This window comes from Cryptomeria japonica, chromosome 11 (assembly GCF_030272615.1).
Source record: "Cryptomeria japonica chromosome 11, Sugi_1.0, whole genome shotgun sequence".
NCBI classification, from domain to species: Eukaryota; Viridiplantae; Streptophyta; class Pinopsida; order Cupressales; family Cupressaceae; genus Cryptomeria; species Cryptomeria japonica.
In genome coordinates this window covers 142,649,928-142,722,016 of record NC_081415.1, presented here as the reverse complement: position 1 = coordinate 142,722,016, position 72,089 = coordinate 142,649,928, and positions in this window count along the sequence as shown.

The following is a 72,089-nucleotide window of genomic DNA, read 5'->3' as shown; positions in this document are numbered from 1 at the left end:
ACCTTTCTCATATATATATGAGAGCAAATGCTATCTATGAAAAGACGTGTCTTTTTGAAACACTAATTGTCAATTTGAACATTCCTAACAAACTTAAGTAAAAAGAGATTAAGCATCCCTAAATGATGAATGTAATCATCTTCTTTAAAAGTATTGATCTTGATGCTCTGTTTCTTTAATTCTTCTCCCTCTGAAAGGTATTCGAATATCATCTGGTTGACGGTAGGGGCCATGTCTTTACTTCGATCCAATCTTGACAGAGCCCGATCCTTGATGCTTATAAGTTCATTCTACCATTCCTCCATAGATATTAATTCTCCCTCTTTATAAATCATGGGCATTCCAATAGGGCTCCCATCATCCAATTCTTGAAGATCTCTTTTTAGCACATCTTTGAATTTAACATGATTCTCCATAAACAAAGTCCCTTCTATTTTCTCCTCTAGTGTCATCACATCAAGATTGATTATTACTTCATGCAATCTTGCTTTTAACCTTTCATGCTCTCCTAATGCCTTTATGGTTTCATTGTACACCCTCCAATAATGTTCAACATGTATGAGCATGGTGTTGAACCTGTGTTCAATGATATCATTAACCATTTTATCCATCTTCTGTTGAATATTACTCACCTGTTTGGTAGCCTTTTCTTCTTGATATTTCCAATACAGAACATCAGAGACATCATCCAAGCTTCGTCCTATGGGATATGCAGCATATTCATTTAAAGGAGTTCTTGTCTCAAATTGCAATATCCTTGCTTGTAGCCTCTGATTCTCCTCTTTAGTTCTTTCATATAAACCCTTATAGGTAATGTTTTCCCTGACCAAAAACTCTATCTGATCCAAATTTAATTTGGCTACATCCAAGCTTAATTTTGCAGTGACCCTAGGGTCAGTCTTTCCTACCTGATGGACCATAAGGTGTCCAAAGGTTTCTTCAACATCCACAATAATTGGTCTTTTTCCTCTCGGATATAGTGCCCATTGTAGGAAATCTTTTTGATCAGGATCATACCCTAAGCCCATGAACAATTTATCTATCTCTTGAGGCAATACCTATTGATTTGTGTCTTGCTTCTTCAAGAATCCATCAAACAAAAGTGCTGAATTTATATCCCAACCTGAAAATATGATAACTCCAGCCTCCTTTAATATTTTCCTCCCCTTCTCAGGGGTCATATCTTTCATGAGAGCATCTATCTCATCTAGTAGCCTTCCCATCTTCTCTTCTTCTGATCTCCCAGCCATACTTCGTCTCACATGAACCCCCTTGTACTGGTATAAGAATGAAAGGAATTCTCTTGAGGAAGATTATCCATCATCCACAACAAAGTCTTCATGTTCTGTCATCCTTATATCAACTATATCCCTAATATTAAAATCACCAGTTTTCACATCTACCTCTTCTTCAAAACCAAGTGGATAATCTTCTCTAGGGGTGTCAGCAGGGATGCTACTAGTAGTTGATTTTGGTGACATGTTAGCCAATGGCTTACTATCTCTTCCAATGTTGACAAAATGGAGGAACTGTGGGGGTACTCTATGCATAATCTCTACCTCATGTTGAAGTAGTTTTTTGGCTATCTCCAAAGGATCTTGGAGGTTTCCAAGTAGGTCTCCATCCACCATCCCCCTTGCTCTTTTCCACTTGAAAGCTTCCCAAGTCATCTTGCTTCTTTCTCTCAAAACCTTGGCCTCTTCCCTTTCAAGGTTCCTGATTAAATTATCTGGTATTTGAGCCACATGTATTCCAGCCTTTAGCTTCTATGATGCCCTTGCAGCTCTTAGATATCCCTCAGGATCAAAGTTCTCTCTAGGATCACCCAGAGTCATGCCATAATAATATAACTTATTTTGAAGTAAATGATAACTTTTAGAACTTTTAACAATGAAATCAGAAAACACCAGTAAGCCTAGCATAATAGATTGTTTACCAAAATCTGTGAGATGTTTGGCACTGATAGTAGACAGTTGTCTTACAATCTCCAGACTAGCCACCCTATTTGGCACTATAATTGGAAGCATGTATGGCTTTCCTTCATACCCGAATACCCTAATTTTTGTATGATTAAGGTAGCAATACCAGTCACCCCAGTTGTCATCAATCTGAGACTCTGGAGAGAAGTCTTTTGGCCTGAGGAATCTTTTGATTTCAGGAGACAAAGTATAATTTCTATGTTGCCCGAAGGTTGCACTAAGTGGTTTTACAAAATATTCCTAAAAGTGCCAATATTGGTTGTTTATAAATCTTTGATCCCATGCAGAAACCCACAACTGGACTGGTTTCTTCAAACCATTTTTATCATAAGCTCTGATGCTAAAATCGTCTGACCAGAAATTGACTTCTTGTCCACAATAAAGAATAATGTGCATTAATAAGGAATACAATGAGAAATGAACATTTACAAGGTCTCCTTTTAACTTCTCCAACCCATGATTTAGGGCTTCTGCAACATAAGTGGCATGGTCAAATGGCCTAGGGTCTTTTGATTGTAGATCAGCACAGAGAACCATAACTCCAATATCCATGAGAGGATGAGCTTCTAAGCCTAATACTTGGGCTGCAGCATAGTATGTATACTTGAAATATGGATGGAATTGGTTGACATCAAAAGGCACCTTGTCATCTTTACTGAAAGGAACTAAGGACTTTACCACTTTTGGCCGGTGAATGGGTAGTCTCCATGTCCTATAGATGTCCTCTAAATTGAAGAACTCTTGCGATAGTTTTTGTATGTCAATTTTCTCTTCTACATCCCAGTCTAGATGAAACACCATATCAATGGTCTGTTTGTTAATTACCACCATATGATTCCCTCGGTAGTCACATATGGTTTTGGTTTTTGGATCATAACAATCTACTAGGGCTTTCATTAATTCGACATCCACAAATACATTTGGAACTACCAATTTCCCTAAATTTTTCTTCCATAGGTTACTCATGGGCTCAGGAGCATCCCTTCTCTTGTAACCAAATAAGAACAACTCATGTCCTCTGATTTCAGTCCATATGTCTCCTAGATGTTCAAATCTATCTTCCAACCCTTCCTCTTCACTTTTGGATTTTTTGGACCTCACACTGGATGTCGGGCACTGGTCTAGCAGATCCTGAGCTAAAGCTCTACTCTCCTTTTTCTGTCATTTGGGTTTCTCTTCAAGGTTCAATTCCTTTCCTTTCCTACTCTTTTTAGAAGAAGAAGGTGGTTCCATAATTTCAATCAATGTGAGATATCACACTTACTTGGAGAATTGTCGGGCTCTTCTGACTGTTGTTTACGAACTTCAGCTGACTCCTTGTAACTTTCCATCTTTTGGCAACAATCTGGTTTTTATGAAAATTCGATCAATTCAACTGTAACTATATGGGCAACTTGTGCAATAGTTAATGTGCCTGTGTTTATAAGGGCTACTCAAATGTTTAAACTTAATTGTAGATGTGACATCCTCAACTTGAGCTTTTAATTCCTTCGTGGTAAGTACTGTTCAACTGAAATGATTGTGAATCGAGTTTTCGATGAAACCCTTGTCTTCGGTTGAAAGCTTTAATCTTTCATCGAAAGTTCATTTTCCTCGATATCACCTCATTGGTGAATGGCCCTTGTCGAAAAACCATCTTCTAGTCTCCTCGAAATCATCCTCTTCTCGATGAAATCTTTTTTGATGAGTTACTCGTGAATCTCATCGAAATCATATTTCGATGAGTTTTATACTTTGGTGAAAGTTCACACGAGCCCTCTGAAATCCTTTTTTCTTTGATGTCCTTCTTTTATCAATGAAATCCCTCTGTTTTTATCGACATATTGTTATCGATAAGATTTGTTTTTTGGTGAATGCTTTTTAAGTTTCCTCGGCAATTTTATTTCCTCGACTTCACCTTTTGTTAGCCTTTCACTTTTCAATGAAACTGGAATATTGATGAGTGGCTTCCTTCATTTACCGAAAGAGATATTTTGCTAAAGACATCTTAACTTAGTGTTTTACACTTTATGTTTTATTTCGATGAAACTATTCTTTTGGTGAAACTCATTTTGAGATGCTCGACATGATATTTTTGGCCAATGATCTTTTAGCTTTCACACCTTTGGGAAGATTTTTAAGTTCAAATATATTGTTCAACAGGTTACTTATCTAATAGAGGAACTTTCTCCTGCACCGACAGGTAGCTCATCTAATAAATGAGGTAGATGCCTTAGGGGTAGGCAAAACTAATGAAGATGCTACATATGCTTTGGGAAGAGGTTCTAGAAGATGTTGAAGACATTAGAGATGCTTATTTGGCATGGATATGTTTTGTTCAAGATCCAGTATCTTTCACCGGAAGTCATTGATGTCAGTGAAAGATTGGGGTTTTTCTTGGAGGATATAAGGTTGAATTCACTTTATTTTTATCACCTTGTATTTAGAGTGATTCAGAGCTATTCAGAGCGATCAAAGGATATTTAGTGCGATCAAATGTTTTCTTGAGTGATTTCATCGGTGACTGGAAGAATTTGTTAAGCATTTCACTTGAAGCAATCATCAAGTATTTTTATTTAATCATGGAAGCGGGATCATCATCTATTCCTATCTTTGTTTCCAATCCAATTGTTGTTGAGGTCGAGGACCATCCTATGCTAGTTTTCAAGTGGTATCCACGTGGCTAACCTAGAAAATTCGGTTGGAGCATTTTCCTGTGTTCCGGAGGGAGTTGTTTATGTAGAAGATGTTAGGGCATACATACACTATCACATTGAGGATTAGGGGGCATGTGATATAAAGAGGATGTACATGAGCAAGCTTATGGGATATTTTGGAAAGATCAAACCTGCATACAAGCACATTGAAGAGTTAGGGTTTACCGATATTCTGGACATTCCAGAATTTGAAGATGAAATCATTAGGTATTTTTTAGGAGTACATAGAGAGTTTATCTAGTTGGATAGACCTTATAAGATCACCAAGGAAGACATCAAGGCAATCATTAGTTTACCACAAGTTAGGCTGTTGGATAATGATGAACACTTAGTACCAGATCAATGCTGAGAGGGGGGGTGAATCAGTACAATCAAAAAAACTTTCCTAAAACTAGTTAGATAGCAGACACTGCAAATCATTGGCACACAGTAACACCAATTTGAAACAGAGTACAACCGGTAAAGCTAAGAATGATTGTTACAAGCATTAACCAGTTAATCACTTAGCTTTCCACTCAACATAATACTATACTTCCATGTCACCCTTATCCATGAAAGGGTAATCTTTCATCATAAATATAATAACAGCTAATTCAACATGATTTACCTTCAAACACAAATCACTTAGACCATCATGTTGTCTTTAAAATTTGATTCACTTCAACATCCTTATAATAATATGATAACTCTGTGCAGAAGAGATATTAAAGAGAAGGAAACTTCTAGGACAACATATGACAAGGTTTGATTAACCTTCTACACTTTGGACCTATTCTAAGTCTAGGCTGGTATACCTTTGTGAACTAAATTCACACCTTTTAAAAGATAAACCCACAACAAACCAATCTAGAAAACCAGTGGATCTAATCACCTTAAAACTTACTGAAACAAAGGAATGAAAATTGTACTCATATTTAATATTTTACCTAAAAAATATGTAATAAACAGCCATGATCTATATAAGTGCCTTATCCAAGGTTACAGAGTCATCTAAATTCAAACAATACTCCCCCAATCAAAATTTCTCTACACATCCCATTAGCTTGGCTTTTGCAAATCCCTATATATGCCTGACATGCATAAGAATTTATTCATACTACATCGAATTACGCTCATCAAGATTCAAAGTATCCTACAGAGAATTTACTGGTAGAAATAATTTCTGCATATTTAATTCCCCTCCTGAAGAGAAAAGATAAGAAAAATATCTACTGAAAGTTGCCTTACAACCTTATTCAAACAAAATAACCCTTGATTATTCAGAATGGAACAATAAACACTTGCAAAAACATTTGAAGATGACACAAAGTTTAAAATCAAAACCGATGGTCTGTATATTGATATTATCTTCAAGAAAGTATTACAAAAACGTTCAAATATTCTCCATTAAAACTTGGAAAAGCTCAGATAAATTTCTATAGCATTTTCTTACAATTCTTTGCGATCCTTTTTCTACTAGTCCTGGTGTCCATTTATAACAATATGGATGCACATAGCTTCGGAATTTCCTAGGAGAATTTGTTACAATTATTTCTTCTCAAGAAGAAGTTACAAAGATCTTTTACAAAAATGGTTACAAGTCTTTTTCAACCTCAGCGGCTTCTTCTACTTGTTGTCCCATTACAACCTCTTTTAATTGTTCTGCATCCTGAATGGCATATTTTCTTGTCCACTTATTGTACACATCATCAATTGGCCACCCAAAGTTAGTCACTTTTGCCTTTTCCTTGGTTAACCTTTTCTGGGAATTTCTCATCTTGTTGACCTCTGAATTGAGAAAAGCATAATGAGATTTGATTCTCTCTATCTCCTGAATTGTTACAACAAAAAAGGAAGCATCATCTAAGTCAACAATTCCTTTTATTCTAGCTGACAGTTTGGCCTCTAATTCCTTAAGCCACACTTGTTTGTCCTTTAATTGATTTGGGCTAACAAAAACTCCTGGAATCAATTCAAAAACCTAATCAGTGTACTCCTTTTTGTACAAGTTGATCTTCCCATCAGCATTGTCTATCCCTTTTGCTAATTTTATTAGATCCTTTGTGGTGTCACAAGTGGATTTGATGATAGGATCAACCCCTACTTCATCATAAGATACACAAATAAGCTCCAAATCCTACTCTCTAGGCTTCCACTTGTCAAAAATAGGCATCAAAATGGCCTTATCTCCATTAAGCTCATTCCACATATCTAAAATCTTGCTTATGTTGTTATACAATAGTGAGGCCCCCATGGTGTCTGCAAAACTTGAAATGGTAGCCCTTACTCTTTCCTCATACTTTTTGGCATACAAGGCCTGAGCCTATTTTAAATTCTCCAATTCTTGGGGAGTGATCTCAACCATTTGAGAACTAGATGGTGCTAGAGATGGTGGGAACTCAATAATGGGGCTGGTAGGTGGAGGTCTTGTACGAGAAGAGGAGATCATTAGTGTTGAAGACTTACATTGATGGTACTGTCATATCAACTGGCTTTGCAACTTAGCAATGATGCTATCTTTACCCCTTACCTCTTCCTTAGCACTGTTATAGGCTTTCAAAATTGTGTCAAACTTAACTTGGAGGTCTACCTTTTCCTTAGCCTCCCTTTCTGCTATTGCAACACTAAAATTTGTAGTCTCTAGCACAGTGCTAACAGCTTCCACCACCCCTGTGTTCTGCACTCTTTTCACTATCATTCCACCAAGGTAGCTTGACCCTAGGGTGTCCTTATTTCTCTTATTCTCATCTCTCTTAAGAGACCACATGACTAGTGCAGCATTGTCTTCGCTAAAAGTAACTCCCTCCATGGGTTTGGTTTCTTTTCTCACTACCTCCAATACCAAGGCATCTGCTATGTCCCACTTAGGGAGAATGAGTACTCCAGCTTGTGCCACCATATCTCTTTCTTGCTCAGGAGTGATAGTCTTAAACTCATCTATCATTTCTTGCTTTATTTCCTTCTCAGTCACAGTTGGATCTTTATGAGGCTACTAACCTTTTCTCTTTTCACACCTTGCATTGTATTTTTCAATGTTCTGCTTCCACACAAATTGCATGAATGCTCCTAATGTAACAAAGTTGTTGTCAGCGAAGAAGTCCTCACTGGCCTACTTGATCTCAAGATCCCACTCCTGACCCTTAAACTCATTGGTAGTGATGGTCATCTCAGTAGCAAGGGGCTCTTCTGGCATTCCCTCTTCTACTTCATCATATGTGTAAGCTATTTCTCCCAGATTGTCTAACTATATCAATTACTCAGCTGCTGCCTGTTCATCTCCTATATGAATAGGGGATTGAGATGGAGAGTACAAGGGTGTATCATATTGTATATATTTTCCTACTCTCTACTTCTTTGGGTTATTTTGGATGTCAATGACATCTTGTATCTTCCTCTTTCCTTTAGAGGTAGAGGGCTCGCATGTTGTAGGTTTTAGCACACTATAATTAGACTTCTTGTGCAACATATAGTCACCAGGAGGGATTTTTGTAGTGGAGGCATACCTACTTAGAACCATTTTTTCCTTTTCAGGGTTGTCTTTAATCACAACCTCCCTCTTTTCTTTCAGAGTCTGCATTACATCCTCAAAACAAAGAATTAGGAACTTTATTTTCTCCTCAAAAGGGTGAAAGCTAGATAATGGGTCATAGCTAGTATCAAACTGATGTACAAAGTCTAAGGCCTTTTTATAAGCCACCCACTTTACCTTCCTCAGCTCCTGCTCATCTAGATCAAACTCATTTCTAATGAGGTCTTTAGGAAACTGGAATTGATGGGGTCTACCTCTACATATTGCTCTCTTTCTAAACATGCCATTGAAGAAATCTCCAGGATCGACACACTTGGATACTGCAATTCACAAATGATAAGGTTTAATAAAATCCTAAAAATAGTTCCTACCTCCCTTGGTTATTAAAAATTGGTGGGCTATAGTAACCGTAGGGAAAAAAGTCCCTTTACCCCTGCTTGTTAGCTCTGCCTCTTGCATACTACCAATTTGTCTGAGGACTTCTGCAATTCCCACTTTGAGAGGGACTTGATAGGGAAATAAAAATGGAGTGCCTCTGAAACCAAATACTTTGAAAACTATGGAGACAGGGTATAAGTAAATATCACCCCAATTATGGACAATTTTTATATTTTCTGCAAATTCTTTTGGTCTTATAAATTCCAAAAGAACCTTCGGGACTCTCAGATATTTTGAACAGAGGAGAGTCCTAATCTTTAATGCAAAACATTTACCAAACTTTAAGAAACTAGCATCATCTCTGTCCCATGACAGCAATGTACTCCATAATTGCACTGGCATCTTTTCTCCATCTTTCTCTTTTATAAGATGCATCCCACTTGCAAAATAATCACCACCTTTGAATAAAAATAGATGCATGAGGAGGGAATACCATCCACAAGGCCTATCAACCTACCCATTCTTTATTCCTATCAACCCTCCATGGATAGCATCAGTATTAAAGGAAGCATAATCAAAGGTTACTACAAGAGAAGGATTTAAAATCTGAGCAATCATTAGCATGTAATGATTGGGCATATTTGACTCAGCATCCTCTCCTAAAATCTGGCAAAGTGACCAATACAATCCCTTAGCCCTAAGGGTGAATAGATTCAATGAGAAGGGCTCTTCAATGTTGGGTCCTACAACTGTCAACCCACCTATCTTCACAAAGAATTCTTTAAGAGGCCCATTTCTAAGGTGGTTCCTCAGTGCACTGTATACCTTAGCTAATGATTTGAAATTAATAGGTTCTAGAAAATTAGTAAACTCATTAAGCCCAAAAGCACTTCTGAATTCCTCATTATTTATTTCAATGGGGGCTTTCCCATTTATGTCCCTAATGCTCCTTGTGACTGGATCATAATTACCTGCAATCTAAGTTAGGAGATCCATATCCATGAACACTCCTGGAACTACCAATTTTCCCACATCTAACTCCCAGATGCTATTCTGCGGGGCTGGGGAATTTCTCATGCCAAATCCAACTTTGAACAACCCCAACCCAGACAACCTAAACTATGGGTCTCTCAACCAGTTACCCTTATCATATAACCCCTCTCTTATTTTCAAGCAAGGAGCTCTTGGCACTAGTTCTTTCACCTTTGATGCCTGATTAGTTGACAATGTCAACTATTTGAGAAAATCATCACAAATGGCTCGTTTCTGGTAATTAACTTTTCCTAAGAACTCTCTCTCAGGTGCCATCTTAAAATATGAAAAAAATTTAACTATTACCCCCAACTGGTTCTATGACAAATCAAGACCTCAATTAAAACACACTACTAAGAAATTGCCACACAAGAGTACAAGAAAACTTGATTTTAGCTTGAAGGAATCTACTCTACAACTCAATGAATTTTCTCTGTATTTGAAGAAAATAGCTCTGCAACCACTTCTTTGCAACAATTCTTTAGAATGATACCTTCATCTGATTGATATGAGAACATGTATGGTACTCAAGCTCTTAACTGCGACATTGATACCGCATGCTTCGACCGTCCCTTCAGAATTGAATTCATCAAAGAATTCAAAATTTTCGCTCCAATGGGTCACAACACGCTTGCACGTTTTTCCTCTTCTCTCTTTCACTATTTCACAGAGCATAACCTTCAAGCAATTTTGTTAAATGAAATCACACCAACCGTCTAATCAAATGAAACTTGATCGGTCTTTACACTGACTTAACAGCTTTGCCTTAGCACTGGGCCCTACCTCCTTTTCGCCATTTCGTGGGCTTTATCCTCCGAGCACTTTTCTTTCACAAAGCTGCACCATGCATTAGATGGAACTTTAACTACTCGGCATTTAACTCTTACCAGGACCGTCAACTTCTTCATTAACCACGCCTCTATCTTGACAATTAATAGTCTTTCGCTATTTCACATAGCTTAAACCACTTTCAACTTCGGGCCATGAAACAACGCGAAGCATTGGATCAAATTGGAGATGACCATCCTTTAAGGGAGACCTTTTTGCTTGCTTCACTTATGCAACTCTTTCACTGGTTACCAAATACCATGTGGCACTCAACCATTAGCTTTGGAAAACTCTTCGAGTTTAGTTCAAAGTCAGCCACGTGTCTTTCCCTTATAACTGCCGGTTACACCTTGGTGGGCCCTCAATTTATTCTGAAACCATGTGTCAATCAACATGCCACCATCTAGCATTACACCTGGAAGAACCTTCTCTTCCTTTCTCTATTTCATGAAGCATATCCCTCGGTTGGTTCATAGCCATGAAACAACACGAGTCATCAGATTGAATTAGAGTTGATCCTCTTTTAACTTCATGCTTTTATCTATCCTTGGGGCCCCAAATCCTTTTCGCTATTTCACTGGATTTAAAACTTGAGCACTTTACCATTGTGAACTCATGTGGGCCATTAGATTATATTTGACTTACTCGATGCTTACCAACTTAATTGAATTCAGTACACGTGGGCCCTCTGACTAAACTTCATCCACCTGGCATCTAGTCACTTTTGAACTGACATGTCAACCTTTCATTTGCTGAGAGAAAACATTGGATTCCACCTCATCCTTGCCACATATATTTGCCAAGTCACTTCTTATCCCATGGCATGACTCACCTCTGAGACCCACCTTTTAATCCTTAAATCTAACTTACTGACTATTTTGACCTTCTGCCACGTGCCATCATCTTACTCGCCATCTCAACCAACTGGACTTCCTACTTGGAGCACCATGTCATTTTGATAATTTGCGAAAGCTAACTATCGAGCATCTTCCTCCTGCAAAGTTGCACTAACTATCAGATCAAATGAGACTTGCGCATCTGTTATGCTCTTATAAAAACTTCCTTTTTGCTATTTTGTAGGGCATAACCTTCAAGCATCTATCAGCCATGAAACAGTGTGAACCATCGATCTCTCTTGAACCTAATCACCTTTTAGCCATTTGAAAAAGTCTTCACTGCAGGGTCCCACCAAACCTTTTCACCATTTTATGAAAGGTATTTCACTTCCATGTTTCGGCTGTGAACTAACGCCAGTCATTAGATCTTGAATGAGATGGAGCCCTTTTAAACCAGACCAAATGTGCACCATTGAACATGCTTTTCTCTTTCACCATTTTGTGAGTCTTAAACCATGCACAACTTCACCTAATGAAATAGTGAAAACCATAGATCCATCTGAGAGTTGCATGCAACTTACTGGGCCTGACAACATTAGGAAGAAAAGACATAAGGCATAGATTTTTACGATTAATTCAACAACCGCCTAGGCAAATGACAAGGAGGAACACCTCTTACGACCCCAAGACCCATTACTTAAGTGGATAAAGTAATGCAGGAATAGAATCAAAGGGTTTATGATCAAACATTGAGCAATTTAAAATTGAAACACTATACCCTTAAGACCTCACACAGACTTGAAGCAATTGATAGTGTGTCTGACTCAAAATTTCAAAAACTTAGCCAATTATGGGAAAAGAAAACCCATTTCTTAAACAGTGATAACAACAGCTTTGACTGGGGATGGTTGATCACAAGGTCAATACAAGAAAACTCAGAAACTTAGGAGAAACAGACCAAAACATAGACCCAAACAAAACAACAAGAAGGAAACAAAATATATACAAACAAAGGACCTACTATGCATGGACATCAAGAGAAATAATGTTTCACGAATTGTCCATGCACTGGAAATTCCTATACTTCATCATAAATATTTTTCACAAAATAAGAATCCTTTCCATTTAAATCATAGACCACAAAAGGGCCAATCCATAATGATTCAAATTTTTTATGCTTCCCTTTGTCCTATCCTCTTGCATTCCACTGGAGAACAATATCATCAATTTGAAACTTCCTTAATGATGTCCTTTTATCAAAAAGGTATTTGGACTACAATTGGATCTTCTGATTTCTCTTATGAGCTAAAGTTCTGAGCTCTTCCACCTCCACAATTTGGATCATTCTATTTTCCATTGGTTCAGATAGCTCCATGTCCTCATCTTGGAAGAATTTATAAACTAGAAGAAGATTATTCACTGGCAATCTGACTTGTGTACCATAAACTAGTTCAAAAGGTGACATTCCAATGGCCTTCTTGACTCTTATTCTATCTGCCCACAAAGCTAATTTAAATTTTTGGTCCTAAGATATCTTGTTTTCTTCCAGGATTTTCTTGATGATGTTCAAAAGGCTTTTATTGCTGGATTCTGCTTGCCCATTCCCCTGAGGGTGATAGTGTGAAGAGTAAGACATGATTATTCCATGACTGGTACAAAATCATACAAACTTTTCTGACCTGAAACTCATGGCATTATCCATCACCAATTTTGTAGGTATTCCAAATCTAGTTATTACATTATTCATCAGGAAATCAATGACAACCTTACTTGTAGCTCTTCTTGTAGGAATAGCTTCAATCCATTTAGTAAAATAGTCAGTGGCTACTATGATCCATCTATGACCTCTTCCTGATCTCTCAATAATTTCTCCAATAAAATCAATGCCCCACTGGACAAAAGGGGCTTCCACTATGACTAGATTTAGGGGCAAAGCTCCTTCATACTTCAACTTGGATGAAAACTTTTGACATGGGTCACATTTTCAGACATGTGCATGAGCATCTTTGAATAAGGTAGGCCAATAGTATCCAACCCAGATTATCTTACCAGTAGTTGTCTTAGCAGAGCAATGACCCCCACATACTCCATCATACATTTCAATCAATACTCATTTAGCTTGGAATTCATCCAAACACATTAGCAATTCTCCATCTCTTTTTCTCCAAAATAGATCACCTTGAATGAGAACATATTTTTGTGACTTGAGTTTTAGAGTTATTTTCTGATTATGTGTCATTCCTTCTGGGAATGCAGCATCTCTTAAAAATTGGACTACCTCTGAATACCAAGGTTGCCTTTCAATACTAGTGACTGAAGTACTTTTGACTTCAACATTGTGTACTTCAACATTCAGAAGATTAGACTCAGTCATGAGCTTAGCCATACCCAAACCTCTTACCAATTTGGTGATCTTTATTTCCAAGTCAAATTCTTGGATTCTATTAATCCATCTACATTTTTTCCCTTTAACCTCAGACTAGGACATGATATCCTTAACTGCAGCATGTGGGACATAAGCAATGATATTTGGATTTACTAGATATGGCCTAAAAGCCTTAACAACTTTAACCAAAGCATAAGCTTGTTTCTCCATGGTTTCATATTTTAATTCTGCTGCTTGCAAAGACTTGCTATAGAAAGCTATGGGATGTTCATATCCCTCATTATCCTTTTGTAACAACACTGTAGCTACTGTATGATATGAAGAAAAAGAGAACAGAGAGAAGGGCTTATTGTAATTAGGAGACTTTAACACTGGTGCTTCCTGGATGGCCTTCTTAATTTCATCAAAAGCCTCTCAGGCTTCTTGATCCCAACAAAATTTGGTATCCTTCTTGAGCAACTTGACAATGGGCTTCACTATCTCTGCAAAGTTTGCAATGAATCTCCTAACAAAATTCACTTTGCCTAGAAAGGATTGAATACCTTTAACATTCTTTGGTCTAGACACTTTGTTTATTGCTTCAATTCTTTCAGGGTCTATCCTTACCCCTTCCTTGGAAACAATGTGTCCCAATAGTTTTCCTTCAGTGACCCCAAAATGACATTTCTTGGGATTTAGTGACACAACAAATTCCAAGGCTTTATTGAACACCTTTTCCAAATGTCCACAATGATCATCAGCCCTTTTGGAGAAACAAGTTATATCATCTTGATAAACCACCATGATGATATTAATGAATTCTTTGAAGGCTACATCCATGGCTCTCTGGAATGTAGCTCCATCATTTTTTAATCTGAATGGCATTCTTACATAAACATATGTCCCCCATGGAGTAGTGAAAGCAATTTTAAACTGTTCAGATTCCTTCACTAACACTTGATTGTATCCTAAAAAACCATCCATCATGGATAAAAGATCACAACCTGTTACTCTCTGTAGCATAGCTTCTATATTGGGAGAAGAGTAATTGTCCTTTAAAGAAGCAACATTTAAATTTATAAAATCCACACACAATCTAATATCCCCATTTTTCTTTCTTACTGGGACCAGATTGGAGACCCATGAAGAATGCCTTATAGGTTTGATAATCCCCCCTTCTCTTAACTTAGTCAACTCTTGTTGCATCTTAGTTTCTAATAGGGGATTAATAGGTCTCTGTTTCTATTTGAAAGGCTTAGCATCTAGAAGTAAAGGAACTTCATGCTGAAAAAGATCTTGTCTATACACCTTTAGGTCTTCATAAGACCAAGCAAAAACATGTTTATATTTCTTCAATAAATTAATAAGATTAGTCCTGGCATGAGGGGGTAATTTCTTCCCAATGTATACTAACTTAGGGGATGATTCAGTCCCCAGGTTTACCTGCTCTAATTCTTCCAACTTGGTGGTAGACTGCTGATGTAAATGACTATCATTGTAACTGAACATGCTTTCTAGCTCTACCGGCCCTTTAGGTATTTCATTAGTTTCCAACTGGACCAAGTCATTTCCAAACACTGTTTCCCTATTGTCAACCACCTCCACCAGTGCATTGCAATCAATCTTCTATCCATCATAATCATCAGCACATTGGATGAACCTAAGAATATCTTCATCATGAGCAAAAACTTGCCAATTATACACATTATCAGGGATGGCAGGCCTAGATTTTATTTCCACTGTGGAAATACTGGTTAGTGTTGTATCATCATTTTTCAAGGCAACATTAGCTAGGAAGTCTGCCATAATATTCTTTGATCGCTCTATCTAATTAATAGAAAATGCACTAAAATACTCAATAGCATCCCAAAATGCATGTTTGTATCTCTTTAATCTATCATTCTTGGGTGCATATTTGGATCTTACCTGGGAGACAATCAATTTTGAATCCCCTAACACTGTCAGTAGCTGGATTCCATGCTTTTTTGCAACTTCAAGCCCCAACAATAGAGCTTCATATTCTGTAGTATTATTTGTGCATTGCAAAGCCAATAAGAAAGAATACTTAAAAGTTATACCTGATGGGGATACAAAAGGAACCCCTGCTCTGGATCCTTCTTTGGAGCAAGCTCCATCGAAATACATCTACCATAAACCATACTATTGTGCTTCCAATTCGACCACAATGGGGTCAGCATTCTTCAACTAAGGAAAAATTGGTTGAAGTCTAAAGTTATCAAGATCTACATCATTCATACAATTGAGCATATTAGGTTCTACATTTTCAATTACCCTAGGAGCACGTGGCTCTCTATACAGCTTGGCCTAATTTCCATTGATTGGAATGGTGGCATAAGATAAATCCAGTTGAACATTTCCTCCTACTGCTGCTGTCCATTCCCTGGACAGTAACATACCATAATGGGGCTTGGTATCAGTAATAATAACATTTATTTTATAAGTTGCCTTAGGGAATGCTGCTATTTTTACTTCAACATCTTTCATTGTACCTATCACAGGTACTTCCCTATTATCCATAGCATAGTATTTTCCATATACAGTGGTTACTGATAGTCCTAATTCTTTCATAACACCATCGGGCATAACATTAGCAGCAGCTCCTGAATCTATCATGCAATTTTTTATCAACCAGTTGTTTACTAACAAAGTGACATAGAAAGGATCTACCTATGAAGGCTCTTGAGTGATAGTGGTTCCAACATAAACCTCTGGGGTTTGGAGTTCCTGATCCTTTCCATTTTTAGTTGAACCAGTGGGTAGGACTATGTTACTGTCAGATATACTAGAAAACAAAGACAAAGCTGCATCCCTATGTTCTTTAATTTTCAGTAATTCTACTGATGGGACAGTAACCCTCATTTGAGTAAGAGCTTGAGCCATGTCAAATGTAGAACTATTGCTTAATTCAGTATTAGTTCTAACTCTTTCTGCCTTGAGCTGACTTTCTCTTTTTGTTGTGGTAGCTCCTTGTATATAACTGGTATTTTTGTCATCTATACTCTTGGGTACATCCTTAACCTGTTCCATCTTTTCTTGACCAGTCTTAGGGAAAGTAGTAGTACTACTTGCTGCCCCCTTTTGAGTAACCTCTTTTATGAACATGGAACCAAGTTCACCTTGATCAATGTCCTTCTTGGTGCCTCTTAAGTTATAATTGTGTTTTGCTTTGGCAATGGCAACTTTAGTGAGGCTTTTAACTTCTTCCTCACTAGGCCTTCTAAGATGAACTTCTTCATCCTCAATTGTTACCACATTCAATGTAGGATGTCAATCCAAGGTTAGTTGTCCTTGAACAAACCTTTCATTATCCAGCACATCACTGTATTCACTTTGTATAAACTCCTCGTCACTTTCTATAATAGTTTCAAAAATATTAATGTCAGGCTTAGCTTATTGTCTCATAGATTCTTCAAGGGCTTGAGCTACTGCACATTGATGAGGAGAATGTGGCCCATCACAAGCAATGCACCAAGGAGTATTTTCTATATTATGGATAGTTTTCCCTTTCAAGGGATCTAGAGTGTCCTGGTTTTGGGGAATTTTAGGCTTCTCATTCTGGGGTTTGCCATCTTTCTAGTTGGTATTATAAGGCATATCATGCAATCTAGGGGGCCTATCCTGCCAATTATAATGAGGTTTATCATTTTTGTTTACCTTGGTAGTCAAATCCTTCATAGCAATGACCAACTTCTCTACCTTGTCTTCCTCCTTAGCTACTTTGCTAGGTTATTATTTTGTTTCTTGCCACAATCTACCATCTGTTCTTCTTCCTAACTTCCCGGATGCTTTTCTATTACTTTCTACATTAATGGCAATCCTAAAAGCATCTCTCAAGTTATGTGGATTTTTATCCCTCAGGATATAGGCCATCTTAGAATCAAATGCATTGTAATAGGTATTCAGACACATGTTATCATCTAACCTCATCACCTAATACAATCTATGCATAGCCTTTTGGAATCTAGCATTAAAATCAGTGACCATTTCATTGTCAAACTTTCTGATTTTATTAAATTCATTGAGCATAAATCTCACATTTGTTTTATCACCATATTTCTCTTGAAAATAATTTTTAAAATCTTCCCATGACCCAATGCTATTAACTGGAAGACCTATGTACCAATCTCTTGCACCATCAACCAGGGACTGAACAAACAATTTCATGATGACATCTTCATCCACTATCTCATAATCATTTATTAGGTCCCCAAAAGATTTTAGATGTTCCTCAGCACTAATTTCATTGTTTGCTGCAAATTTATGGAGTCTATCCCTTAGCTCAGTAGGAACATGGTTGGGATATCCTAGGATCCCATCAAAGAACAATTGTCTATATTGCTCTAAATTGATAGGTCTCCTTTGAAAAGGGGTAATAACATTATTGTTTCCCAAATTCATTCTAACTTTTGGAATTGGAGACTAAGATATTTGGGTATGCTGACTGTTAATAGGGATTTGACTCACTGATGCTATATTACCAGGCACCGTAGGTTGAATTTTAACTGGGGGAAGGGAAATTTGCTAAGGATCAAGCTTACTAAGGTCTTCTGATGGAAACATGATAGGGGGAGCTTTTAGATAACTAATTTTCTTTTGACTTCCTGATTGGCTACTTCCAACTCAGCTTTCTCTAACTCCATTTGCAAATCCTCCTTTTCTTTCCTCATTCTTTCCATTTCCCTCTCATGTGCTGACAACCTATGAGAAATCTCCTCTGCATTTTTAGATCTGATTCCATCATGTACCCATTTCTATTTTCCTTTATCCCTATTAGTCCTAGGAAGTTGAGAATCACTAAGAACTTCCCTGTTTGGTTGGACTACTGACCTATATGCTTGCTTGGCTTTAGGGATCAGAATTTCTCTGATCATAGGGCCTTCCTCATCACTCTTTTCTTTTTCCTTAGCTATCACTTCAAGATCAACTATTTGTCTAAGAAGCCTATCTCTCTACATTAATTTATCTTTGACTTCCTTCTTATTTGCTTCCTTTTGGGCTCTTAGGTAGATTAAATAGTGAACTCTCCTATTCAAATCTTCAATCTCTTGGGACACTTTATCTTCATCAGGGAAATTTTCTTCAGAATCAGATATATTGACTTGATCTATGTCAATCAAACTAATGTTTCCATCGATTGTTCTAGGCACAGAGTGTCTAATTGTGTTTGAACTAGTCCTATCTCTCGCAGAGACACTAACATGGGATAAATCTTGATTTAAAGCATGTGCATTATCAATATTTCCAAACAATCCAGAATGGAAACATAATATATCATGTTTAGAATCTCTGGAAGAAGAATTAGACTTTTCATAAACAAGTTGATCAGGCATCTTACCGGTATTATTATTCTTTTGTAGCCAAGTAGCATTTGATGGCTTGTGTAACACTGATCTCTTCTGAACTCTTCGTGACCACTCCGACAAGCCTTCTTGCAAAGTTTCATGAGGGTGCTTCTTTTTGCTCCTTGCATTATGCTTGTTTTCCTTTTAGAATGATTGGTATTTTACAAGGACTGGCTCCAAGATAATAGAGTTGCCACCCACAAGACTATGGGATTTATGAAAACAAGATTAGAATGAAGGGCTGCAATTCCACAAACACACTGATTTTCTTTATAAATTTCAGCACAAAATCTGCTTTTGAATTCTTAATGTGACTTATCCCATCTAGATCACCACAATATGAATTAAATCCTTCTTAACCAGAAACTTTCAACTATTCATTTATTCCCCAACAGAGTCACCACTTTTGTTGTCTTCAAAATCTGATTCACTTCAACATCCTTATAATAATATGATAACTCTATGCAGAAGAGATATTAAAGGGAAGGAAACTTCTAGGACAACATATGACAAGGTTTGATTTAACCTTCTACACTTTAAACCTATTCTAATTCCAGGTGGGTATACCTTTGTGAACTAAATTCACACCTTTTAAAAGATAAATCCACAACAAACCAGTCCAAAAAACTAGTGGATCTAGTCACATTAAAACTTACTGAAACAAAGGAATGAAAATTGTACTCATATTCAGTATTTGACCTACAAAATATGTAATAAACAACCTTGATCTATACCAGTGCCTTATCCAAGGTTACAGAGTCATCTAAATTCAAACAATACTCCCCAAATCAAAATATCTCTACACATCCCATTAGCTTGGCTTCTGCAAATCCCTATATATGCCTGACACACATAAGAATTTATTCATACTACATCAAACTATGCTCATCAAGATTCAAAGTATCCTATAGAGAATTTACTGGTAGAAATAATTCCTGCATATTTAATTCCCCTCCTGAAGAGAAAAGATAAGAAAAATATCTACTGAAAGTTGCCTTACAACCTTATTCAAACAAAATAACCCTTGATTATTCAGAATGAAATAGTAAACACTTGCAAAAACATTTGAAGATGACACAAAGTTTAAACTCAAAACCGATGGTCTGTATATTGATATTATCTTCAAGAAAGTATTACAAAAATGTTCAAATATTCTCCACTAAAACTTGGAAAAGCTCAAATAAATTTCTGCAGCGTTTTCTTACAATTCTTTGCGATCCTTTTTCTACTAGTCCTGGTATCCATTTATAACAATTTGGATGCACATAGCTTCGGAATTTCCTAGGAGAATTTGTTACAATTATTTCTTCTCAAGAAGAAGTTACAAAGATCTTTTCAAAAATGGTTACAAGTCTTTTTCAACCTTAGCAACCTCTTCTACTTCTTGTCCCATTGCAACCTCTTCTAACTATTATGCATCCTGAATGGCATATTTTCTTGTCCACTCATTGTACACATCATCAATTGGCCACGCAAAGTTAATCACTTTTGCCTTTGCCTTGGTTAACCTTTTCCAGGAATTTCTCATCTTGTTGACCTCTGAATTGAGAAAACCATAATGAGATTTGATTCTCTCTACCTCTTGAATTGTTACAACAAAAAAGGAAGCATCATCTAAGTCAACAATTCCTTTTATTCTAGCTATTAGTTTGGCCTCTAATTCCTTAAGCCACACTTGTTTGTCCTTTAATTGATTGGGGATGACAAAAACTCCTAGAATCAATTCAAAAACCTGATTAGTGTACTCCTTTTTGTACAAGTTGATCTTCTTGTTAGCATTGTCTATCCCTTCTGCTAATTTTATTAGATACTTTGTGGTGTCACAAGTGGATTTGATGATAGGATTGGCCCCTACTTCATCATAAGATACACAAATAAGCTCCAAATCCTTCTCTTTAGGCTTCCACTTGTCAAAAATTGGCACCAAAATGGTCTTATCTCCATTAAGCTCATTCCACATATCTAAAATCTTGCTTATGTTGTTATACAATAGTGAGGCCCCCATGGTGTCTACAAAACTTGAAATGGTAGCCCTTACTCTTTCCTCATACTTTTTGGCATACAAGGCCTGAGCCTATTTTAAATTCTCCAATTCTTTGGGAGTGATCTCAACCATTTGAGAACTAGAAGGTGCTAGAAATGGTGGGAGCTCAATAATGGGGCTGGTAGGTGGAGGTCTTGTAGGAGAAGAGGAGATCATCAGTGTCAAAGACTCACATTGATGGTACTATCCTATCAACTAGCTTTGCAGCTTAGCAATGATGCTATCTTTACCCCTTACCTCTTCCTTAGCACTGTTATAGGCTTTCAAAATTGTGTCCAACTTAATTTGGAGGTCTACCGTTTCCTTAGCCTCCCTTTCTATTACTGCAACACTAAACTTTGTAGTCTCTAGCATAGTGCTAGCAGCTTCCACCACCCCTATGTTCTGCACTCTTTTCACTATCATTCCACCAAGGTAGCTTGACCCTAGGGTGTCCTTATTTCTCTTATTATCATCTCTTAAGAGACCACATGACTAGTGCAGCATTGTCTTTGCTAAAAGTAACTCCCTCCATGGGTTTGGTTTCTTTTCTCACTGCCTCCAATACCAAGGCATCTGCTATGTCCCACTCAAGGAGAATGAGTACTCCAACTTGTGCCACCATATCTCTTCCTTGCTTAGGAGTGATAGTCTTAAACTCATCTATCATTTCTTGCTTTATTTCCTCCTTAATCATAGCTGGATCTTTATGAGGCTGCTAACCTTTTCTCTTTTCACACCTTACATTATATTTGTCAATGTTCTGTTTCCACATAAACTGCATGAATGCTTCTGATGTAACAAAGTTGTTGTCAACCAAGAAGGCCTCACTAGCCTGCTTGATCTCAGGATCCCACTCTTGACCCTTAAACTCGTTGGTAGTGATGTTCATCTTAGCAGCAAGGAGCTCTTCTGGCATTCCCTCTTCTACTTCATCATATGTGTAAGCTATTTCTCCCAGACTACCTAACTATATTAGTTACTCAGCTGCTGCTTTTTCATCTCCTATATGAATAGGGGATTGAGATGGAGAGTACAAGGGTGTATCAGATTGTATTTCTTTTCCTACTCTCTGCTTCTTTGGGCTATCTTAGATGTCAATGACATCTTCTATCTTCCTTTTTCCTTTAGAGGTATAGGGCTCCCCTATTGTAGGCATCAACACACTATAGTTAGACTTCTTGTGCAACATATAGTCACCAGGAGGAATTGCTCTAGTGGAGGCAGACCTACTTAGAACCATTCTTGCCTTTTCAGGGTTGTTTTTAATCACAACCTCCCTCTTTTCTTTCAAAGTCTGCATTACATCCTCAAAACAAAGAATTAGGAACTTTATTTTCTCCTCAAAAGGGTGAAAGCTAGACAATAGGTCATAGCTAGTATCAAACTGATGTACAAAGTATAAGGCCTTTTTATAAGCCATCCACTTTACCTTCCTCAGCTCCTGCTCATCTAGATCAAACTCATTTCTAATGAGGTCTTTAGGAAACTGGAATTGATGGGGTCTACCTCTGCATATTGCTCTCTTTCTAAACATGCCATTGAAGAAATCTTCAGGATTGGCACACCTGGACACTATAGTTGACAAATGATAAGGTTTAAGAAAATCCTCAAAATAGTTCCTACCTCCCTTGGTTATTAAAAATTGGTGGGCTATAGTAACTGTAGGGAAAATAGTCCCTTTACCCCTACCTATTAGCTCTGCCTCTTGCACACTACCAATTTGTCTAAGGACTTCTACAATTCCCACTTTGAGTGGGACCTAATAGGGCAATAAAAATGTAGTGCCTCTGAAACCAAATACTCTGAAAAACTATGGAGACAAGGTATAGGTAAATATCACCCCAATTATGGACAATTTTTATATTTTCTCCAAATTCTTTTGGTCTAATAAATTCCAAAAGAACCTTGGGGACTCTCGGATTTTCTAAACAAAGGAGAGTCCTAATATTTGATGCAAAACATTTATCAAACTTTAAGAAACTAGCATCATCTCTGTCCCATGACAACACTGTACTCCATAATTGCACTGGCATCTTTTCTCCGTCTTTCTCCTTTATAAGATCCATCCCACTTGCAAAATAATCACCACCTTTGAATAAAAATAGATGCATGAGGAAGGAATACCATCCAAAAGGCCTATCAACCTTCCCATTCTTTATTCCTATCAACCCTCCATGGATAGAATCAGTAATAAAGAAAGCATAATCAAACATTACTGCAAGAGAAGGATTTAAAATCTAAGCAATCATTAGCATGTAATGATTGGGCATATTTGCCTCAGCATCCTCTCCTAAAATCTAGCAAAGTGACCAATACAATCCCTTAGCCCTAAGGGTGAACAGATTCAATGAGAAGGGCTCTTTAGTGTTGGGTCTTGCAACTATCAACCCACCTATCCTCACAAATAATTCTTTAAGAGGCCCATTTCTAAGGTGGTTCCTCTATACACTGTATACCTTAGCTAATGATTTGAAATTAATAGGTTCTAGAAAATTAGTAAACTCATTAAGCCCAAAAGAACTTTTGAATTCCTCATTATTTATTTTAATGAGGGCTTTCCCATTTATATCCCTAAAGCTCCTTGTGACTGGATCATAATTATGTCCAATCTGAGTTAGGAGATCCATATCCATGAACACTCCTGGAACTACCAATTTTCCTACATCTAATTCCTAGATGCTATTCTATAGGGCTGGGGAATTTCTCATGCCAAAACCAACTTTGAGCAACCCCAACCCAGACAACATGACCTGTGGGTCTCTCAACCAGTTACCCTTATCATATAACCCCTCTCCTATTTTCAAGCGAGGAGCTCTTGGCACTAGTTCTTTCACCTTTGTTGCCTGATTAGTTGACAATGTCAACTATTCGAGAAAATCATCACAAATGGTCCTTGCCTAGTAATTAACTTTTCCTAAGAACTCTCTCTTAGGTGCCATCTTAAAATATGCAAGCAATTTAACTATTACCCCCAACTGGTTCTATGACAAATCAAGACCTCAATTAAAACACACTACGAAGAAATTGCCACACAAGAGTACAAGAAAACTTGTTTTTATCTTGAAGGAATCCACTCTACAACTGAATGAATTTGCTCTGTATTTGAAGAAAATAGCTCTGCAACCGCTTCTCTACAACAATTCTTTAGAATGATACCTTCATCCAATTGATATGAGATCATATATGGTCCTCAGGCTCTTAACTACGACATTGATACTGCATGTTTCGGTCGTCCCTTTAGAATTGATTTCATGAGAGAATTCAAAATTTTTGCTCCAACAGGTCACAACACGCCTGCACATTTTTCCTCTTCACTCTTTTGTTGTTTTGCAGAGCATAACCTTCAAGCAATTTCGTTAAATTAAATCATACCAACCGTTCGATCAAATGAAACTTGATCAGTCTTTACACTGACTTGACAGCTTTACCTTAGCACCGGGCCCTACCTCCTTTTCACCATTTTGCTGGCTTTATCCTCCGAGCACTTTTCTTTCATGAAGTTGTGCCAGGCATTAGATGGAACTTTATCTACTCAGTGTTTAACTCTTACCGGGACCATCAACTTCTTCATTAACCACGCCTCTATTTTGACAGCTAACGATCTTTCGCTATTTCGCATAGCTTAAACTGCTTTCAACTTTGGGCCACAAAACAATGTGAAGCATTGGATCAAATCGGAGATGACCATCCTTTAAGGGAGACCTTTATGCTTGCTTCACTTATGCAACTCTTTCACTGGTTACCGAATACCACGTGGTACCCAACCATTAGCTTTGGAAAACTCTTCGAGTTTAGTTCAAAGTCAACCACGTGTCTTTCCCTTATAACAGCTGGTTACATCTTGGCAGGCCCTCAATTTCTTCTAAAACCATGTGTCAATCAACATGTCACAATCTAGCATTACACCTGGATGAACCTTCCCTTCCTTTTGCTATTTTGTGAAGCATATCCCTTGGTTGGTTCATAGCCACGAAACAACGCGAGCTGTCAGATTGAATCGGAGTTGATCCTCTTTTAACTTCATGCTTTTATCTATCCTTGGGGCCCCAAAACCTTTTCGTTATTTTGCTAGATTTAAAACATGAGCACTTTACCATTGCGAAATCACGTGGGCCATTAGATTATATTTGACTTGCTTGATGCTTACCAACTTAACTAAATTCGGCAGATGTGGGCCCTCTGACTAAACTCCATCCACCTGTCATCTAGTCACTTTCGAACTGACATGTCAACCTTTCATTTGCTGAGAGAAAACATCAGATTCCACCTCATCCTTGCCACTTGTATCTGCCAAGTCACTTCTTATCCTACGGCATGACTCACCTCTGAGACCCACCTTTTAATCCTTAAATCCAACTTGCTGACTATTTTGACCTTCTGCCACGTGCCATCATCTTACTTGCCATCTCAACCAATTGGACTACCTGCTTGGAGCGCCATGTCATTTCGCTACTTCGCGAAAGCTAACTGTCGAGCATCTTTCTCCTACAAAGCTGTGCTAAATGTCAGATCAAATGAGACTTGCGCATTTGTTATGCTCTTATAAAAACTCCCTTTTTACGGACCAAAAAACCTTTTCGCTATTTCACAAGGCATAACCTTTGAGCATCTATTAGCCACAAAACAACATGAACTATCGATCTCTCTTGAACCTGATCACCTTTTAGTTGTTTGAAAAAGTCTTCGCTGCAGGGTCCCACCAAACCTTTTCTCCATTTCATGAAAGGTATTTCACTTGCAAGTTTCGGCTGCAAACTAATGCCAGCCGTTAGATCTTGTATGAGATGGAACCCTTTTAAACTAGACCAAATGTACACCATTGAACACACTTTTTCCTTTCACCATTTCATGAGTCTTAAACCATGCATGACTTTGCCTAATGAAATAGTGAAAACCATAGATCCATCTAAGAGCTGTGTGCAACTTACTGGGCCTGACAACATTAGGAAGAAAAGACATAAGGCATAGACTTTTATGATTAATTCAACAACTGCCTAGGCAAATGACAAGGGGGAACACCTCTTACGACCCCAAGACCCATTACTTAGGTGAATAAAGTAACACAGGAATAGAATCAGAGGGTTTATGATCAAACATTGAGTGATTTAAATTTGAAACTCTAAACCCTTAAGACCTAACACAGACTTGAAGCAATTGATAGTGTGTTTGACTCAAAATTTCAAAAACTTAGCCAATTATGGGAAAACAAAACCTATTTCTTAAACAGTGATAACACATCACATGAAAAACACCACACATGACATAGATTTTTCACGTGGAAACCCAACTAGGAAAAGTAACGGTGGGGATGAATACCCACAAGCTATTTTGAACTCTTTAGAAGTCCGCTTTGTTAGGAGCCTAGTCCGATTAAAGACTTATTACAACAGGTTTTGTTAGGAACCGATCCTGCTAGGGATCAGCTGGTTAACAGATGGCTAAATACCCAGTTAAGGGTTAAACCCTGTTAGAGGTTACCTTGTTAGAGGATTTCAAGAACTCAATGAATTTGAGTCTCCCTGTTAAAGGATTTACAACAAGCTGGTTAAAGCTACCCTGTTAAGGGATTTTCAAACTATTGAGGTGGTTAGAGATCAACAAGTATTACAATGATCTGGTAACAACACTCAATGCCAATGTAGATCCGCTTTAGTTCTTCTTCTCCTTCTGCACTCACACTCTACAGGTATCAATCCTCTTATCCAATTTAGAAAGAATCGCATATCTCTGCACTTAGATACACACACAAAATTTTCCAACAACCTCAGAAACAAACACACCATCAACCTTATAGGAAATAAATAGGTTAGTAGCATAAACCCTAAACTCTAAACCCCTTTTTAGGTTAAGCAATTCAAACAATTCAATCCTGATCGCTGAGCATATTACATTAAATGCAATAGTCTTGAACCGATCTCAAGACATTCTCCATCGTTCATTCTCCATTGCATTCATAGCGGTTGATAACCCATCATGCGTTATCACCATTTATAGACTTTGCACATTCCCGAGGTAGATAGGAGAAATCTCCTTCATGCAAGATGCTTCATGCACACAAGGCTGATTTGGCAACATGATCAGTTCTTCATTACAATGATAACTCATCACATAATATCATCAGTTGAGTCACATAGGCTTGGAACACACCAACCGAAAACCCTAAAGTTGAGACTACCAACTGGTAGTGATACAAAGCTTTCATGTACCAGTTCCCATACCAACATACTTGTTCACCTTGATCAAACATACCGCTTCACTTTAGCAAATATGTTGATTTATAATCATACCGGTTCTCTTGCCAATTGAAACCTTCAATATACCGGTTCACTCTTTAGCATATTGACATCAATGACAACATACAATGTGATCATGTCTTCATACTACCAGTTCACATAATGCCAACAATCTCCCCCTTTGGCATTGAGGGCAATATACAAAGATGCCTCTCTACTTCACATCTTCTCTCCTAGTTTTTGTAGATATCTTCTCCCCCTTTGACAACAATGCCAAAGGGGAGGTACAATCTTCCCCGATCCATTATGTTGCTCCCCCTGAGGAGTGGCATCCTTCAACACATCAATCCTAAAGATATTTTGACAATGCAATACTTGACTGATGTGGAGCACATACCTTAGTTCACCTCCTCAAGGGGTAATACCCCTAATTCACCTCTTAAGTAGGTAAATGTAGCCTTTGGGAGAGGCTTGGTGAATATGTCTGCTAATTGCTCCTTGCTAGAAACATGTTCTAGTGCAATCTCTTTGTTCTAAACCTTTTCCCTCAAGAAATGATACTTAAGCTCAAAGTGCTTGGTTCTACAATGCAAAACCGGATTCTTGGAAATATTGATAGCACTTGTGTTATCACAAAATATGCTTATTGGTTTAGATACAGGAACTTTGAAGCCATTTAGTACATGCTTCATCCAGATTGTTTGAGTGTAGTTCATGAAAGCTGTCATGCCCAAAATTTAGGGCAAGAAGGGGATAAATTTTTTTTTTTAAAATCACACTTTAAACATTCAATTGACAAAAATAAAATGCGATAACATGTTTTGTCTTAACTATGTTTAGAGTTAACTTTAATCTACTAGCTCAAGTAATTTAAATAATTTAAAAATTAAAAATTAAAAAAAAAAAAAAGAAAGTGGACTACTAAAAGAATAGTTTTATTGTCTACTCGAATTTACTCAATCAACTAAATTAGACAATTAATTGGCGTAGGCAAAATTAATCTCTGATAGCCATTAATTGATTTTAGAAACTAATTAAAATTAGTCCTGGCATATAGTTATAATTATTCTTCTAGCATTCATTTTAATTCATAATTAAATTATACTTAAAATTAAATTAGCTAAGGTTCAATTAAGTCCATGACGAAAATCGTCCTATAAGGTTTAATTCCAAAAACCTATATACAAGTATGATAATTAAATCTCAACTTCATTCTCCCTTTTTTTAAAAAAGAAATACCCCTAGGTTGATTAAAAATCAATGTTTGTCCACTTGATTATACATACTCATAAGATTTTTACAAACACTAAATAAAATGTTAAAATCTAAAAATTTGCCTTATTCTTTTATATTCACAACTTTCTATATATATTTTCATATATATATATATATATATATATATATATATATATATATATATATATATATATATATACATATATATATATATATATATAGCTATATATTTAACTAATATAACCATTTCCTCAAATTTATAAAAAAACAAAACCATGCAGCCCTAACTAGGAATTTGCATTATTAAATACCCCCAATTTTATAATTTACCATTTCTTTATACTATGAATCATGCTCGGGGTGGAGCGGCATCCATGTTTGCAGGTTCAAACATTTTGGGGAGACGGCGGTGACTTCGTGAGCGGCACCGGCCAAGGCCACCCACTATGCATTGCATAGTGTTCGGCCCCTCCGTCCACTGTGCATTGCATAGTGTTTGGCCCACCATCCACTGTGCAGTGCACAGTGTTTAGCTCTGCCATTCGGCCCGCCATACACTGTGCATTGCACATGGCCCCGCCTTTATTATTATTATTATTATTATTATTTTGTGTGTTGTTATTTAAGAAATATATATATATATATATTATATATCTAAATCTGAATGTTTTTCTTTTGAAAAGGCTTATTTTATCATTATTTAATGTAACTAAATTTATTTCTATAGGTATAAATCTATTTTAATTGAGTTTTAGACCTAGGGCATTTCCTTTGCAATTAAAAGATGAAATAGCTTTATTTTAGCTACGTATTAAATTCAGAGCATGCTTGAACACCTATGCTATTATTCTGTATATTTTAAAACCATTTTAACAAATAAATCAAAGGCATCAGATTTAAATAACGGTATAAACATCTCTTAAATTTGAAAGCCAAGCAGCTAAAATTTAAATAAGATAGTTTGTTGATTTCTCAGATTTGCTTTCCACAAGTAATTAAAATTGACAGTAATATATAAACTTAAAATGCTACTATTTAGATCTAGAAATTATTTATTTCCAATTAATCTGGTTAACCTTAGATTTTATTTTCTACATGCAAACAAATGACAGAATTTAAAATAAAATTTCAACAGCACTTTATTTAACTAGAATTCCTTAAATTTTAACCATGCAATAAGGATATAAACTGAATCATTTATTTTCAAAGCAACATGCATGCAATCTTTAAAAAATTTCCTTTTTTTTTTTCCTTGTTTTATTTCATATGCATTAAAGGACAAACTAAATTTATTGTTTTTCCCAAAATATTATCTACTCAACAAATATTAAAATTAAGAAAGGCTTTAGGAACTAAATCCAGATTTATTCATTTCATTTTCTTGCAATATAGCAATAACATATTTCATTTCTTTAAATTACATTTCAAGACAGTATCGTCATTTTACAAATGGGTCTCTCATTATTAAAAATGAGGACTTTTAAAACAAAATAATAAAAATATTTCCAATCAGATTTCTGCAACAAATAACTCCATTGAATTTCCACTGTCCCAATCCTTTCTTTTCAACAACTTGCAATTATAATCAAAGAGATGACCATGGAGTGCTCACCTCCCAGCCTAGGCTAGCTAGTGGCCATCCCCGAGCTTGGAGAACCAAGCCCTAGACAAGTAACACACATGCAAACACAAAAGACAAGGGAATACATAATCTCAAACATAATCCCAACCTAGACTACACTGCACCACACATTTGTGATGTCTTTTCAAGGGTGGTAGTGGACCAAGTACCCTGAGGAGACTGTAAGTATGGGAAAAAACATATAGCCACCCCATGGCAAAATAAATACATGTATAACAACCCCACAAGCCTTATGCCCCCCAAGGAATTCATGCCTTATTTCCCTCCTTATGACCCCCAATGCATAAACAAGCCATGCAGAAAGGGTTACATAAAATCCCTTGTGATCACTCTCATAATGAGAGCCTCTCACTAGAGGGCTATCACTTCTACCACCCACAAGACCATCCTCTCTCCCAAGAGTAGGAGGCCTTGTTTACCCCCCAAACACATAAATTGCATAAGCACAAAACACCAAATAAATTTCCAAGGAATACATGCAAGAAAACAAAACTAGCCTTTTACACAAGCATTTCTTTCAATACAATATGCAATGAGAAAACATTACAAGAAAGGTGAAACCAACCTTTAACTGCCCAAGGGTATACTAGTTTTGTTGAGGATGAGCAGCCTAATTCCACAAGTCTTTCCTTTCCACACTTAGCCAAATTCTTAATTCCAAATCTAACTTTTCCTTTCAAATTTTCTTGTCTCCAAAAATGCAGAGTGGGTGATTACCCCCAAAATCTCTCATTCTTGCTTAAGAAGACCCTAGTGAGATTTCCCACAAGTTTTTAAAACTGAAAAGGAAGGTAAGGCAAAATGGGAAAGGGAACTCTCATTTCAAAAAGGAAGGTTCACAACTTAGTTCAAGTCTTCTAATTTCAATTTTCGCACAACTTAGAAAGGTCACTTTGTAAGGTGTCTAAATGGTCACATGAGAGTAGAAACATGCCTAAAATTACTCCTAACCCCTAGGTATACCTTATGGGCTTTAGGAAACACTTTTAAACTGCCCCTAGGTGTCCATTTAACCCCTTTTAAATCCCTCTGAAGTTAATTTTCGGGTCAAACCTAAGTTGACCATCCCAAAGATTCTCTAGCTTAGGCATTTTTGGAATCACATTAAATTAATTGAAAAAGTTATAGTTAAACAATTCCCTCCAAGAGACAAATTTAAAACTCAAACATAAATCAACACATGTGTCAAGTGACACAAAGAAAATACTTTTACAAAATTGTACATGAAATCTTGTCTCTTGTTGGATTTACACAAATAAACAGAATTCAATTTAACATTCATGCAACAATCACTTTCACGAATAAAATATGATACAAATGGGGTGTTGTCTCTCCAAATAGACAAACCTTTGTTTAATGAATGTAAATAGGTCTAGGTTTGGTTCTCCATAATATTTCCATGGTCACATGGATAATTTTCCTACGCATCTCAATTACACATTAGTAATTTCAAATAACCTCATATAATACAAAACACATGAATATGAATACACATCAAACACTTGCGTACAATTTACATTTGAACAATTTAATATATCTTATATCCAGGTAATTCCACATAAGCAATTATCCTAATTCTCATAATTTTGATCCACACATAAAACATACATCCTAATTCTATCATCCTAATAAAGTCCTACAAATCCAATACTGACATATATCACCTCAAATTCATCCTATTCTAGAATCATGTAGAGTTCTATATCATAAAGCATATAAATGAAGCATCAACATACATCAATGTTATCGCCCAAATCATGGAATCATATAAGTTCTAACATCCAAATGCATAAAATAAAGTATCCAAAATAGTCTTAACATGAAAATCACTAAAATGCCAGACTGAGTCAGGGTAGGGCCTCACACCCTCGCCCTCTAGGCATGAACTTCCTCTTGGAGTTCATCAAAAAGATGGGGATACTCTAATCTCATATGTGTTGCGTCCTCCCATGAAGCTATAACCTCATCATAACAATCCCACTAGACCCTAACCTGGTCCAGCTCTCAACCTTGAAGGGCTAGCATTTGGCATGCCAAAATGCAAATGGGCTCCAAGGCTAGCTTCCCATCCGACTCCACCTGCAAGGCATCCCAATCTAAAATGTGAGACTCATCATAGATATACCTCCTCAATACTGATACATGAAACACATCGTGGATGCATGATAGGCTAGGTGGCAATGCTAAATGGTAGGCAACTGGTCCTATCCTCTCAAGGATCTCACATGGTCCTACAAAGTGAGGTGCGAGCTTAGAACCCTCTTCGTAACGGATTGGACTCTTATGGGGCTGCACTCTCAAGAAGACTCTGTCCCCAACCAAGTAGCTATGATCTATCCTCTTTGCATCTGCATATTTCTTTTGTCTATCCTATGCCTCTCTCAAAGGTTGCCTAATCAAATCCACCTGCTGCTCCATATCCTGAACTATCTCAGGACCAATAGCAACTATGTCCTCTATGCGGTCCCAACTCAACGGTGTCCTGCAAGGCCTGCTGTATAATGCCTAATAGGGTGACATCCCTAAAGAAGTGTGATGCCCATTGTTATTGGAAAACCCCACTAAGGGAAGGTACTCTTCCCATCTAGTCTGGTGAACCATGACGTACATGTGAAGCATATCCTCTAACACCTGATTAACCCTCTCTGTCTGACCATCCATTTCTGAATGATAGGCTGTACTGAAATTGAGCTTAGTGCCCATAGATGCCTATAATGCCTTCCAAAAGGAAGAAGTGAAGAGAGAATCCCTGTCATAAATGATCTTGCATGGAATGCCATGAAGTCTAACAATGTCTCATAAGAACACCTATGCTACTGCTGGTGTTGTCAAGGTAGTTCGCACTGGTGAAAAGTGGGCCACTTTGGTCAGCTTGTCAACTATCACCAAGATGGCATCATGGCATTGAGATGACATAGGAAGACCAATGATGAAATCCATGGATATAGTATCCCACTTCCACTCTAGTATAGCATGAGACTGGAGCAACCCACCTAGATGGTGGTGCTCCACCTTTACTCTCTGCCACTTGAGGCATTAGGCTACTAACTCAGCAATGAGCTACCGCATTCCTGGACAATGATATAATTGTCTCAAGTTAGCATGAATCTTCTTAACTCTGGGATACACTGCATAAGGAGCTCTATGAGCCTTCGTGATAATGAACTCTCGCAATCTCCCAGAAGAGGGTACATAAATGCGTCCTCTATGGCATAATAGTCCATCAGACTCCAAAGAATAATCCACATATTTCCCCTCTAGAGTATCCTGAGATCGTATTACTTGACAAACCTCTAAATACCATCCATCCTCTAGCAACTACTATAGTATACGATCTCTCAAATCAGTGCCCATAGATATGGTGTATACCTTGTGACATCTCCTACTCAAAGCATCTGCAACTACGTTTTCCTTTCCTTTGATGTAGTGAATGTCAAAATCATATTTGCACAAGAACTCCATCCATCTCCTTTGTCGTGCATTAATGTTTGGCTTAGTGAATATGTATTGAAGACTCTGATGGTTTGAATGAAGCTCAAAATGGTGACCTAAAAGGAAGTGTCTCCACCTCACAAGTGCATGCACTACTACTACAAGCTCAAGGTCATGAGAGGATAATTAAGTTCATGAGTCTTAAGTTTCCTAGACTTGAAAGCTATAGCCCTACCATCCTGCATAAGAACTGCTCCTAACCCCTCTAGAGAAGCATCTGTACAAACCATGAAGTCAGCAGAGGGATCCAGTACTACAATGATAGGTGCACTATTAAGTGCCTTCTTGAGTTCCTGAAAGGCCTTCTTGCACTTCTCTGTCCACTCAAACTTCTTCCCTTTATGCTGAAGAGAATAGGATGTGCGACTCTGAAAAATCCCTCAACAAAGTGTCGGTAATAACCTGCTAAGCCCATGAAGCTCCTAACCTCTATCACACTAGTTGGCATTGGCCAATCCATAATGGCTCTAATCTTTGATGGGTCAACTGAGATCCCATAACTAGAAATAATGTGCCCAAGGTACTTGACCTCTAAATGGAAGAAAGCACACTTCGACAAACTACCATACAACTGATTGTCCCGTAAACACTGCAAAACCTATCTCAGGTGCTCCTCATGCTCCTTCTTATTCCCAGAATATATCAATATAGCATCAAGGAACACAATCACAAAATGGTCCAGAAATGTGTGAAATACCCCATTCATGAGGCTCATGAATATAGTAGGAGCATTCATAAGACTGAATGGGACCACGGTGAACTCATAGTGGCCATATCTAGTGCAAAATGTGGTCTTGTGAATATCACTTTCCACTATCCTCAACTGATGGTATCCCGACTTTAGATTAATTTTGGAAAATACATTGGCACTCTGAAGTTGGTCAAATAAATCATCAATTCTGGGAAAAGGATACCGGTTCTTGATGGTTACTTTGTTTAACTGACGATAATCCATGCACAATCAGAGAGATTCATCCTTCTTCTTCACAAAGATGACTGGTGCACCCCAAGGGGATACGCTAGGATGAATATGACCCTTCTCAAGGAGTTCCTCAAGCTGCATCTTGAGCTCATTAAGCTCATTTTTGGTCATCCTATAAGGTGCTCTGGAAACTAGCTCAGCTCCTAGTACAAGGTCTATATGAAATTCAATCTCTCTATGGGGCAGCATACCAGGTAACTCTAAAGGAAACACATCTGAAAATCCCTTAAGGATAGGATGGTCATCAATCAATGTTTCCTTTTCATCCTCTTCTCCTCTGTCACTGATGGTGATGGCAAAAAGCTGACATCCCTTTCACATGCTCCACTTAAGCTACATGGTGGAGATCATACAAAGAGACATGGGTCTTTGAATCCCTACGATAACTATGGGCAAACGATGATCATCCTCACACTCGATCCTTTTTAGGCGGTAATCCATCTTGGCTCTATGGGCATAAAGCCAATCCATGCTAAGTATGATACCATAAGATCCAAGTGGAGTAACTCTAAGGTCTACTAAGGTGGTGGTATTGCCAATCTATAGCTAACATGCCCTAACCTCTAATTCCACTAACACTCTAGCCCCTGAAGCTAACTCCACTTCCCAACTGACACCCTGTCTAGTTGCCACTAGCCCGCAATGCTCCACAACCAATAGAGATATAAAGGAGTTAGTAGCTCCTGAATCAAATAAAATAGATATACTGTTACCTTTGATTATACCCGCAGCCTCGATGACCGTGGCCTGATGCTTAGCTTGGTGGTTGTCAACCACTACGAATACTATATGGGACCTACCCATATCAACAACTATAGGCTCTGAAGCAGCCATCCTTTGATTTCCTTCCATCTAACCCTAGGGACAATCCCTCGCCATATGCCCCATGGCCCCACATGTAAAGAAACCACTGCATGCCTGAAACTGGGCACCCTAAGGCCTAGAGAAAGCCTGTCCCCCTGTCCTACTAGATCCACTGTACCCACCCCTAGAGGACTGCTGAGTCCTCACCAAAAGTGTGTAAGGCACCTAAGCCCCCTGATCTCACCTTTGACCCTGAGACTACCACTGCTTGGGCTTTGTGCCTTGCTGATGTTGTGGAGGCTTTTTCCTCTAGTTCTGTTGTGACTGTGGTAGAAGAGGGGGTTTGGAGAACCCCTGTGAGTTTCTATTATTTCCCCTCTAGTGTGGTTTCTGAAATCCATATGTCTGGGGTGTAGGGTTTCAGTTCTGGAACCGATCCCTAGTATCCTGTGGCCTAACCTAAATCTCCTCTGCTATCAGTGCCTTCTCCATGGCCACCCAAAGGCTCCCTAGAGTAGACATCCTCACTAGTCCTGCTATGCCAGCATTCAGCCCTCTAATGAAACGGTTGACGAGAAGTTTCTCATCCTTTAGGTAGTCCACGTATGGCAAGAGATCAAAGAATTTGCTCTCGTATTGGGTCACTGAGAGACCCTTTTGCTAGAGGTCATGAAACTCATCTATCTGATGATGTCTATAATGTTCTGATAGGTACCTCTCCCTAAACCTCTCTATAAATATCTCCCAAGTGAGAGTATCAGGAACTAAACCGCACTTGTACTCCTCTTGTCTTCACCATGTTGAGGTCGTTCCTATCAACAAATGGACTGCTACACGTGCTTTTAGATTGCTCTCATAAGAGCGCAATGCAAAACACCTCTCCAGGCTCAAAAGCCATGCCTCAGCTTCTACCTCATCAGTAGATCCCTCAAAAGATGGTGGCTGAAGGCACATAACCTCCCTGATAAGATCCCCAGGCTCCTGACAAGCTCTCTCATAATACACTGGCCCTGCCACTGGAGGTGGTCCTGGTAGGTGCATAGACTCTAGCTCATTTCCACCCTGATTGTCTATGGGAATAGGAGGTGGACTCCTGCTCCATTCCCTATCAGCTGATCTATGACTCCCTGAGTCCTGATTTCTAACATGATGATCCCTGGTTGGAAGCCTTTCCTGGACTATACCAATTAGGTTCTGGATTGCTTCTACAAGGTTTCAGTTTGGATCAACTAGTTGTTTGGGAGGAGCCTATGGGTTCACTTTCGGAACCGATTCCTCCCTAGCTACCTCTTCGCGTGTTGTGTGCACATGCCTAGGACCCCTTCTGTGCTTGCGAGCTTGTCACATAGTCAGAGGCATCCTAAGAGAAACATCAAATTAAATTAAATAACTAAAATTTGTTTTTTTGAAAATTATTTAATTAATTTAAATTTAAATACCCTAGAAAATTAATATAATAAAATTAATTAAATTAATTTAAAGTGAAACGTAATGGAGAAAGGTTCCTAGTGTTGGAAACCTTGCTCTGATACCAAAATGTCATGCCCAAAATTTAGGGCAAGAACGGGATGATTTTTATTTTTTTTAAATCGCAATTTAAACATTAAATTGACAAAAATAAAATGCGATAACATGTTTAGTCTTAACTATGTTTAGAGTTAACTTTAATCTACTAGCTCAAGTAATTAAAATAATTTAAAAATTAAAAATTAAAAAAAAAAAGAGTAGACTACTAAAAGAATAGTTTTATTGTCTACTCGAATTTACTCAATCAACTAAATTAGACATTTAATTGGCATAGGCAAAATTAATCTCTGATAGCCATTAATTGATTTTAGAAACTAATTAAAATAGTCCTGGCATATAGTTATAATTATTCTTCTAGCATTCATTTTAATTCATAATTAAATTGTACTTAAAATTAAATTAACTAAGGTTCAATTAAGCCCATGACAAAAATCGTCCTATAAGGTTTAATTCCAAAAACCTATATCCAAGTATGATAATTAAATCTCAACTTCATTCTCCCATTTTCTTAAAAGAAATACCCGTAGGTTGATTAAAAATCAATGTTTGTCCACTTGATTATATATACTCATAAGATTTTTACAAACACTAAATAAAATGTTAAAATCTAAAAATTTGCCTTATTCTTTTATATTCACAACTTTCTATATATATATATATATATATATATATATAATATAACCATTTCTCCAAATTTATAAAAAACAAAACCATGCAACCCTAACTAGGAATTTGCATTATAAAATACCCCCTATTTTATAATTTACCAGTTCTTTATACTACCCTAGCCCTACCCGGGCTAGGGTTTTATATATTTTTTTGTTTAAAGAATTATGCAGGGGTCGAATTGTGCTCGAGGTGGAGTGGTGGCCATGTTTGTAGGTTCGGGCGTTTTGGGGAGATGACAGCGACTTCGTGAGCGGCGCCGGCCAAGGCTGCCCACTGTGCATTGCATAGTGTTCGGCCCCGTCATCCACTATGCAGTGCACAGTGTTCGGCCCATCATCCACTATGCATTGCATAGTGTTCAGCCCACCGTCCACTATTTGTCATCCACTGTGCAGTGCACAATGTTCGGCCCATCATGCACTGTACAGTGCATAGTGTTCGACTGCTATCCACTGTGCATTGTACAGTGTTTGGCCCCCCTTTATTATTTGATTTTTTCTTTTTTTTTGTGTTGTTATTTAATATATATATATATATATATATATATATGTAAATACGTATATATAATTATATATCTAAATTTGAATGTTTTTCTTTTGAAAAAGGCTTATTTTATCATTATTAAATGTAACTAAATTTATTTCTATAGGTATAAATCTATTTTAATTGAGTTTTAGATCTAGGGCATTTCCTTTGCAATTAAAAGATGCAATCCCTTTATTTTAACAATGTATTAAATTCAGAGCATCCTTGAACACCTATGCTGTTATTCTGTATATTTTAAAACCATTTTAACAGATAAATCAAAGGCATTAGATTTAAATAATGGTATAAACATCTCTTAAATTTGAATGCCAAGCAGCTAAAATTTAAATAAGATAGTTTGTTGATTTCTCAGATTTGCTTTCCACAAGAAATTAAAATTGATAGTAATATATAAACTTAAAATGCTACTATTTAGATCTAGAAATTATTTATTTCCAATTAATTTGTTTAACCTTAGATTTTATTTTCTTCATGCAAACAAATGACAAAATTTAAAATAAAATTTCAACAACACTTTATTTAACTAGAATTCCTTAAATTTTAACCATGCAATAAGGATTTAAACTGAATCATTTATTTTCAAAGCAACATGCATGCAATCTTTAAATTATTTCCTTTTTCTTTTTTTTTCCCTTGTTTTATTTCATATGCATTAAAGCACAAAATAAATTTATTGCTTTTCCCAACATATTATCTACTCAACAAATATTAAAATTCAGAAAAGCTTTAGGAACTAAATCCAGATTTATTCATTTCATTTTCTTGCAATATAGCAATAACATATTTCATTTCTTTAAATTACATTTCAAGATAGTATCATCATTTTACAAATGGGTCTCTCATTATTAAAAATGAGGACTTTTAAAACAAAATAATAAAAATATTTCCAATTAGATTTTTGCAACAAATAACTCCATTGAATTTCCACTATCCCAATCCATTCTTTTCAACAACCTGCAATTATAATCAAAGAGATGACCATAGAGTGCTCACCTCCCAGCCTAGGCTAAGTAGTAGCCACCCCTAAGCTCAAAGAACCAAGCCCTAGACAGGTAACACACATGCAAACACAAAAGACAAGGGAATACACAATCTCAAACACAATCTCAATCCAGGCTACACTGCACCACACATTTGTGATGTCTTTTCAAGGGTGGTAGTGGACCAAGTACCCTGAGGAGACTGTAAGTATGAAAAAAACATATAGCCACCTCATGGCAAACCAAATACATCAAGTATAACAACCCCACAAGCCTTATGCCCCCAACGCATTCATGCCTTATTTCCCTCCTTATGACCCCAAATGCATAAACAAGCCATGCAACAAGGGTCACATAAAATCCCTCATGATCACTCTCATAATGAGAGCCTCTCACTCGAGGGTTATCACTTCTACCACCCACAAGACCATCCTCTCTCCCAAGAGTAGGAGGCCTTGTATACTCCCCAAACACATAAATTGCATAAGCACAAAACACCAAATAAATTTCCAAGGAATACATGCAACAAAAAAAACTAGCCTTTTACACAAGCATTTCTTTCAATACAACATGCAATGAGAAAACATTACAAGAAAGGTGAAACCAACCTTTAACTACCCAAGGACATACTAATTTTGTTGAGGATGAGCAGCCCAATTCCACAAGTCTTTCCTTTCAACACTTAGCCAAATTCTTAATTCCAAATCTAACTTTTCCTTTCAAATTTTCTCGTCTCCAAAAATGGAGAGTGGGTGATTACCCCCAAAATCTCTCATTCTTGCTTAAGAAGACCCTGATGAGAGTTCTCACAAGTTTCAAAAACTGAAAAGGAAGGTAAGGCGAAATGGGAAAGGGAACTCTCATTTCAAAAAGAAAGGTTCACGACTTAGTTCAAGCCTTCTAATTTCAATTTTCGCACAACTTAGAAAGGTCACTTTGTAAGGTGTCTAAATGGTCACATGAGAGTAGAAACATGCCTAAAATTACTCCTAACCCCTAGGTATACCTTATGGGCTTTAGGAAACACTTTTAAACTACCCCTAGGTGTTCATTTAACCCCTTTTAAACCCCTCTGAAGTTAATTTTCGGGTCAAACCTAAGTTGACCATTCCAGATATTCTCTACCTAAGGCATTTTTGGAATCACATTAAATTAATTGAAAAATTTATAGTTAAACAATTCTCTCCAAGAGACAAATTTAAAACTCAAACATAAATCAACACGTGTCAAGTGACACAAAGAAAATACTTTTACAAAATTGTACATGAAATCTTGTTTCTTGTTGGATTTACACAAATAAACAGAATTCAATTTAACATTCATGAAACAATCACTTTCACGAATAAAATATGATACAAATGGGGTGTTGTCTCTCCAAATAGACAAACCCTGGTTTAACGAATGTACATAGGTCTAGGTTTGGTTCTCCATAATATTTCCATGGTCACATGGATAATTTTCCTACGCATCTCAATTACACATTATTAATTTCAAATAACCTCATATAATATAAAACACATTAATATGAATACACATCAAACGCTTGCATACAATTTACATTTGAACAATTTAATATATCTTATATCCAAGTAATTCCACATAAGCAATTATCCTAATCCTCATAATTTTGATCCACACATGAAACATACATCCTAATTCTATCAGCCTAATAACGTCCTGCAAATCCAATACTGACATATATCACCTCAAATTCATCCTATTCTAGAATCATGTAGAATTCTATATCATAAAGCATATAAATGAAACATTAATATACATCAATGTTATCCCCCAATTCATGGAATCATATAAGTTCTAACATCCAAATGCATAAAATAAAGTATCCAAAATAGTCTCAACATGAAAATCACTGAAATACCAAACTGAGTCGAGGTAGGGCCTCACAAAAGCTGCAACATAATCCGCTTTTGTTGTAGACTGAGAGATACAACTCTGCTTCTTAGTCATCCATGTGACTAGTCTACCACTGAGAAAGAATGCACCACCGATTGTGCTCTTTCGGTCATCCATATTACTAGCCCAATCAGCATCTGTGAATACTTTCAAGTTGAAGTCATTGCTATAAGGATACCACAATCCATAGTCAACAGTTCCCTTTAGATATCTAAGAATTCGCTTGACTACAACCAAGTGGGATTCTCTTGGACTTTTCTAGAACCTTGCAGTAATGCCAACTGCATGTGCAATATCCAGTCTGTTGTGCACTACATAAGACAACTTACCAATCATTGATTGGTATTCCTTCTCATCAACCAAGGCCGAGTCATATTCTTTGGATAATTTACAACCGGTCACCATTGGTGTACCAACCAGTTTGTTGTCTTTCATGCCAAAGGTCTTCAACACCTCTTTGACATACTTGGACTAAGTAATAAAGATTCTATCTTCCATTTGCTGAATTTGTAGTCCAATGAAGAACTTAATCTCTCCTATGAGTGACATTTTAAATTCCTTCTTCATCTCATCTGCAAACTCATGACTCATTTTGTCATCTCCACCAAAGATTATGTCATCAACAAATACTTTGCAATTCAAAATCTGATCTCCTTTTGATTTCAAGTAGATATTGCTATCTTCACTTGTTCTCTCAAATCCAATCTTCACAAGATGGGAGTGCAGGCATTCATACCATGCTCTAGGTACCTACTTTAGACCATACAAGGCTTTTGGTAGCCTACACACCATGTTACCATCTTCAGATAGGGCAAACCCATCTAGTTGCTCTATATACACCTCCTCTTCAAGTACTCCATTTAGGAATGCATATTTTACATCCATTTGGTATACTTTGAATCCTTTAAAAGCTGCATATGCAAGTGTTGGCATTTTTTATGATTATGATGTGATTGTCATTGATGGACACACACTTGCTATGAGATCACTTTTTGAATGTATGAAATATGTTCAACCAACTTTTGTTCCAAACCAGTATTGTGTTGTAGTCTTAGACTATTGATGTCATGCAAAAAGTGTTTACCAATCTCAAGCAGTATCAAGACCCAAGCGACATGAAGAGCTCAAGCGGAGCGATGCGAAGGAGCTAGAAGTGGCAGTTATCATTTTCCAGTCTTCATCTTTGTCAACCGGTAATCTATTTTATAATTGAACCGGTATTAATCTGAGTTAACAAACCAGCAATACTTTGTGATGAGTTACCAACCAGTATATTTTTTGTGTGATGAGTTACCATCCATGGACACTGTGATGGTGATTTTGTACCATGTTGCCAAATTTGTCTAGGTACAATGTGTTGGTATTTTGGTATGGTTTTGTCATTGATGTCAACACCTACTAAAACTCTAGCACTTTGGAGATCCAGCAACATTCACTAGCAAGCAAGTGACTAATGCACAGTCATCGGTACATGATACACCGGCATGATATAATGATCACTGACACTCAGAATGGCATGGAAAACACATGATTATGTTGAAGACATCTTTTGGACACTTTGTCTTAAAGATTGGTTTATTAGAATATTTGTATTTGCATATTTTCTATTACCAACAAATAGGTCCAAGGTTACACCGGCAGGTTTATCTTCTCCAGATCAGCATGACACGCTATGAAGATGATTAATTATTATTGTAAATGCATTAAGCTGACATGTTCAATTAGGTATTGCATCAGATATTGTATTGTTTGTAAAATGATTTTATTGTAATATCTTGTAGAGCCGACCTACTAAAATTAGTCTTAGGTTATGGTATAAATGTAAGGTCTTGATTGTAATATCGATGGAGGAATGTGAAAAAGGTTTTGTGTGAAGGTATATGCGAGATTAAGCAGAGCTATACACATAGACATCATTTGAAGGTGAAGATAGGTTTTTGTGAAAGCATATTAGAAGTACATAGGTACTGAATCCATCATATGAAGATGCTATTTTAAGTAGTACATTCTTATTGGATTTAACCATCCAACTGTAGTCAGTGTGACTCCCATTTATGTTTGACCAGTGAGCTCTAGGTGCTTCGCCTTTTTGCATGTGTAGACCCCATTTATGTACACTTACTATCTGCATTAGTATCATCTGATTGTGGGTAAGGTTTCCCATTGTGGTTTTTCCCCTTATAGGGTTTCCAGCTACAAATATTGGTGTTATGTGTTGTGGATGACTTTGTCTTTTTGTTTCATGCATTAATCTTTACCGGTATAGCATTTATCTATTAACTTGGTCCACCGATATCACAGACTGTTTCACCAGTATTAAGTAGTAATTTGATTAAGTTATTTTTGGTTTAATATTATTTGACAACTGGTTAACCCCCCCCTCTCAGTTGTCTCTGGGACCTAACAATTGGTATCAGAGCCTAGTCCTCTTTTGCATAAGTTTAACAACTTGAGGAGATCCAATGTCTAGCAATTATTTCAGAAAGGATAGTCCTAAACTTGATGGAACAAACTATGGCATATGGAAGATCAGAATGGAGACACATCTAAACTGTATTGGAAAAGATATCTGGGAGGTTACAAAGAATGGATATACTACTCCTACTAAAACTCAACCTAATCCTCCTAATCTGGCCAAAGATGAGGAAAATGATTGCAAAGCAAGAGAAGCACTTCTGAGCACATTATCAAATGAGAAAATCATGGGACTATCATATAGGTCTATTGCTAAAGCTATTTGGGATCATTTGGAAACACTGAATGAAGGAGATTCCATAGTCAAAATTGCAAAACTTGAAAGCTTCTGGGTCAGGTATGAAAATCTGAAAATGGAAGAAGATGAAAGAATTTCTACTTTTATGGAAAGAGTAAATGAAATTGTTTTGGGTATTAAATATTGTGGAAGAACCTTAAGTGAAGATGAGATTGTTTCAAAAGTTTTAAGAGGATTGCTACCAGCATATAAAATGAAATTTACTACTATAAATGAACTTAGAACAATGCCTAATACATCAGTAACTAGGGATACATTGATTTGAAAACTTTCAGCCTTTAAAATTGAGGAATTTGGTCCTATTGCTACTATAAAGATAGATTTAGCTTTCAAAGCATCAACATCATCTGCATCATCATTTGATAGGTCTGATTGGAAAGCCTTTTATGCAAGAGAACTTGAGGAAAGCAGGAGAGAAAATGAAGAACTTGAAGAACTTGAAGGACTATTTGCAAGAAAAATGCCTAAAGGTCCAGTTGGAAGTAAGTATGAAGGTAAAGCACCCTTTAAATGTTTTAACTGCAACAAGATAGGTCATATGGCTTCAAGATGCCCAGATAGACATGCAAGACTAAGAGAAGAAGCTAAAAGGACATACAAGCCTAATCCTGAATATCAGAGATACAGATTCAAGAAGAATAAGGACAAATCTTGTTATGTTGTTGATGAAGGAGTGACTGATGATTCTGATGAAGATCCGACAGACAATGGATGGGTTTTTGTTGCTATAACAGAAGATCAATCGACACCTATTGTTCAACCGATATAGTAGGCCTTGGCAGCTAAAGTTGAAGTAAAGGATGAATGGGTCATTGATTCTGGATGCTCACATGATATGATAGGAGACAAAGGCGAATTCTTGAACTTTCAAGAATATAATGGTGGCTTAGTAAGATTTGGTGATGACAAAGCTTGTCAGATCAAAGGAAAGGGTTCAATATCTCTTGATGGTAAGCATAACACTGACAATGTTTACTATGTTGAAGGTTTATAACATAATCTTTTGAGTGTTGGTCAATTAGTTGAGAAAGGATTTCAGTTACAATTTAAGAATGGAAAATGCAAAATCATGAATAGAAGTGGTTTAGAAATTGCAACTGGTAATCAAACTAGAGGTAATATCTTTCATTTGAATAACAGTGAAAAGACATGCTTGATTGCACACATTGATTAAAGTTGGTTATGGCATAAGAGACTCTGTCATGTAAATTTTGATTGTATTGTAAAAATCAGTACTACTAAGGTAGTTAGAGATTTACCTAAAATTGTCAAACCTCACGACATAGTATGTAAGGAATGTCAATTTGGAAAACAGGTTAGAGCTAGTTTCAAAAGTATTCCGGAAAAATCAAATAATGCTCTTGATTTAATTCATACTAATCTATGTGGTCCAGCTAGAACTAAAAGTTTACAAGGTGATAGATATTTCATGCTAATCATTGATGATTATTCTAGAATGTGTTGGGTTACTTTTCTTAGAGAAAAATCAGAAGCACTTGGAAAGTTTAAACTGTTCAAAGTAATGGTTGAAAATGAAACCAGTAAGAAAATCAAATGTTTAAGATTAGAACAAGGAGGTGAATTTACATCTAAGGAATTTAATGCATTATGTGAAGTGAATGGAATCAGAAGGCAACTATCAGCACCTCAGACACCTCGACAGAGTTGTTGAAAGGAAAAATAGAACTATCCTAGATGCAGCAAGAAGTATGTTATCAGAAACAAATCTACCACATGTATATTGGAGAGAGGTAGTAAGTACAGTAGTCTATACATTCAAAAAAGTTCAAATCAAAGGTGAAACTGATAAGACCCCTCATGAACTATGGTTTGGTATTACTCCTACTCTTAAATATTTTAGAATATTTGGAAGTAAATTCTATATTAGAAGAGATGAGTATATTGGAAAGTTTGATCCTAGAAGTGATGAAGGAATATTTCTTGGTTATTCATCTAAGAGTAAAGCATATAGATGTTTCAACAAGAGATTGCAGAAAATTGTTGAGAGTACAAATGTAAAGATTGATGAACAATTCAGAGGAACTTCAAGGTATATGGATTTTGAACTGGAAATAGAAATTCTAACAAATGAATGTACACTAAATCCACTAGTACAGTGTGAAGACCCAGTTACACTGGCACCATCTGAAAATTCCACGGTAACCGAGGAACAACAACAAACGAAGACACCCCAGTATGTAAGATTGAGTCATTCTGAAGATCAAATAATTGGAAACAAATATAGAGGAGTTATGACAAGAGAAAGATTGGCAAATGAAGAGGTATGTTTTATTTCTCAAATTGAACCAATATCAGTTAATGAGGCATGTGAAGATAAATTTTGGATTAAAGGTATGGAAGAAGAATTAGAATAGATTGAGAAGAATGACACTTGGACATTAGTTCCCTGGCCTAAAGATAATAATGTTATTGGAACCAAATGGGTATTTAGAAACAAACTTAATGAAGATGGTAAAGTAATCAGAAATAAAGAAAGACTAGTGTGTAAGGGATATTCTCGAAAAGAAGGAATTGATTATAATGAAACCTTTGCACCGGTAGCTAGAATTGACGTAGTTAGATTATTCTTGGCTTTTGCAGCTCAAAAGAACTACAAAGTATATCAGATGGATATTAAATGTGCATTTTTGAATGGAATTCTTGAAGAAGAGGTTTACATTGAACAGCCTGATGGATTTTCCTTGACATTAACAAAGATATGGTTTGTAGGTTAAGGAAAGTTGTGTATGGGTTGAAGCAAGCTCCAAGAGCTTGGTATGCAAGATTAGATAAATACCTTTTTGAGATTGATTTTTCTAAAGGTAATGCAGACAGTAATTTATACTATAAAGTGACTAATGATGACATCTTGGTTATAGAAGTTTTTGTTGATGATATAATCTTTGGAGGAGAAGATGGATTATGTAAAGATTTCTCTATCAAAATGCAACAAGAATTTGAAATGTCTATGATTGGAGAAGTAAAATTCTTTTTAGGATTATAGATTTCATAGACCGACAAAAGTATATTCATGAGTCAAACTAAGTACTTAAAAGAGTTACTTAAGAAATTTAGGATGGAGAACTCTAAACCGGTAAGTACACCTATGACTACAAATGACAAATTATCACTAAGAGATGAGTCAACGCCTGTTAATACAACCAGGTACAAATCTATGATAGGAGGTTTACTGTATTTAACACAAACAAGACCAGATATTATGAATGCAGTATCTATTGTTTCAAGATTTCAAAGTAATCTTAGAGAAAATCATGAATCAATAGTGAAAAGGATTTTCCGATACTTACAAGGCACTACAAATATTGGCTTATGGTATCCTAAAGATGACAACTTTGAATTATGTGCATACACAAATGCAAATTGGGCAGGAGATATAGATGACAGAAAAAGCACCATCGGCGTAGCATTTTTCCTTGGAAACAAATTAATTTCTTGGTTAAGTAAGAAACAGAGCTGCACATCTTTATCAACAGCAGAATCAGAATATGTTGCAGCAGCAACAAATTGTACATAGGTATTATGGCTTAAACACATGCTAAAGGACATAAAGGTAAATTGCAAGGAACCTATAACTATTTATTGTGATAACACTACACCAATTGATATATCCAAGAATCCGGTACTACATTTTAAAACTAAACATGTTTTTATCAAATTGAACTTTCTAAAAGAAAATGTAGAAGCAAAACAAGTCAAACTGGTTTATGTGAACACTAAAGAGCAGATTGCAGATATTTTCACTAAATCTCTACCTAAGGAGACTTTTGAATATCTAAGAGAACAGCTTGGTGTCATAGCCCTACTGGTAGATACTTAGAGAGTTGATGTCTGTCATCAACCGAAAGAACTAACAGAGATATATTCTTACTCCGGCTTTGATGAGGAAGCTACTTCTCATGGGGAGTATTTGGTATAGTTGGTATTTGGTATCTGAAAATAGTTTTATATTGCTTTGGCATTGGATGTCAAAGGGGGAGAGATTGGTATGGAAAAACATAGAAAGATACATGTTACTCCTAGGGGGAGAGATTGTCTATTTTGGTTTTTGAACTCTGAAATAATCTTTTTGGGAGATTGTTGGTTTTTTGTATTTGGCATTTCTATTTTGGCACTTTGATGGTTTTTCCATCTTGTGTTTCCATCAATACCAAAGAGGGGGATTTTTTGTATTTTGGTATGGTTTTGTCATTGATGTCAACACCTACTAAAACTCTAGCAATTTGGAGATCCAACAACACTTACTGGCAAGGAAGTGACTAATGCACAGTCACCAGTATATGATACACTAGTATGATATAATGATCACTAACACTTGGAATGGCATGGAAAACACATGATTATGTTGAAGACATATTTTGGACACTTTGTCTTAAAGATTGGTTTATTAGAATATTTGTATTTACATATTTGCTATTACCGACAAATAGGTCTAGGGTTACACCGGCAGGTTTATCTTCTCTAAATCAGCATGGCACGCTATGAAAATGATTAATTATTATTGTAAATGCATTAAGCTGACATGTTCAATCAGTTATTGCATTGGATATTGTATTGTTTGTAAAATGATTTTATCGTAATATCTTGTATAGTCAACCTACTAAAATTGGTCTTAGGTTATGGTATAAATGTAAGGTCTTAATTGTAAGATCAATGGAGGAATGTGAAAAAGGTTTTGTGTGAAGGTATATGTGAGATTAAGCAGAGCTATACACTCAGACATCATTTGAAGGTGAAGCTAGGTTTTTGTGAAAGCATATAAAAAGTACACTGATACTGAATCCAACATATGAAGATGCTATTTTAAGAAGTACATTCTTATTGGATTTAACCATCCAACTGTAGTCAGTGTGACTCCCATTTGTGTTTGAGCAGTGAGCTCTAGGCGCTTGGCCTTTCTGCATGTGCAGACCCCATTTATGTACACTTACTATCTGCAGTAGTATCATCTGATCATGGGTAAGGTTTCCCACCGTGGTTTTTCCGCTTACAGGGTTTCCACGTACAAATATTGGTGTTATGTGTTGTGGATGACTTTGTCTTTTTGTTTCATGCATTAATCTTTACCGGTATTGCATTTATCTATTAAATTGGTCCACCGGTATCATAGACTATTCCATCGGTATTAAGCAACAATTTGATTAAGTTGTTTTTGGTTTATTATTATTTGACAATTGATTAACCCCCCCCTCTCAGTTGTCTTTGGGACCTAACACAATGAACCTAGGAACTTGGTATGTAATCCTATTGGACTGACATAAAATCAGATTCCTTTTAAGGACATCATGTCTAGTGTTTTAGGAGTTGTTAGGGTTTTTGGTGGTTGATGAGTTTTCATGTACGATCTTAGGAAAGAAGATCAAGTCTGTGTGTTGTAAAAAGAGTGTGGACTTTTCTGAAGACTGAATTAATGCTAAAGTGCATTAATAATGAGCTATCAAGGATCTAACCAAGCATACTATGCTAGTATCTAGATCACTCACTTGTTGATTACTTACATCTTTGACAAGTCTAAAGACCCTTAACCAGGTAGGCCTAGCAAAGCCTTTGTAAATCCTCCAACAAGGTGGTTCACAATCATGGATCTAAAATCCTCTCACAAGATAGTCTTTAATCAGACTTATCTCCTAGCAGAAATTGAGATTCCTAACAGGATCTGTTCTGGTAAAGAACATTGTATGACCTTAACTGATCTAGTTACAATTCTGTAGATAGTTACTTATGAGTTTCATCTCACCATGGTTTTTCCCATTTGGGTTTCCATGTCAAAATCTCTTGTGTTATGGTGATTGTGCTTCTATGGGTGAATGCCTTATTTGCTATTTGGTTTCCACTTATATTAACTAGTTTGTTTGTAAGATTCTTTACCAGTTTACTGCTACACTATTTAAGTGTTTGAGTTCAACAGTTATTGGTATACTAATTCACCCCCCTCTTAGTATTCATCAATTGGTATCGGATCCAACCTTTCTATAAGTCTAACCACTTGGAAAGAGATATGGGGGAATACACTATGAGGGAACTTACTCATCGACTCACTCAAACTAAGAAAGCCTCTGATGAACATAAAGTCAAATATAAGGCCTCTCAGGAAAAAAGAAGAGAGCATGCTGAAAAATTGATGGAACTAACTAAAAACAATTCCTCTGATGAAGTGGATATGGAAGCCCTAGTTCAAGAAGTGGAAAAAATGAATGAATCCAATACCAACCTAAGAAAAGAGTTGGAAGGACTGACTATCCGAATGTGTCAAGAGCTTGAAAACCAGATGAAAGTTGAATTTCTAGCAAAAGACAAAGATCATGAGATCTCCAAGCTGAAACAAGAAATCAGTGCACTTACCGCTCATCTTCAAGAGAGAAAAATGGAAAAGGAAGAATTACAAGGTGCACTACACATGGTTGTTTCTGAGAATGCAACCTTGAAGGAATCCAATGCTGCTATTTCCAAAGAGCTCACTTAGTCAAAGGAAATACTTTCCAAATATAATAAGAGTTCTGTTAGGCTTGAACAAAAGCTTGAATCTATTCAACCGACAAAGAATAAGACTGGACTTGGTTTTTCCATTTATGGGGAAGGTGAGACCTCTTGTACAAAGGATGAAGCATCAAAGAAGCTACCAGAACCAAAGGATAAAGGTAAGCAAAAGTTCAAACCTAGTTTCTTTAACTATCTCAAGGAAGGACACATTGCCAATGTATGTAGAAGTAAGGCTTACAATAATTTTCCTTATTTTCTAAACGATAGGCCTAGACCCAATAAATTCAATGGTAATTACTATGCATGCAAAAATTTTGGGCATAGAGCATTTGAATGCAGGTCTATCATGCACAACACTAGAAGGTATCCTCAAAGGAGTCAAGGAGCTTTTCCTAAGCCCTCCGAGAACCAGAATCCAAACTAGTTTAATTCCTATAATCAGTAATCTGGAAGCGGTAGCTATCAAGCGGCAACCAGATGGAAAGAAACCTATTTGATCTATCATGGTCATGGTCACACTACTGCAACATGTAGGAGGAAGAATGTAAACATGTACAATGGACCTTGGAGAGCACCTGGAATGGTTTGCTATCATTGCAACAAACTGGTGCATACAACAAGATTCTGCAAAAATAGAAAGAACATATCAGATGATATACCAGTCACTCTAGAAGGTAAGATAGTTGTTGAAACTATTCAAGTAGATATGAAGAAAACATGGAAGAAGAAGCCAAAAGAAGTAATTCAAGAAGAACCAGTTTCTGCACCTAGTGTGGAAGTCACTGAACCGGTAAACTAAGCATCATAAAAGCTTAGGGGGAGCAAACGGTGAAATGTCTCGAACCCCCGATCAACACAGGTAAAAGACATTAACCAGTATATGATACCTATCATTTGGTAAAAGACTGGAAACAGTAAAAGGCAAATTAGGGTTTGCGCCCTAATAGTGGAGCATTTATGACAGTAGGTGAGGAATTGGCTTAAAAGGAATTTTCAAGTCATTTTTCACTTATCAGTTTTTGAGAGAAGAATTTTTTCAAGTGCAGAGTGATGAAAGACGATTTGTGTTGTGATTTAAAGTAATTTCAAATCCTTGAAGGAGATTCAGAAGCTAATATCAGTCAGTTAAGCGCAGAACTCAAAGCGGTATTTCAATAACTGAAGGAGTGTGTGGTGAAGTGTAATTTGTAAGCCCTAAATTTTGAATTACGAAGGTATTTCTCAAATTTATCTATTTATAATGGCTTCCACATCACACTCTTCCTCTAGTGTGCCCATTGATTCAATAGACTTCATTCAACAAAAGGCAAAATACAATGCCCTATCTCAAATACCCACTGGTGTCATAGTGGAGGAAGGCATTTCTAATTACATTGACTGTAAAATTGAAGACTTAGGGTCTCTTGTAATCCATTCCCAATTGAGTTTGTTCTACAAGAAGGACAAGAGGATTAAACCAAAATTTAGCATTCTGGAAAAGAAGAAGCTTCACAACGCAGTCTATTTCCTTGAAGAGTTTTCAGATGATCACATCTAAATCATACTTAGAAAAGTGCATGGTGATAAAATATACTTAGAGCACACACATGATATCACACCAGAAGTGATTCATGGTGTCATCAGTTTCTACAACATTCATGAAGTGCCAGCCCTAAGGAAGATCAGCAAGACTAAAATGACCAAGCTCACCGATTTAGTGAGCGACTCATGGGGAATGGCTGTCAATTCCATCGAGGATGATCTGGTCAAATATGTGTGTATGGTGATAGGATACCGGACATTCCATGCCAACAGAATCAACTCTGTCTTTGCTGCAATGGTAAATACTGCCTATAGGATGATCAAGGAAGATGCATCGTTTGATTTGTGCACTTTTATGTAAAGACAACTTTTGGTGAACCTAAAATCAATTAAACAAGATAATGCCTCTAGATTTAAGTTTGGACAGCTATTGGTTGGGTTGTTCTTCTACTTCCAAGGTTACTTTCCAGGAGTAGGTGATATTCAGTGGTCTACTGAACAACCGGTAACAAAGAAAATCAAGGAAAGCCTTCAAGCAGTTGGAGCCAGTTATCCAGAAGTTCTAAACAAATACTTTGATGAGTTCAGACACAAAATGAGCCAAAGGGTGAGAATATCAGGTGATATTGTCAAGAACTATGAAGATGACATCTGCTTCACCATCAGAGTGGATGAATGCATACTGGAGGCTATTGAGCCCAGACAGGAAGAAGTGGAGCCTATGGGCTATGAGGTAATGAATGATATGCTAGAAGGATATGCCTCTACCCTTATTGCCTCACCTCTTGATCCTAAGGAGAAGAGAACCAACACCTATCTGGAAAGGGTTACACCAGTTGAGGAGCCCTCAGTGAAGAAAGGGAAGGTTGTACCATCTATATCAGCACCGGTTACTCCAGTGAATCCTAAAGTGACCAAGAAGTCACCAACAAAGAAGAAACCAAAAGCTACACTCACCAAAGTCTTTGAGAGAAAGTGGAAGACAAAAGACACTACAACAGACTCAGAAGACACTGTATCTGAAGAACCACCTAAGAAGACTAAGAAAATGAACAAGAAGACAAAAGCAACTAGCAATGAACCAGAAACATCTACACCGGTAAATATTCATGTTTCCTCTTATAAACCTTTGTCACATTGTCAAAGGACTATCAAGAATCTCAGAAGAAAATTGCTCAGTGATTTAAAAGAATATTTTGATGATTTCAATGACAATGAGAAAGAGGAAGTCGAACAGGAAGTCATTCAATACTTATGTATTAATGACTAGTCACCCTCAAAAATTAGATCTGAGGTACCTAATTCATTGTATAATTCTTTAGATAATAAATGACACATTGTCATAGAGGAATAATAGGAAATAAGAGAGGAAGTGTTTGCACAATACTTTCCTGATGTGTCTAATTCGGAACTTGATGAAGTTATGTAAAGATACAAGGGGCTCTTCTTTATGCAAAGAAGGAGACTCTTGTTGCTAGAAGGAAAAGTTCCTGAAGTGGTGAAAGACACACACTCTCATACCCAGGCTACTCTGAGATTGCATAATGTATCTAAAGCCAACAAAAAGGTTGAGCAAGAACCAAAGACCAATAAACCAGATGAAGTATATTACAATGAAGGAGAATTGGTCACTACTCAAATGGACCCTATTGATGTTGATGCCCTGAATGATGAAAATGTTACTCCGGATGCACCAACTGAAATAACAGCTCAAGAGAAATAGGAGGAAGAAAAGAGGAAATAGACATAAGACGAAAAGAAGCAAAAAATAGAAGAGAAGAGAAAAGAGGAAGAACAAAGAAAAGAAGAGGAGAATAAGAAACAATAAGAAGAGGAGAAGAGAAAGGAAAAGGAGAAGAGGAAATAGGAAGAGGAGAAGAGAAAGGAAGAGGAGAAGAGGAAGCAAGAAGAGGAGAAGAGAAAGGAAGAGGAGAAGAGGAAGTAAGAAGAGGAGAAGAAGAAGTAGGAAGAGGAGGAGAAGAAAAAGGATGAAGAAGAAGAGAAGTAGAGGGAAGAAGAGAAAAGAAAGACAGAAGAAGAGGAAAAAAAGAAGATAGAAGAGGACAAGCTAAGAGCAAAAGAGAAGGATCAAGTGGCACAAAGAACTCAAATGGAGACTCCAAAGGCAACCGATAGTCAAGCCCAATCGATTGACATCACAAGTCCCATTGACCTTCTGTCTACAAATGAAACAGAGCTACTACAAAGCATTAAGCTTGCACAAGAGCGATTGGATGCTCTAAGGAGGAAAAAGGAGGAAGATGTAATTCAAACTGTGGTGGAAACACTCACCAATTTGATACCTGGTACCAACCTCTCTAGTACTAATACCTCTCTTGCCCAACTGAAGCTCGTATGCATAGTTGTAAAAGACCAAGTGCAAAGCCTGGAAGAGGTTGCTTAAGCGAATGCCAAGAAAGAGTATCAAAAGGCTTTGAACACTGCCTTGGTGAAAAAGTTACATCAGCTCCGGTCCAATCTGGAGAAGGCACAGAAGGACATCAGAGATGCAATGGATGAGGGGAAGTTACTGCTAAGTAAGATAAGTCAACCCCATCTATTTTGTGATGATGTACTTTCTCAGAAAGACAAACTGCAATCTGATATGCAGTCCTTCATTAGCACTTTCAAGATGCCCTATGATTCCTTCACCACATATGGGAAAACCATTCACCGATTTCACCTCCAGTCTACCAGAATAAAGTTAAAGATCAGAAACCTGACCAAAGATTTGCAGGAACTTCAACTGGTTATACTACCAAGATTGTAAATACTTCAGAAATGCTATCTCAATCTAGATGCCTTAACGGTCACTCAAGAAATGAGTACCATGGATGCCATGGAGGAACAAGTATCCCAGATGCAAATGGAGAGTGAGGTTGCTACCTTATTTCTTGAGTCATGGTCCTTATCCATGAAGCAATTTATGCAAGACTTAAAATCTATTTTTGACAAGTTTCATTCTTTATTGTCATAAACACTTATTATTTTAATGCTAATGGAAATAGGGGTTATCAGCTATATTTTTTCATTGTTGGGAAAGGGGGAGTAGTAATCTGGTATTTTAAAATTTTGATGCATGCTATGTATACTTTCATGTTTATCTTTGTAAGGGACTAGTGTACATTGTACTTTCTACAAAGGGATAGTGTACATGCTTAGGGGGAGTACGTTTGAATATGGCATTTTTTTTTAAAACACTTAGATGTCAAAAATTTTCCTAAGTGTTTGTTGTCTTCCATGCCAAAGGACTTCAACACCTCTTTGACATACTTGGATTGAGTAATAAAGATTTCGTCTTCCATTTGCTGAATCTGTAGTCCAATGAAGAACTTAATCTCTCCTATGAGTGTCATTTCAAATTCCTTCTTCATCTCATCTGCAAACTCATGACTCATTTTGTCAACTCCACCAAAGATTATGTCATCAACAAATACTTTGCAAATCAAAATCTGATCTCCTTCTGATCTCAAGTAGATATTTCTATCTTCACTTGTTCTCACAAATCCAATCTTCACAAGATGGGAGTGTAGGCGTTCATACCATGCTCTAGGTGACTACTTTAGACCATACAAGGATTTTTGTATCCTACACACCATGTTACTGTCTTCAGATAGGGCAAACCCATCTAGTTTCTCTATATACACCTCCTCTTCAAGTACTCCATTTAGGAATGCATATTTTACATCCATTTGGTATACTTTGAATCCTTTAAAAGCTGCATATGCAAGTGTTGGCATTTTTTATGATTATGATGTGATTGTCATTGATGGACACACACTTGCTATGAGATCACTTTTTGAATGTATGAAATATGCTCAATTGGAATTTGTTCCAAACCAGTATTGTGTTGTAGTCTTAGACTATTGATGTCATGCAGAAAATGTTTACCAATCTCAAGCGGTATGAAGACCCAAGCGGAGTGATGTGAAGGAGCTAGAAGTGATAGTTATCATTTTCCAGTCTTCATCTTTGTTAATCAGTAATATATTTTATAATTGAATTGATATTACTCTGAGTTAACAAACCAGCAATCAGTAAAGATGTATAAAATGGTAATACTCTATGATGAGTTACCAACCGGTATATTTTTTGTGTGATGAGTTACCATCCATCGATAGTGTGACGGTGATTTTATGTTGTGCTACAAAATATGTCTAGGTACAATGAACCTAGGAACTTGGAATGTAATCCTATTGGACTAACATGAAATCAGATTCTTTTTAAGGGCATCATGTCTAGGGTTTTAGGAGTTGTTAGGGTTTTTGGTGGTTGATGAGTTTTCATGTGTGATCTTAGGAGAGAAGATCAAGTCTCTGTGTTGTAAAAAGAGTCTGGAGTTTTCTGAAGACTGAAGTAATGCTAAAGTGCATTAACAATGAGCTATCAAGGATCTAACCAAGCATACTATGCTAGTATCTAGAACACTCACTTGTTGGTTACTTACATCTTCAATAAGTGTAAAGACCCTTAACCGGGTAGACCTAGCAAAGCCTTTGTAAATCCTCTAACATGGTGGTTCACAATCATGGATCTGAAATCCTCTCACAAGGTAGTCTTTAATCGGACTTGTCTCCTAACAAAGATTGTGATTGCTAACAGGATCTGTTCTAGTAAAGAACATTGTATGATCTTAACCAGTCTGGTTACTATTTTGCAGATAGTTACTTGTGAGTTTCATCTCAACATGATTTTTCCCATTTGGGTTTCCACGTCAAAATCTCTTATGTTATGGTGATTGTGCTTCTGTGGGTGAATGCCTTATTTGTTGTTTGGTTTGCATTTATATTAACCGGTTTGTTAGTAAGACTGCTTTACCAATTTACTGCTAGACTGTTTAAGTGTTTGAGTTCAACAATTATTGGTATACTAATTCACCCCCCCCTCTTAGTATTCATTAGCAAGAAGCATACGAACTGCTTCTAGTCTAGCTACTAGAGAAAAAGTTTCTCCATAGTCTTCTGCTTCTTCTTGGGCATATCCTTTACATACCAGTCTACCTTTGTTCCTTACAACTATGCCATCCTCATTTAGATTATTTCTGAATACCCATTTGGTTCCAATGACATTTTTATGCTCTAGTCTGGGTACCAAAGACCATGTACCATTCCTTTCTTTGTGATCAAGTTCTTTCTCCATAGCCTTGATCTAGTCTTCATCTTTATGTGCCTCTTTGAATGATTTAGGTTCAAATTCAAAGATCATACATGAGTTTTCTCTGACCTTTCTTCTTGTAATAATTCCTGCATCTTTGTCTCCTATGATCTACTTTGGATCATGATTGAGTTTGACATACCTAGGTATGTTCTTAACAACTTCCTCTTTCTTTTCTTCATCATCCTCATCTTCATCAGCATCAGTATCTACTGGTGTAAGAGCACAATTACTGGTACTAGGCTGATTTGTAACAGGTTCCAAGAAAGTTATCACCAGTTCATCTCCTACTTGCTTTCTGCTAGTTTCCTCAGGATTCTCAGAGTTTTCATCAATCTTAACACTGATGATTTCAAAAATTCTCTGAGTCCTATTGTTGAAACATTTGAGAGCTTTACTTTTTGTAGAATATCCTAGAAATATTCCTTCATCATATTTTGCATCAAACTTGCTCTGATGTTCACTCCTCTTGATATAACATTTTCTACCAAACACTCTAAAGTAGCTTACCATAGGTGTCTTGCCAGTCCAATACTCACAAGGAGTCTTATCCTTTCCTTTCTTGATGAGTACCCGGTTCATTGTGTAGGCTACAGTGCTCACTGCTTCTCTCCAAAAGGTGTGAATGACCTTCCCTTAGATCGACATAGTTCTAGCTGCCTCAACCATAGTCTGGTTGTTTCTCTCTACTAGGCCATTCTGTTGAGGAGTCTAGGGGGTAGATAATTGTCTCTTGATGCCATTCTCTTCACAGTATTTGTTGAATTCATCGAAAGTGAATTCCCATCCTTAATCATTTCTAAGGCATTTTATTCTTCTACCACTTTCCTTTTCTACCAGTGCTCTGAAAGCTTTGAACTTTCCAAAGGCTTCAGACTTATCCTTAAAGAATGTGACCCACATCATTCTTGAGCAATCATTTGTAAGAATCATAAAATACCTATCTCCCTACATACTCTTAGTTTTCATAGGACCACACAAATCAGTATGCACAAGATCAAGTAAATTGTCTGCAGTGAAAGATTTACCTTTAAAAGTTGAGGAATACATTTTCCCCAGTTGACACTCTCTGCACAAAGGATTTTCTGGTTTGCTCATCACCAACAATCCTATGACTGCCTTAATATTACTAGCCTTCACAATGTTATCAAAGCTAACATGGCAGAGTCTCCTATGCCATATCTAGCTATCATCAAACTAAGCCATAAGACATGTACTGACATTTGCATTCAGCTGAAATAGGTTGCCTTTGGTCTGCATGTTGGTGGCCATCAGTTCACCATTCTTTCCTTTGATTTTGCACACTCAATTTTTGACTTCTAGAGTGAGTCCACTATCATTCAGCTAGGCAACACTCAATAAGTTGTGTCTGAGATCTTCCACCCAATACACATTGTCAGCATTGCTCTTTCCATTTAGAGAAATGGACCCTCTACCTTTGAACATACATGGTGCATCATTACCAAAATGAACCACACCACCATCATACTCTTCCAAAGATATAAACTTGCTCCGATCACCAATCATATGGTGAGAGCAACCACTATCAATAATCTACTCATTGGAATTATCAAAGCGGGAGACAAGAGCTTTCTTGTCTGACACATCCTCTTTGACTGCAACAAACACAATATCTTCATTTTCTTCATCTTCTGATTCCTCATCTGTGATACCTTCATCAACTGCTACAAAATATTTTCTCTGGTTTCCTCCTTTGAATTTTTTGAACCTTTCCAGTTTGTCCTTGTTGTCACTATGAGGACAGTTTATAACAATGTGTCCTATCTAGTTACAAGAAAAGTATTTCAGAGGGAGCTTACCTTTGTATTTTCCGGTTCCCTTAGGAAGTCTCTTGGCAAGAAGAGCTTCAAATTCCATTAGGATCTCCTCATCATCCATTTCTCTACTCTATCTTGGTTCACCGTTGGTGCTTGCTTCTTTTCCTTTTCTGGATGATGCAGCAAAAGCTCTAAAAGTTGATTCAGTCTTTTGAACACTGCCATCAAAACTATTTAGCTCATAGGCTATCAATTTTGCAATGATGGAGTCTAAGGATACCTTGGTCTTGTCTATTGACCTCAGCTCCTAAATAGCAGCAACCCTTATTGCATAGACTAGTAACAAGGACCTCAAGACTTTACTAATAATAGTAGAGTCTTCCATTTTACCACTTGCACTCTTGATATCTCCAACAATAGTTTTGATTCTTATTCCATATTTTTGAATGGTCTCTCCTTCAACCATCCACATGTTTTCAAACCTTCCCCTCAGGATTTCTTCCTTAGCTTGTTTCACATGCTCATCACTGCCATAGATATTCTCAAGGGTATCCCATACTTCTTTGGGATTATATTTATCCTAAACATCAATTAATTCAATGTCATATAAGCTGGTGATTAGGGCTTCCATGACTTGCCCATTCTCCTGTATCTCTCTCTTTTCATCATTAGTGAGAGTACTGGTAGGAATAATAAAAGAATTCTCAACATAGCTCTAGTGTTGAGCACACATGCTTCTAATGTATATCTTCATTCTATCCTTCCATATTTTGAAATTGTCTCTATTGAACTTTGGACCTTCCCTCTTCATCATTAGAATAGGATCTTTCCCTCAAGAGGTTAAACTTACAACACAGAGGACCTGGAGGTTACTATGATACCAATTATTGAATAATGATGAACAGTTGCTACCGGACCAGTACTGAGAGGGGGGGTGAATCAGTACAGTCAAAAACACTTTCCTAAAACCAGTTAGACAATAGACACTGCAAATGACTGACACACAATAACACTAGTCTAAAATAGAGTACAACCGGTAAAGATAAGAATGACTCTAACAAGCATTAACTGGTTAATAACTTAGCTTTCCACTCAACTTAATACTATACTTCCATTTCACCCTTATGCATGAACAAGTAATCTATCATCAGAAATATAATAACAACTAATTCAACATGATTTACCTTCAGACACAAATCACTTAGACCATCACATGAAAATCACCACACATGACACACAGATTTTTCACGTGGAAACCCAACTGGGAAAAACCATGGTGGGGATGAATACCCACAGGCTGTTTTGAACTCTTTAGAAGTCCACTCTATTAGGAGCCTAGTCCGGTTAAAGACTTATTACAATAGGTTCTGTTAGGAACCGATCTTGCTAGGCATCACCCAGTTAAGGGATGGCTAAATACCTGGTTAAGGGTTAAACCCTATTAGAGGTTACCTTGTTAGAGTATTTCAAGAACTCAATGAATTTGAGTCACCCTATTAAAGGATTTATAGCAAGCTGGTTAACGCTACCCTGTTAAGGGATTTTCAAACTATTGAGGTGGTTAGAGATCAACAGGTATTACAATGATCTGGTAACAACACTCAATGCCAACGCAAATCTGCTTTAGTTCCTCTTCTCCTTCTACACTCACACTCTACAAGTATCAATCCTCTTATCTGGTCTGGCAAGATTCGCGTATCTCTGCACTTAGATACACACACAACATTTTCCAACAACCTTAGAAAGAAACACACCATCGACCTTATAGGATACAGATAAGTCAGTAGCTTAAAACCTAAACCCTAAACCCCTTTTTTGGTTAAGCAATTCAAACAGTTCAATCCTGACCACTAAGCATATTGCATTAAATGCAATAGTCTTGAAACGATCTCAAGACATTCTCCATCGTTCGTTCTCCACCGCATTCATGATGGCTAATAACCCATCATGTGTTTTCACCATTTACAGACTTCACACATTCCCAAGGTAGAGAGGAGCAATCTCCTTCATGCAAGATCCTTCCCGCGCACAAGGCTGACTTGGCAAGATGATCAGTTCTTCGTTACAATGTTAACTCATCACATAATATCATGAGTTGAGTCACATAGGCTTGGAACACACCAACTGAAAACCCTAAAGTTGAGACTACCAACTGGTAGTCATACAAATCTTTCATGTACCGATTCCCATACCAACATACTGGTTCACCTTGAGCAAACATACTGCTTCACTTTAGCACATATGCTAGTTCACAATCATACCAATTCTCTTGCCAATTGCAAACTTCAATATACCAGTTCACTCTTCAGCATATTGACATCAATGACAACATACAATGTCATCAAGTCTTCATACTACCAGTTCACATAATGCCAACATAGGCAACATCCAACTAAGAAGGACTCTAATGATTATGTCAACAAAATTATTGGCACAACATCTGATAGGACATCTATGAGAATCAACACTATTACCGATATAGACATTAGATCTGGTAGCATGATCATTGGTTATAAGGTAACTCAGTCAAACTGACTGAATTTTGTTTCTACCTCCTACATTTTTGCATCTTACAAAATAATGAGTGAAAATGAGAAATTGGACTTATGTGGTTTGATTTTAGATGAATTATTAATAAACCTAGGAAATATTAAAGGTCAAAAGAAAGGGACTTTCTGGTATGGCAACTTAATTATCTGCTTAATGTTATTTTTCATGAATGACACTCCCAATTTTGGAAGAGACAATGGGCATTTGATATCCCGATAGGGAGACAATTGAAATAGTCAATTGCTACATTGGGTAGTCAGAGGGATGACAAAGTATGGGGATATTGTAAGGGATTCAAGAAGTCTAAAAAATCTAGGGAAAGGGTTCCTAAGAATATTATTGAGAAATATTCAACTGACATATGCTTCATGGTGAAGAAAGATGAAACACTCATGGAAGCGGTCAAGCCCCAGAAAATCTAGATTGAGGAAATGGGCTATGAAGTTGATGCAAAGATCCTTGATGCTTATGCAAAGATGTTGATTGATGCATCTGTTGATGAGGCTGAGAAGCTCTGTGGTACTACAAAATAGAAAACACAAGAGGTTGAAATAGAGTTCAACCAAAAGAAGAGAGAGTAGGAAGGAAAAGAAAACAAGTTTGTAGAAAAGGTTTCATAGGATATTAAAGCATTGATTGATGATGTCCTAGAGAAAGGCAGGAAGAGGAAAGAACCAGAAGTGTTCATTGAGTCTATTACAACTGAGTCTACATCTAAGGATGATACACCCCTAGAATTCAAAAGGGTTGTAAGGAAGAAAATAGAGGAAACAAAGTTAGAGGCTAAAAAGAAACCATTTAGGAGAGTTACATTCAAGTTACCGACACATAAGCAAGCACCAAAAGTAACAACTTCAGCTCCATCTAGGAAGAGGAAAGAATTAGAAGTGTTCAGAAAAGTTTAAAATGATTACTTCCTTAAATGTTATTAAATTACAAAACATCTTACTGAGGGATCACATGCTCTAAATATCTTTGCATCTTTCATGGACTTGTGTGCATGTAAAAACCATGAAGTTAAATTTTTTTACTTAGAAATATCTTCAAGTATGGGTCATATATTAAAATGCTTCATCATATCCAAAAACTTGTGCATAATTAGTAGATGAAATAACTAAGGATGGCATGTTAAAGAATGTACAGTTTTACTATGATCTTTTAGAGAATGATGAACACAAAGAGGTAGAGGAAGTAGTAATGTTATACTTGGATATTAATAAGAAAGCCTTATAGAAATTGAAGATCAAATACTGGTAGAATTGTATGATATGCTAGATGCTAGGAGACTATCAACAATGCAAGAAGCCAAAAACATAAAAATTCAATAGCTGCTATCTATTTGTGTTTCTATTACTCTGGAGGAAATGGATAGGACACTTGAGGTGGTAGATAGAAAAGTCTTAAAAAACAAACATAGAATAACTGGTTTGATGCTAGTAAGGGTAAATGAGATAATAAAAGGATACCCACAAGGTATGGGTTAAGTTCATTGGAGAGAACCAAAGTTTCTTTACTTCACCAGAATAAAAAATAGACATTGCAGACACCCCAGTTGAAGGAATAGGAAAGGGTATTATGGGTACTTCACCCTCAATTTTGAAAAATATGAAGATAGTGGAAATTAAGCCCCTTGTACATACAAATGTACAGATAAATGTTGAGATACTGACAAATACAAAGAGTGAAAAGGTTACTAATGTACAAGATACTAATGTTGAGGATAATAGTCCTCCGGATACAGATGTACAGGTTGAGGTTATAGTTCCTATAAGGGAACTAACAATTACATATACTACACCAAGTGGCAAAGCCACCAGTGTAAGTGAGGAAGCTTTAAAGGATAAATCATCAGAGGAGAAGGGGAATCTGGTAGGGAACTGGTAGTAGGTCCATCATTGTTGTCAATTGACACCTCACAGGTTGTAAAAAAAAAATAACTAAGATGAGTCCTATTGAACTCATGATGATGGCTACACAAAAAATGATGAAAGAGGGATCTATGGATAAAGGGATTATTGATCAGTCTATCACTATTTTACACAGACTAGTCCTAGAGTGCAAGATTGATAGAGAAGGAGCCCATCTGGCAAGCTGAAGACAATTACTGAGCACATTTCAAAGGATTTTCAATCCTTGCAACAAATTTCAAATAGGCAAGCACTAGAGAGGTTCACATTGTTGGCAAATGAACACTCCAATGAGAAATTGTAGGTGATTGAAGGTATTGTCATTGATGGCAACCTTACAATTCTATGGCACCAGTAGTGACAAAGATGATTATCGACACCTTAGTTGACAAGATTTTATTTTGTATTTAATTGTAAAATCTTTTTGTAAGCCAACAAGGCGAATTATAATAGGAATCATATAAGTATGAGATCTTGTAGATCATTTGTAAAGTAAGTATGGGATGTAATAGGTAGATGTGAACATGCGAATATTAAGGCAGATTTTGGAATAAGGTTTATGGAAGTTGTATGAGCTTAAACCGGTACTGAACCTAACATAGTAGATGCTAAACCAAAGCAGCATATGATATTGGATTTGCATAATCCATTTTTGTAAGTCAGTGAGACTTCCTTTTGTAATTAAGCAGTGAGCTTTAGGCAATTGGCCTTCCTGCATGTGCAAGCCCCTATTGTAAGTAATATTTATTTATTGGCCAGTGAGTGAATATTGTGGGTCACAAATCCCACCGAGGTTTTTCTCACACTGGGTTTCCTCATTAAAAATATTGTGTTATGGTGTTATTTCTATGTTGTGGTTATTGATCTTATTTATTGCATTATTTCTGCTTTACTGGTATACTATTTTGAGATGCAATTAGTCTAATAAGATAAGAAAATTTGTTAACCGACAAGATATTGATTCACCGCCCCCCCCTCTTAGTATCTTTGGGAATCCTAACAATTGGTATCAGAGCTTGGTCCTCTATTTTCAAAAGCCTAACAACTCGAGGAAGATTCTAACAATGGTACAGATGGAAAACCTAAGAAAGCAATTGAAAACAACTCTTGCAGATTATGATGTAGAAAAATTGAAAAATATGAAACTCGAAGATGATCTAAAGGCTGCATAGGAAATCATTCAAGGACTTCAAGAAAATCTCACTATTGATAGGAACAAAAGAAGAGAACTTCATGAGAAGATATAAAGTGATGATGATGAAAACGAAACTATTAATGATCTTGTAAGCAAGATGAAGCAAGAAAACATGACGTTGAGGAATAAGATGCAAGATATGACTATGTTTTGTAAAGACACTGAAGATTGAAAGAAGAATGAAGATGATTTGACTAGGAGAACCAATGATGCTGGAAATGAAAATCTATGACTCAGTCATGAAAATGATATGTTGAAGACATATATGACTCACTTGGAGCATGATAAAACTAAACTCATGAGACAAAAATATTTCTTAGAAAATGAGTTGGCTACTACAAATCAACACAAGGAGAAATTCAAGAAAAGCTCAGAAGAACTTGATGACATGCTAAAAAATGAGAAACCTAATGGAGACACTAATGGTCTTGGCTTTGAAGTTGGTGAAAGCTCTGGTACTGCAAACAATCATGATCACAACAAACTGATAAGTCAACCTAATGCCTACAAATTTAATGGGAAATGCTTTAACTATAACAAGTATGGTCATAGAGAAAATCAGTGTAGATCTAGAAACTATCAGAATACCAATGCACCCACTGGTCAATGTTCTAAATGCAACACAGTTGGTCATAATTCATAAAATTGCAGAATGAATGTAAGATGTTATGTTTGTGGAAGATTTGGACACTTATCTAATCAATGTGGAACACATACTGACATAGGATATGGAAAAGCTATTCAAAAAAATAATGTGACTTGTTATGCTTGTAACAAGATTGGACATATTGCAAAATTTTGTAGAAGTAAGGCATCATCAGCAAATAACAAAGGACCCAGTTTGAAAGGTAAAGAGAAGGTTGAAGAAGTAAAGCAAGAATTTTCAAAACAATGGATTAGAAAGTTAGATCAGAATGCTAATGAAGCTACTCCCTCACCGATAGAACAGAGTATCACTCCACTGAAAGGAGATTCTTCACCTAACTGAAAAATAAATCTTTTGGGGGTTTGGCAACAAATTAAAAAACATGAAGAGGAAAAGGTTCATACAAAGATAGTGCCACCGACAACAGCTGAGAAACCCAATCCTTTGCTAGTAGAAATGCAGACTCAAATTGACCTACCAGAGGTCAACATAAGCAAAGAGGTTACTCACACTGGCAGATTGTAGATCGTTAAGGCAGTTGGATAGTCATCTAGTTCCTCCTTAACAGAATTCAGACCGACAAATGTAATAGAGTTACTATTGGATTCCATCAAGAAGATCATAGAGTGTAATGCACAAGCATATAAGGCTATTGATGACACTATTCTTTTTATTGAAATTGATTGCACCCAAGTGTAATATGGAAAATAAAGATTCTTTGAGTCAACTAGACACATTGTCTAAGTACATCACTGACAATCTTTTGACAATTGATTAGATTAATGAGGAGACATTCAATGAGAAAATGAACAAGGAAAAAGAAAAATTCTTTGAAGAGACAATAAAGAAGTGCACGGAACACATTGACACCCTCCTACCTGCACTAAACAAAACTTTAACAAAATTTAAGGAGTTGTACAAAGACACCTGCAAGACTGATCTTCTGACAGTGGATATTGACAAAGAAATCAGCATAGCACATAAAGAAATAAATGATATGGCTGACAATATCATTGGTTCATCAGAACCCATATCGGTAATAGAGAAGGAGATAGCTGGTTTTGAGGAGAAACTTGAGAAATGGGAGAAGGAGAAGGAAACAAGAAAATACAAGGGTAAGGAACTCAAATGCAGACTTGGTTTGAAACTAGACATCCTCATCTCTTTGAGAAAAGAGATTTATGAGGCACTTGTTCCAAGACTTAAGACACTGGAAGAGAAAATGCACATACTCACCAGTACCATCCAAAGGATAGAAGAAGCATTGAAGGATAGTGAGAGGTTCACTAACAACTTAAATTTTGCATTAGCGAATCTATATTAGATTGTAACCCACTAGTTACACAGATCATGACAAGAACTACACTCAATTGACATTAAGTGACAACCTTTTTCATTGATGCCAAAGGGGGAGTATTAGAATGAGAAAAATGATTTGCAGAAGACATCATCTGCTTAGGGGGAGCACACAATTTTGGAGCACAGTTTTGGCAAGAGTTTTTTTTGGACAAAACATTTTTGGATACAATTTTGACTTTTTCTCATGAGTGTTGCCATCAATGCCATAGGGGGAGATTGTTGGAAAATGCACACTCCAATGAGAAATTGTAAGTGATTGAAGGTATTGTCATTGATGGAAACCTTACAATCCTATGGCACAGATAGGCACTGACACAAGCAATGACACCGACAGTGGTAAAGATGATTACCGACACCTCAACCCACAATATTTTATTTTGTATTTAATTATAAAATCCTTTTGTAAGCTAACAAGGCGAATTGTAAGAGGACTCATATAAGTATGAGATCTTGTAGATCATTTTTAAAGTAAGTAGGGGATTTAATAGGCAAATGTGAACATGCAAATATTAAGGCAGATTTTGGAATAAGGTTTATGGAAGTTGTATGAGCTTAAATTGGTATTGAACCTAGCATAGCAAATGTTGAACCAAAGTAGTACATGATATTAGATTTGCATAATCCATTTTTGTAAGTCAATGAGACTTCCCCTCTCAATATCTTTGGGAATCCTAACACACACAAGGTAAAAGAGTTACATTTGATCAAGTGATTGAATCTAAGAAGAAGAAGATTGATGAAAAGCTAAAACTGATAGATAATTCTTTGAAGAAGTGTATAAATATATATAGAGTATGTTATAACACAGATGTACTTACAGTTAATATGGATAAGAAGATAAAGGAATTTTAGGATAAAATTGCAAATATAGCTAATTCTTTTGATAAATTGACTTAATTGACTACATCCATTTATGGTCAAATTTTGGTTTTGGAAGCCCAAATTTCTATTCTTGAGAAAGAAAAAGACAAAAATCATAAGAAGAGACAAAAGTCTGAGAGGCTTGGTGAGTCCCTGATTGGATTCACTCAGTGTACATAAGGAGTGTATGGATATGGTTGGCAAGCCCACACTAGGAGAGTTGGGTGAGAAAGAGTCTTTTTCTCATATACTAAATGGACTTGTATCTATTTCTGGAACATTCAAATCTGTTTGGGATACTTATCTTCAGCTTTTGGAGAAGGCTTATCCAAAAAATTTCAATTTTGTTAAGCATTGGTAAGATATTTTTGGGATAATCATTATATAGTTTTGGATCTTTGACATTCTTTTTAGAATTTTTGATGGCATTGATGTCAAAGGGGAAGTGATATAGATGTGAAAAAGAAAAAAGGGATTTGTATACATTAGGGGGAGACATGGAGTATGGAGTATTTTTCATTGATGAATATTTAGCTTAGGGGGAGCAGGCAGGATGAAACCGATAGATGAAACCTTGACCATTTTTCACATGAGTGATGCCATCAATGCCAAAGGGGGATATTGTTGGCAATTGACACTCAATTGGTTGGTTTCACTATGTTTTCATTGATGACAACATGGTATCTTGTTCTGGCTTCATGTTTTGGTTCAGTTCTATACCAGCAGGCACTTCACAGACACTACACTAGCAACGACACCAACACTGGCAGGATAGAAGGATTTCTTTTGTTATCGGTCATACAAGATGACATGGTTTAGAATAAGGTTATTGGTATTAGAGGCTGATATCTCTTGGATCCCACATTGACAATTTTTTTTTATATTCATGTATTTATGCTATCTAGCCAACATGTATATTGATATTGTAATTATCTTTGTAAGCCGACATAAGGCATGATAAGTTGTATATGGTATGTAGGATAGTTGGATTAGATCATTTTGGTAATTGAAATGGAAATGGAGATGTGGATGTGATATAATGCGAAATATATCAGAGAGATTATGTATATGATGATATTTATGTAGGGGTTATTCTGGTTAAGGGTTAAGGGTTTCAGACCAGAATAGACAGAGCTTAACCAAAACTATATTCTAGCATAGAAGATGCTATCTTTTGTAGTTCAACACTTCTGATTGTCATCTTGATTTATATGTAGTTAGTGAGGCTCCTTTTATGATTGAAGAGTGTGCTCTAGGCTGTAAGGTTTCTTGCAAGTGTAGGCCCCTATATTTTGTAATATCTCTTCATATGTCTAGTGAATTGATATTGTGGGTCACAAAAACCACCATGGTTTTTCTTCTTTTAGGTTTTCTATGTATAATTTTGTGTGTTATGGTTCTTATTGGTTGCTTTACTTCTTTCAATTTTATATGTACTGGTATACTAATTGGTGTATGCCTGTTTTAATAAGGTTAAAATTTATCTTTTTGGTATAACATTGATTCACCCCCCCCTCTCAGTGTTATTGGATTCCAACAAAAATGCAGTAAAGGGAAAAACCACAGTAGGAAACCCTACCGACATTCAAATAATACTTTTTTAATAGTATATGAAATTATTACAATGGGGACTACACTTGCAATTAGGCCAACCACCTAGAGCTCACTGCTCATCACAAAAGAAAGTCTCACTGACTTACATAAACATCATACTACAATTTGGAGAAAATTAACAATGAAGATAACATCTCCCAATGCTTGATACAATTCTAGTTAAGCAAAGATGTCTGCCTTGCAACTCTAAATCCTTCAGACCCTTCACTAAATGATATATCTTTGTTCATACAATTACCTCTCTCTAATAATGCAGACATAACCATACCATAATTATATGAGTAAGTCTCATATAAATACAAATCATCAACCTTGAAAACAAGGTCGTCTAAACCCTAAACCCATAAACTATAATTACAAAAATAACATGACACGATACCACTAGACCAATATTATGATTTAAATTATATATCATGGACCTAATACAAATTCCCAATCAATTATATCTGTTGAAAATTCTGCTAAGACTCATATCAACACATTTCACCTATCAGTGGAAACCCTCAGTGTAATAACACAAAATAACCAACCGTATCTAAATAGGATCACCAAATCATCACACCATCCAATGTGAAGCCACCAAAAAATTATAACATGATCAAGAACACCTTGAACATGTTAGCAACCATTTCAACAAGCCAGACCAAAATAACTTTACCATTTCATCAAATATCACCAATAGGTAAAGCCATCTGATACCAAGAATATCAACGAGTAATCCAAAACATAAGTGATAGCTTTCAGAGCACCAAATCATGAACCAAATGAATGTGAAAAGCATATAATCATCCTAAATAACCATCCAAAATTGAGACCAATGATTTGATCATAACGGATCAAAAACATGCCAAAACCAAGTCCGACCGGAATAGGAGCCAATGGGGACAGGTCTAATTGGGAAAGTAGTAACCAACCAGATCATAGTGTTGACATCAATGACAACACATAATCACTATTGCCAATAATCTCCCCTTTGGCATTGATGGCAACACTGAATGTGAAAAACATCTAAGTGCCAAGGAATGCCAACAATCTCCCCAAACAATCAAGAACCAACAAAATATCTCTCCCCCTAAGATTATTTATTTTTCACATGAACATTATCTCCCCCTTTGATATCAATGACAAAGGGTTGATGCAAAACCAAATAGCTGACTACTCCCCCTGAGCAACAGTATCAACCCATCAACCCGGATCAGAAGATGTTTCCGATAAGCTCACTGGATTGATGCATCCCTTCATATATAAATCTCTATCGGAGGGGTGGTGACCCCCAACTAATCTCAGATATATTCAAAAGTATCTTTAGGCAATGGTTTTATTAGAATACCTACAATTTGTTCCTTAGTAGGCAAATAAACTAGTTTGACTTCCTTTGCTTCAACCTTTTCCTTCAAAAAATTATACCTTATATAAATGTGTTTTGATTTGGAATGAAATACTAGATTCTTTGACATATCAATAGCATCAATATTATCATAGTGAATAAAAATAGGCTCATCATAACTTACCCTCATATCCTTCAACATTTGCCTCATCCATAAGATCTGAGTGCAATTTGTTGCAACAACTACATATTCAACTTTAGCAGTAGATAATGAAGTGCATGATTGTTTCTTGCTAGGACATGAAACCAACTTCTTCCCAAGAAAGAATGCACCACTTGTAGTTCTCTTCTTATCATCAACATCTCCTACCCAGCTCGAGTCTGTATAGGCACATAATCTGAAATCATCATCCTTTGGATACCATAACCCATAGTTTGTTGTTCCTGCCAAATATCTGAATATTCTTTTAACAACAATATCATGACTTCCTCTTAGATCTGAATGAAATCTAGAAGCAATATAGGAACCATTCATTATATCCAGTCTAGTTTGAGTTAAGTATAACAATCCACCAATCATTGATTTGTATCTAGATGGGTTCACTCAAGGAGATTCATCTTCCTTAGACAATTTGCAACTGGTTATCATAGGAGTACCAACAGGTTTTGAGTTTTCAAGACCAAATTTCTTAAGCAATTCCTTCACATACTTAGTTTGACAAATGAAAATACCTTTATCAGTCTAAGTAGTCTGCAAACTTAAGAAAAATTTCATCTCTCCAATCATAGACATTTCAAATTCATTCTTCATATCATCAAAACATTTCATGCATAGATTTTCTTCTCCTCCAAAAATGATATCATCAACAAAGACTTCAATGATTAGTATGTCATGATTCTCAATTTTATAATATAAGTTACTATCAATATTACCTTTGCTAAAAATGAGCTTTGACATATATTTATCAAATCTAGCATACCTATGCTCTAGGGTATTGTTTCAATCCATATAGGGCTTTCTTCAATTTGCAAACCATGTCCCTATCCTCTGATAATGAAAATCCATTAGGCTGCTAAATGTAGACTTCTTCAAGATCTCCATTCAAAAATGCACATTTAACATCTATTTGATATACCTTGTAGTTCTTGTGTGCAACATGGGCAAGGAATAGTCTTACCGCTTCAATCCTAGCAACTAGAGCATAAGTTTCATCATAATCAACTCCTTCTTCCTATGAATAACCTTTGCAAACCAATCTAGATTTTTTTCTTACAACCTTGTCTTCCTCATTTAATTTATTCTTGAAAATCCATTTAGTTCCAATAACATTTTTATCTTTAGGCCTAGGAACCAATTCCCATGTTTTATTCTTTTCTATCTGATTCAATTCTTCTTCCATTACTCTCATCCAATTTTCATCTTTACTTGCTTCAATAAATGATTTCAGTTCAATTTGAGAAATTAAACATAACCTCTTCAACTTCTAACCTTCTTCTTGTCATCACACCTTTCCTCTTATCTCCAATTATCTAATATTCAGAATGATTCAACTTTACATACCTAGGAGTCTTAGGATTATCTTGACTTTCTGACTATTTTTGATCATCAACAGTCACTGTGGAATTTTTTGATGTTACTAGAGCAACTAGATTAATGCTCTAAACTAATTCTTGCACTATCGATTTTGATCTGACAATTTCATCTTTTGGTCCACAGTCATATGATCTGATCTGGTTATTACCTTGCTCATCCACTTTGACATTTATGCTTTTCATTATCCTATTCAATCTTTTTTTATAACATCTATATGCTTTACTCTTAGTAGAATAAACCAAATATATTCCTTCATCACATCTAGGATCAAATTTC